This window comes from Gorilla gorilla, chromosome 6 (assembly GCF_029281585.2).
Source record: "Gorilla gorilla gorilla isolate KB3781 chromosome 6, NHGRI_mGorGor1-v2.1_pri, whole genome shotgun sequence".
NCBI classification, from domain to species: Eukaryota; Metazoa; Chordata; class Mammalia; order Primates; family Hominidae; genus Gorilla; species Gorilla gorilla.
In genome coordinates this window covers 51,784,463-51,851,085 of record NC_073230.2, presented here as the reverse complement: position 1 = coordinate 51,851,085, position 66,623 = coordinate 51,784,463, and the positions used below count along the sequence as shown (strand labels likewise).

Here is a 66,623-nt window from a genome sequence, read left to right as displayed (position 1 = left end):
GGCTCATGCCTGTAATCCCAGTACTTTGGGAGGCCAAGGTGGGTGGATCACCTGAGGTCAGGAGTTAGAGACCAGCCTGGTCAACATGGTGAAACCCTGTCTCTACTAAAAATACAAAAATTAGCTGGGCATGGTGGCAGGTGCCTGTAATCACTACTTGAGAGGCTGAGGCAGGAGAATTGCTTGAATTCAGGAGGTGGAGGTTGCAGTGAGCCGAGATCGGACCACTCCACTCCAGCCTGGGTGACAGAGAGACGCTGTCTCAAAAAAAAAAAAAAAAGGTCAAGGGGAAATTAAGATTCAAGGGGCCTGCCCTCTCCCTCTTCCCTATGGCTTTTGGGGCCATACCAACCTTTTCTCCTGGCTGTGGCCTTGGTGGATACCATTTCCTCCATAGGCAGCCCACCAGCCCGACCCCTTAGAGTTTCATAGCCTGCTGTGCTCTGCTGTCCTATGGGCTTCTAAGACTTTTTGCTGGATTGGGTCCCTCCCCTCCCTTCCTGGCCCAAGGCCCTGGGTCCAGGGACAGCTGAGCCTGATGCAGCCCCTACCCCACCCCAAATCACCAGCACCTGGTTCTCTGGCTACTTCCTTAGGGGTACACAAAAATCCTCATGCCTGTTGGATCTCCTTGGGTTTCAAGGACCTACTCTCTAGGAAGTATGGCCTCCAGGGTCTCCTGAGCCTAAATGCAGGCAGTGAAAGGGAAGGAGCCGTGGACTTATTAGGGCTACAAGTGGAAACCTGGATCTTGAGTGCACACACACAGCCACCCTTCTGGCAGCATCCACCATGCCTCTCCTCCCCTCCCCAGATCCTGACCACTGCAGCTGGAAGGGAAGTTAACATCAGTGCATGCCTGGCACTGCCCCCTGGTTCTCCTCTCAGGCCCTGAGCAGAGCTGCCCATAGCCCATCATGCCACATTGTTTCTGGGGGCCACCTGGAAAAGCAAGAGGAGCAGGAGAGGATATACCTTCCATCTGTCCCACAAGTCTATACCACCCCCTCCCAGAGACTTCAAGCCCTGGCATTCAACTGGGGCCTGGGGCAGGTTCCCAGATGTTTTTTTTGTTTGTTTTTGTTTTTGTTTTTGTTTGAGATGGAATCTGGTTCTGTCGCCCAGGCTGGAGGGCAGTGGTGTGATCTAACTCACTGCAACCTCCACCTCCCAGGTTGAGGCGATTCTCCTGCCTCAGCCTCCTGAGTAGCTGGGATTTACAGGCACACGCCACCACTCCCAGCTAATATTTTGTCTTTTTTTTTTAGTAGAGATGGGGTTTCATGGAGTTTCACCATATTGGCCATGCTGGTCTTGAACTCCTGACCTCAGATGATCCTTCTGCCTCAGCCTCCCAAAGTGCTGAGATTACAGGTGTAAGCCACTGCACCTGGCCTATTTTTTTTTTTTTTTTTTTTTTTTTTTTTTTTGAGACAGAGTCTCCCTCTGTTACCCAGGCTGGAGGATAGTGGAACATTCTCGGCTCACTGCAACCTCTGCCTTCCAAGTTCAGGTGATTATCCCACCTCAGCCTCCCAAATAGCTAGAATTACAGGTGCCCATCACCACGCCTGACTAATTTTTGTATTTTTAGTAGAGATGGGGTTTCACCATGTTGGCCAGGCTGGTTTTGAACTCCTGAACTCAAGTGATCCGCCCACCTCATCCTCACAAAGTGCTGGGATTACAGGCATGAGCCACCGTGCCCAGTCCCAGATGTCTTGAGGATCTGATTGGACCCCCAGGCAGATATCTGCAGCCCAGGGGGCTGGTGTTCACCACAGGGCAGGGCAGGCACCCTGGGAAGGCTTGAGTGGACCCAGCTCACCCAGTACCTGTTTCTCTCAACCTCTTAGGAAATCTGAACAGGTATGCAGCAACCACCTCCGGACAAGGCCTTTTCAAAGTATAATTTTCAAACATGTAAAAAAGATGACTCATATATATCATGAACACATATCAAAGATCTACTATGCACCAATTCAGAAAAAGAGTGGGAACTCTGATTCGTGGATCATTCTGAGAAGCTGGGTACATGTATTTCATGTATTTGTAAGCATTCTTTTGTTTTGTTTTGTTTTTGAGACAGGGTCTCGCTCTGCCACCCAGGCTGGAATGCAGTGGTGCAGTCATAGCTCACTGTAGCCTCTTCCTCCTGGGCTCAAGCAATCCTATTGCTTCAGCCTCCCAAGTAAATGGAACTACAGGCACACACTACTATGCCCTGCTGATTTTTTAAATTTTTAGTAGAGACAAGATCTTGCTATATTGCCCAGGCTAGTTTCAAACTCCTGGGCTCAGGCAATCCTCCCTCAGCCTCCCTAAGTGCTGGGACTACAGATGTGAGCCACTGTGCCTGGCCCGTAAACACTTTAAGAGAAGAATGCTAGAATAAGATTGTGATATTACATACGAAAGTGGTTAATTAAAGAAGTTTTCTTTTCTTTTTTTTTTTTTTTTTTCGTTTTTTTTGAGACGGAGGCTCATTCTGTCGTCCAGGCTGGAGTACAGTGGTGCGATCTTGGCTCACTGCAACTTCTGCCTCCCGGGTTCAAGCAATTCTCCTGCCTCAGCCTCCCGAGTAGCTGGGATTACAGGTGCTCACTGCCACGCCCAGCTAATTTTTGTATTTTTAGTAGAGATGGGGTTTCACCATGTTGGCCAGGATGGTCTCCATCTCCTGACCTCGTGATCCACCCACCTCGGCCTCCCAAAGTGCTGGGATTACAGGTGTGAGCCACTGCGCCCGGCCATGAAGTTTTCTTTTCTACGGGATAGAAACCCACAAGCTAATAAGTAACTTCAGTGTCTGGGCTGTAACCAAACAATAAATAGCAAAGTCAACACAGGCACAATCCCCAAGGTTAGGATCAGCAAACGTTTTCTGTAAAGGACCAGACATGCAGCTCCCAGTCACAACCACCATGCCATGTAGCATGAAAGCAACCACAGCCAATGTGTAACAAATTAGCATGGTATGTGTGGCCAGGGGCAGGGCTCATGCCTATAATCCCAGCACTTTGAGAGGCCAAGGCGAGAAGATTGCTTGAGTTCAGGAGTTCGAGACCAGCCTAGGCAATAAAGTTGGACCCCATCGCTACAAAAAGTAAAAAGAAAAAAACTAGCAGGGCACCGTGGTGCCTGCCTGTGGTCCCAGGTACTGGGGAGGCTGAGGCAGGAGGACTGCTTGAGCCCAGGAGCTTGAAGCTGCAGTGAGCTATGATCTCGCCACTGCACTCCAGCCTAGACAACAGAGCCGAGATCATGCCACTGCACTCCAGCCTGGGCGACAGAGCGAGATGCTATCTCAAAAAAAAAAAAAGAAGAAGTGATAAGGGTAATAATTCCCTGAGGATATAACCTCCACACTTCTGGGTCACCCTGGAAAAGCTTGGGTCAAGGATGCTACCCTTGGCTAGGAACAGTGGCTCACGCCTGTAATCCCAGTACTTTGGGAGGCTGAGTGCAGTGGCGCAATCTCAGCTCACTGCAACCTCCGCCTCCCGGGTTCAAGCGATTCTCTTGCCTCTGCCTCCCAAGTAGCTGGGATTACAGGTGCCCACCACCACGCCCGACTAATTTTTTGTATTTTTAGTAGAGATGAGGTTTCACCATGTTGGCCAGGCTGGTCTCGAACTCCTGACCTCAAGTGATCCGCCTGCCTCAGCCTCTCAAAGTGCCAAAGTTCTAGGATTACAGGCGTGAGTCACCGCACCCAGCCTACCGATATCACTTTCTGTTCCTCAGCAGTTAAAGAGGTGCCCACCCACTTCGCCTGGAAAGTCAGATTGTGTGTGGGGCTGTTGCAGAATGAGATTTCCTCCTGCCAGGGTGCAAGAACTCAAGTAGGAAATGGGCCTTCCCAGAAGGGGTAGATGCTCCAGATTTCCTCAGCACTGTAGCTGCTGCCCAGCCTTGGAGAAACAGCTGCCAAACTGTTAGGGCTCTGGTAGCTCCTCTGAGACCCCAGTCCCTGTTGCTTCAAACAGCTTAAGGAGGGCCTTTATGCTAAACTGTAGTCTGCAAAACAACCAAACCAAAAAGGGTAAGATACACTTATCCACCTGTAGGGTCCAGCCCCACAGGGTCGGTGGGTTTCTCTCCGTGTGCAGAGACGAGAGAGCGCAGAAATAAAGACACAAGACAAAGAGATACAAGACAGCTGGGCTGGGGGGACCACTACCACCAAGATGCAGAGACCGGTAGTGGTCCTGAATGCCAGGCTGCGCTGATATTTATTGGATACAAGACAAAGGGGCAGGATAAGGAGAGTGAACCATCTCCAATGATAGGTAAGGCCACATGGGTCACGTGTCCACTGGACAGGGTGCCCTTCCCTGCCTGGCAGCCGAGGCAGAGAGAGAGAGGAGAGAGAGAGAGAGAGACAGCTTACACCATTATTTCTGCTTATCAGAGACTTTTAGTACTTTCACTAATTTGCTACTGCTATCTAGAAGGCAGAGCCAGGTGTACAGGATGGAACATGAAGGTGGACTAGGAGTGTGACCACTGAAGCACAGCATCACAGGGAGACGGTTAGGCCTCCGGGTAACTGTGGGCGGGCCTGTGGAGGAGCAGAGTCTTCTCTAAAGTCCCCCGGGGAAAGGGAGACTCCCTTTCCCGGTCTGCTAAGTAGCGAGTGTTTTTCCTTGACACTAACGCTACCGCTAGACCACGGTCGGCTTGGCAACAGGTGTCTTCCCAGATGCTGGCGTTACTGCTAGACCAAGGAGCCCTCTGGTGGCCCTGTCCGGGCATAACAGAAAGCTCGCACTCGTCTTCTGGTCACTCCTCACTGTCCCCTCAGCTCCCATCTCTGTATGGCCTGGTTTTTCCTAGGTTATGATTGTAGAGCGAGGATTATTATAATATTGGAATAAAGAATAATTACTACAAACTAATGATTAATGATTCATATATAATCATATCTAAGATCTATATCTAGTATAACTATTCTTATTTTATATATTTTATTATACTGGCACAGCTCGTGCCCTTGGTCTCTTGCCTCGGCACCTGGGTGTCTTGCTGCCCACATCCACCAACTGCACTTTGGGAGGCTGAGGCTGGAGGACTGCTGGAGGCCAGGAGTTCAATACCAGCCTGGGCAACATAGGGAGGCTCCCCCCCGCCACCATCTCCAAAAAAAAAAAAAAAAAATAGCTAGGTGTGATGGCACATGCCTGCAGTCCTAACTATCGGGAGGCTGAGGCAGGAGGATCTCTGAAGCCCAGGAGTTGGAGGCTGCATGATGGCGCCACTGTACTTCAGCCTGGGCGACAGAGGGAGACACTGTCTCTAAATAATAATAATAATAATAATATATAAAAAGATATACGTAACCCTACGGGCTCCCCTCTCACTGCTGTATACACCTGCCTCCTTCTGCATCCCTCACTCAATTGTCCCTCCCGGCTAACAAGCCAGCTGCACCCCCCAGGCAGAGGTCCTGCAGCAGTCGGTATAGGCAGCCTGGGCAGGGGGCTTATCATAGATCTGCCTCTGGCCACGAGATCTTCTGCTCCCCCTACGGCTGCTAGCCGCAGCTGTCCACTACCCCTTAGCTTTATTCTCTCTATTCAGGGGCCTCCTGCTGCGCACTCCAAGGGGGTGCACGTTTCCAAAGAGAGATCAAGGGACATGGAGAAAGGAGAAAGGTACAGCTTGAGGTTCCCGCTCAGCCAGGACTAGGAGGCCTCTGTAGGGGCAGAACAGCCCTCCCGGCGCTCTGAGCATGCGCCGAAAAGCGCCCACGGGGGAAAGCCGCGCCGGTGTGCGGGTGGGGGCGGTGCGCTCGCCACTGACGCATGCGCAGAGGCACTGGCCTCTCTCGGGGTTTTCTCGCGCCTGCGCAAGATCCTCCAGCCCGACAGGGGGCGATGAGCCGATCCTTGCGCGGGTTTGCCCCGCCAGAGTAATCCGGAAGAGGCCTCTTATTAGGGCTCTGGTGGCGGCGGCGGCGGACGCTTGGGGTCTGGACGCAACGGCGGTGGGAGCATGAACGCCCCTCCAGCCTTCGAGTCGTTCTTGCTCTTCGAGGGCGAGAAGAAGTAAGTGACGCCGGCTGCGGCGGGCCAAGGTGCGCGGGCCTGCGGCTGTCTCATTCTGGGGTGTCTCCTGCCCATTTCTTGCCCCGGGAGGGAAACAACTTTTGCTTGATCGTCCGCTCGGCCTGTGTCAGCCAAATTTAAGGCCGTTCCGCGAGGCAGTCGCGAGTGTGTCCATTTTGCAGATGAGGACACTGAGGCTTGGAGGCGAGCAAGTTGCCCCGGACACAGGAAGTGGCGGCGCTTGTATTCGAACCCAGAGTGTCTGGTTCTCCATAGCCCTTTTCCTCTGGGATCTGGCAGCTTCCTCTTTTGTCTCTCGCCCGCCACCTCCATCCTTCATCCCCTCCGATCTGTCAGCGGCCTGCGTAAAAGCCGCAGTGGCTCCTCGCTGCCTGCGGGTTGAAGGAGTCCAGGGGAGAGAGCTTGAGCTCACTCTGTATCTGTGGGCGAGTGGCTTGATCTGTCAGAGGCCCTGTTTCCTCATCTGGAAAATGAGTTTATTACTGTACTTAAACGTGGGATTCAGGCCGGGTGCGGTGGCTGACACCTGTAATCCCAGCACTCTGGGAGCCCGAGGCGGGCGGATCACCTGAGGTCGGGAGTTCAAGACCAGCCTGACCAACATGGAGAAACCCTGTCTCTACTAAAAATACAAAGTTAGCCGGGCGTGGTGGCAGATGCCTGTAATCCCAGCTACTCAGAAGGCTGAGGCAGGAGAATCACTTGAACCTGGGAAGTGGAGGTTGAGGTGAGCGGAGATCACGCCATTGCACTCCAGCCTGAGCAACAAGAGCGAAACTCCGTTTCAAAAAACAAAAGGATCTGGCCAGGTGCGCTGGTTCACGCTTTTAATCCCGGCACTTTGGGAGGCTCAGGTGGGAGGATTGCTTGAGCACAGGAGTTCCAGGCTGCAGTGAGCTTTGATCGCATCACTGCACTCCAGCCTGGGCGACTGAGCGCAATCCTGTCTCAAAATAAAAAGAATTGGATGAGGTAATTTGTGTAAAACTCTTGGTCCAAAGCTCAGCACCTGGAAAACCTCATAACCATTGGCTCTTATTGTTCCCAGGTTGGCGTGCAGAGGTCTTGGTCTGGCCCTTGCCAGCCACTTCGGCCTCCTTTAGAGCAGACTCTCAACTGGGGACCATTTGGCCCCACAAGGGACATGTGGCAATAACTGAGAACATTATTGGTTGTCAAAGGGGGTTATGACTGGAATCTACTGGATAGAGGTCAGGGATGCTGCTGATGTCCTACAATGTCCACAAGACAGCACCCCACAGGAAAGAATTATGCACCCTAAAATGTGTGTGGTGTCAGCCTGGAGAAACCACCTTAGAAAAAAGGATATTCAACTTGATACCTCTCACCTGTGTGAGATTTTACTGTCAGCATAGTTGCCCTCAAATTGAGTGTGCATTAGAATCACCTGAAGGGCTTCTTAAACCATAGATCCCTGCGCCCCACCTCCAGAGTTCTGGGTCCAGTAAGTGGGAGGTGGGAGACTCTAACAAGTTCCCAGGGGATTCTGATGCTGCTTATCTGGGAACTGCACTCTGAAAACCCCTTGTCTTGGAAAATCCAATGGAAGTTTCCTGTCTTTGTCCATCTAAGCGTTCACTAAAATCATAGTAAATGCCAGAGCATGACTTGTTTTGGGGAATGGATGGAAGGACTGCACACTCCAGCCAGGGGGATGGTTGCTTTCGGAACTCACAGGGTCAGGACCAGCCTCACCGTGTAACTTCAGGGCCTCTCTTCTTCACCTTTTGGTTGCTTCATTATGTTGGCATAAGAAAAAAGGAACAGGCCAGGCATGATGACGTGCGCCTGTGGTCCCAGCTACTCAGGAGGCTAAGGCGGGAGGATCACTTTAGCCGAGGAGTTGGAGGCTGCAGTGAGCTATGATCACACCACTGCACTCCAGCCTGGGCAGCAGGAGAGATCATTTGAGGCGAGGAGTTCAGGACCAGCGAGGACAACAAGGCAAAACCCCATCTCTACCGGAAAAAAAAAAGGAGGAATTCAGAAAAGGCCAAGGTTCCATAGACCTGGGGTAGCAGGAAGTAGGGGACCGGGTTGGTGAGGCCTTTATGGGATGAAGAGATTGAGAAAGGCCTTCAGGAAGAGGCAGAGCTTATTTTTCCTTTTTATTTTTATATTTTTGATACAGAGTTCCACTCTGTTGCCCAGGCTGGAGTGCAGTGGCATGATCTCGGCTCACTGCAACTCCACCTCCCAGGTTCAAGTCATTCTCCTGCCTCAGTCTCCCAAGTAGCTAGGACTACAGGCATGGATCACCACACTCAGCTAATTTTTTTTTTTTTTTTTGTATTTTTAGTACAGACAGGGTTTTGCCATGTTGGGCAGGCTGGTCTTGAACTTCTGACCTCAGGTCATCCATCCACCTCAGCCTCCCAAAGTGTTGGGATTACAGACACGAGCCACCACACCTGGCCGGGAGGAGACAGGGTTTAGACTCAGGGTGGGAGGAGGGGAGCCCCTGCTCCTCATCTGTGGCCTCTGTGTCTTCCTAGGATCACCATTAACAAGGACACCAAGGTACCCAATGCCTGTTTATTCACCATCAACAAAGAAGACCACACACTGGGAAACATCATTAAATCGTAAGTTTCCCGTCACAGGCTCTCAGGGGCTGTGTTTAATGGGCCCCTCTGGGCAAAGCACAAGTTCCAAGTCTTCCTCAGTCTCTCTGAGCTACAGGAAGTCCTTCTGGGGGCTTGCTCTGGGCATTTTATAATCTTGGTACCTTTTTATCAAAATGACACCGACCTCCATGTCTTCACATAAGCCACGCTTCTGTAGTGGCTTATTCTGTAGATGAACACGTGCATTTACATTCACTGTTTTTTTGTTTGTTTGTTTTTGAGATGGAATTTTCTCTCTTTGTTGCCCAGGCTGGAGTGCAATGGCACGATCTTGCTCACTGCAACCTCCGCCTCCCGGGTTCAAGTGATTCTCCTGCTTCAGCCTTCCTAGTAGCTGGGACTACAGGCCCACGCCACGATGCCCGGCTAATTTTTGTGTTTTTAGTAGAGACGGGGATTCACTGTGTTGGCCAGGCTGGTCTCGAACTCCTGACCTCAGGTGATCCACCTGCCGGCTTCCCAAAGTGCTGGGATTACAGACGTGAGCTACTGCGCCCGGCCTTACGTTCACCATTAAGTGCACATTCTGTAAATGAACAAGCAGCAGATTCCAGCACAGTAGGCCTGTGTGTTATTCATGCTGAGGGACATTGAAAAGCAGTCAAGATTAGCTCCCCTCATGCCACCCGTTTGTGACCTCAGTGCCACCTGGGCCTCTAAGATGTATGTGGCAGAGACTAGAACTTCTATTTAACAAGAGAAAGAAGTAGGAGTTCTGTGGCTATCTAGTGCCCCTAATGGGCGCCCTGCATTGGTTGGTGGGTGTTTGTTTATACCAGTGAGGTCCTAGCCAGGTGGTTGGTCAGGGATGTGTCTGCCATTCTGGCCCAGGGACTTGTCATTTTACTGTAGACTTGGCTCTTCCCTCTGGTGCCACCAGCGAAGCCAGGCTTTTCCCCATCTGTGAGTGGGGTCTGCCCAGTCTCCTGGTGTGGTCAGGCACGGGGATGGAGGACTCCTGCCCAGAGCCCAGCCAGTGGGGCACCCAAGCTCTCCTGGGGCCCTGCTGCTCCCCTGCTCTTGAGCTCAGTGTTGCCACCTATGCACGGGTCCCCCTTGTGGTGCTCACACCACTCTGAGCCGCTCTAGAGGAGACCCCTGCATGCCCAGGGCACAGTATGTGACGCAGCCCCATGGCACAAGGCCCAGTGTGCGTGGCCAGCCGCTGGCGGCTGTGCTGCTTGGAGGCCAGAGTTCCATTTGCATTCCACTCACTGCCGGGAGCTGGCCCTCCTCTCCTGCTGCCTTTATTTGCTGCGTGGAGGCTCTTTGTGGGCTTTTTGGGTCTGAGTCACTGAACACTGGCTGGACATTTGCTGCCTGGGAGATCTCTTTGCCAGCACTGCGGTGCCCGGTGGGAAGAGGTTGCTGGAATCTGTTTCCAGCTCAGGTCCTTCAACCTCATGGATGCAGGGTGTGTGTGTGTGGCGGGGGTAGGGCGTCCCCACATGAGGTATCTTCCTAAAAGTGTTACTTTCCTTGAAGACTTTTGGGGAAAAAAGTTGGGGGGGATTTTTGGCTAGAAAGTCTGTTCTTCTGCTCTGAGCTGGCTGCTACCCAGCTTGGGCATGAGGCTAGACCCTCACACTGTCTGTCCCTGGACCTCAGACAACTCCTAAAGGACCCGCAAGTGCTATTTGCTGGCTACAAAGTCCCCCACCCCTTGGAGCACAAGATCATCATCCGAGTGCAGACCACGCCGGACTACAGCCCCCAGGAAGCCTTTACCAACGCCATCACCGACCTCATCAGTGAGCTGTCCCTGCTGGAGGAGTGCTTCCAGGTGAGGGCAGGGCCTGGAGGGGCAGACGGGGTGGGCTGGACACTGGCCCGTGTGCGCAGGCCTGGGACAGCCCTGGCCTGTTTCTTCGGAGGTCCTGGGGGAGAGGCGGCGGTGATGGAAGAGCAGGGACTTCCACCACAGGCTCCAGGACATGTGGACTGAGGGGCTGTTGAGTCTGGGCCTGTGGCTCCCGTCTGCCCCATGGGACTTCTGTAGTGCTGCAGGGTCCCTCGGGTGCTGTGGGCCAGATCGGGGCGGGGACCTACTGTCCTTTGGGGGTGCTCTTCTACATCCCTTTTCGGTGATTGGCAAGGCCTGGTCCTTCCAGGCCTCTGGGAGGCAGCTCACCCCAGGGTGGCCCACACCTGTTCCTGGCAGGGTGCCTGGGAATCTAGAACAGTTTAGAGGGGAAAGAGCCACAGCAAAGAAAAGCCGAGGCAGGGTGATCATGAGGTCAGGAGTTCAAGACCAGCCTGGCAAACATGGTGAAGCCCTGTCTCTACTAAAAATACAAAAATTAGCTAGGCATGGTGGCATGTGCTGTAGTCCCAGCTACTCGGGAGGCTGAGGCAGGAGAATCGCTTGAACCCGGGAGGCGGAGGTTGCAGTGAGCCGAGATTGTGCCACTGCACTCCAGCCTAGGTAACAGAGCAGGACTCCATCTCAGTCAATCAATCAATCAATCAATCAATCTCAGCGGTTGAACTACCCTTGACATGGTTCAGCTCTGTATCCACACCCAAATCTCATGTCAAATTGTAATTCCCAGTGTTGTGGGAGGGACCTGGTGGGAGGTGATTGGCTCATGGGGGCCGACTTCCCCCTTGCTGTTCTCGTGATATTGAGTGAGCGCTTGTGGGATCTGGTTGTTTAAAAGCATGCAGCCCTCCCACTTCACTCTCTCTGTCTCTCCTGCTCCAACATGGCCAGACGTGCCTGCTTCCCCTTCGCCTTCTGCCGTGATCGTCAGTTTCCTGAGGCCTCCCCAGCCACGCTTCCTGTACAGCCTGCAGAACTGTGAGTCAATTAAACCTCTTTTCTTCATAAATTACCCAGTTTCTCATAGTTCTTTATAGCAGTGTGAAAACAGACTAATGGACCCTTCTGGCTGAAGGAATGCAGCCATTCTGCTTGTTTGACTATGTCCTTTCTATTCATCTCTATTTCCTGGGAGGTGTTTATCCAAGTGCAATAGGAGGTATTGGTGACCGCACAGTCCCCTCAGTGTTCTGCTAGTTAATAGTTGAAGGTTGATCATTGATCTCCTGCGTTTTCAGTCTGGCATGGAAAAGCCCCCGTGCAACTGGTAAAGATATCAATAAGCACCAGGAGGTATCTAAATCCACCAGGAGCCATAGGCATCACGTTGACGTCCATTTACCAGTCTTCCCTGGCAAGATTCTTCTGAATTGTGCTGCCTTGGCCAAAAGAGGTATGGAAGGGGCTGGGCGCAGTGGCTTGTGCCTGTAATCCCAACATTTTGGGAAACCAATTCAGGTGGATCATTAGAGGTCAGGGGTTCAAGACCATCCTGGCCAACATGGTGACATCCCATCTCTACTAAAAATACAATAAGTTAGCTGGGTTTGGTGTTGGGTGCCTGTAATCCCAGCTACTCGAGAGGCTGAGGCAGGATAATCGCTTGAACCTGGGAGGAGGAGGTGGCAGTGAGCTGAGATCGTGCCATTGCACTCCAGCGTGGGCAACAAGAGTGAAACGTCGTCTCAAAAAATAAAAAAAAAGTCCGGGCGTGATGGCTCACACCTGTAATCCCAGCACTTTGGGAGGCCAAGACGGGTGGATCACGAGGTCAGGAGTTCAAGACCAGCCTGGCCTAGATGGTGAAACCCTGTCTCTACTAAAAATACAAATATTAGCTGGGCATGGTGGCATGCACCTGTAATCTCAGCTACTCAGAAGTCTGATGCAGGAGAATTGCTAAAACCCAGGAGGGAGAGGTTACATTGATCCGAGATTGCACCACTGCACTCTAGCCTGGGCGACAGAGCAAGACTCCGTCTCGAAAGAAAGAAAGAGAAAGAAAATTCCCCAGGGAAGTACCTCAGCTGATTTCATAAACAGGTACCGAAGGAAGCAGAGGCATGTGGAGGACTTCCCCACCTCATGCAGCTATTTGGGCCGTGGCATCTGAAATTTATTATTTCAGAGTCACCCCTTTGATGACCTTAGCAGTGAACTGCAGTCATCTGTTCAGGCCTCTCCATGGCCCACGTCAGTGCCGGTATTTCTGTTTGTTGCACATTCGATTTGCTTGTTGTTGGCATTTAGAAGGCCCCCCGTTTCCCAGATCACACCACGGGCATGGACCACAGAGATTGCATCTTGTGAGTCTGTAGAAATGGTCAAGGCCTTGTCCTCTCTTAGGTCCAGAGCTCAGGTTAATGCAGATTTTCCCGGCCATCTGTGCTGAAGTCCCTGTGGGGAGGCTCCTGGCTGGTTTCCTGTAGGTAGGCAGCTACACGTCCTGCCCTTCATTGGCTTCTTTTCATAAAGCTCCTGCCATCTACAAAACATGTCTCCCTTCTTGAATCACATCTCTGTTATTGAAACTCTAGAAGTCGACCGGGCATGGTGGCTATGCCTATAATCCCAGCATTTTGGGATGCCAAGGTGGGTGGATCACCTGAGGTCAGGAGTTCAAGACCAGCCTGGCCAACATGGCGAAACCCCGTCTCTAATACAAATACAAAAATTAGCCAAGCATGGTGGCCACTGTACTCCAGCCTGGGCGACAGAGCAAGACTCCGTCTCAAAAAAAAAAAAAAAAGTATCATGCTTTTCTGCATTCTGTGAATAGTTTTAGTGAGTTATCGAACTTGAGGGCATGGTGGGAACCTCCAAATTTGCAGCCAGTTGGTGAGAAGTACATGTGGTCTGAGGACACCCAAGCCTGCAGGTGTGTCTAAAGCGAGGGCAGCCTAGTGGGGGCTGGTGGCCTTAACCTGTGGCATTTGAGGTAACATCAGGGAGTTGACATCAGAATTGCATCACATAGGCTGGGCGCGGTGGCTCACGCCTGTAATCCTAGCACTTTGGGAGGCCAAGGCGGGCAGATCGCGAGGTCAGGAGATCGAGACCATCCTGGCTAACACAGTGAAACCCCGTCTCTACTAAAAATACAAAAAATTAGCCAGGCATGGTGGCGGGCGCCTGTAGTCCCAGCTACTCGGGAGTCTGAGGCAGGAGAATGGTGTGAACCCGGGAGGCGGAGCTTGCATTGAGCCAAGATCACGCCACCGCACTCCAGCCTGGGTGACAGAGCGAGACTCCATCCCCCCCCCCCCAAAAAAAAAAGACAAAAAACAGAATTGTGTCACACAGGCCAGATGCAGTGGCTCATGCTTATAATCCTAGCAATTTGAAAGGCAAGGTAAGAGGATCGCTTGAGCTTGAGTCTGAGGCCGCAGTGAGCTATGACCACACCACTGCACCCCAGTCTGGGTGACAGCGCAAGACCCCAACTCCAAAAAGAAAAAACAAAAATCACAAAGAATTGCATGGCAGAGTGCCTGTCTTTCACAGCTTTAACTGCTGGAGGAACTTTCTTTTTTTTTTTTTTTTTTGAGAGGGGGTGAGGAGACACAATCTCTGCTAGTGATTCTCCTGCCTCAGCCTCCCAAATAGCTGGGATTATAGGCGTGCACCACCACGCCTGCCTAATTTTTGTATTTTTAGTAGAGACAGGGTTTCCCCATGTTGGCCAGGCTGGTCTCAAACTCCTGCTGGGATCATGGGCGTGAGCCACCACGCCCGGCCACCTTAGAGTTTTCTTACCACCTGGTTTTCCTCTCTCAATATCTTTCTCTCATTTCCTGCCTTAAAACTCTAGCTTGGCATCTGGGCGCAGTAGCTCATGCCTGTAATCCCAGCACTTTGGGAGGCCGAGGTGGGTGGATCACTTGAAGTCAGGAGTTCGAGACCAGCCTGGCCAACATGGTGAAACCTTGTCTCTACTATTTTTACAAAAGTTAGTCGGACGTACAGACGGGTGCCTGTAGTCCCAGCTACTTGGGAGGCTGAGGCAGGAGAATTTGTTTGAACCCAGAGGTGAAAGTTGCAGGGAGCCGAGGTTGTGCCACTGCACTCCAGCCTGGGAGACAGAGCAAGACTCTGTCTCCAAAACAAACAAACAAACAAAAAAACCCTGTAGCTTGGGATCAGCCTTCTCTTCTATTGTTTTTCTTTAAAAAATAAAAATTAAAAATAGATGTAGATGCTGTGTTGCTGAGGCTGGCCTCAAACTCCTGGCCTCAGGTGATCCTCCCGCCATGACCTCCAAAACTGCAGGGATTGTAGGTGTGAGCACTGCACCCAGCCTTATGTTTTTTTCTACATAAAAAACAGCACAGGATTATCTTCCAAAGCTAATAAATATGTTCAAATAACCACAACCTGATTAAGGAAAAATATCACTGGGCAGCAAATAATCAGTCCAGACCAATATGATCACAATTGCTGTGAAGGTGAGAAAAGTTCATTTTTATTACGTTTCCCCAAGAGACGCACTCTATTGTTCTCTTGAAAACACACAGCTCATGTCCTCCTTTAGAACACACATCCTCTTTAAAGTAACATACAAACATGCCAAAACAAGGTAAAAAATTACATCTGAATTCTCACATTTCAAACATATATGAAATATCAAATAAAAATTTATTTTTACAAGAATTTAGGGGAACTACTACATAGCTATAAATGTAATATATATGTTAACTAAGTATCATAGATAAAAACCATGCTCCCTTCAGCAGCACGTGTAATAATAGATACAAAGATTGAAAGGTAAAAGATTTAGGATGAAAAGAATCCTCTCTTAAAAAGGAAAACAAAATTATATGTATGTGTATATAACAGTTATAACACCCATCACACAGCTTTATAGAAACAGCATCTATTCAAAAATACCAGTATTTCCAAAATATTTAAAATAATATTTAAAGTAATAATAATATTTAAATAAATATATTTAATAAATATTTCAATAAATAAAATAATATTTAAATAATTCTATACCCATGTTTTTCAAAATAAGCCAATAAAATAGATAGTATATATTAGACGTGTTAGTATATATATCTGAGACATGTTAAAAATCACAACTGAATTCTCACAATTCAGTCACAAACCTAAACAGCAAATAAAAATGTCTATCGTCAGAATTTAGGGGAACTACCAATAGCTATAGATAGAAGAGATTATTATGGAAGTATCATAGATAAAAAGAGTGCTCGCTTCAGGAGCACATATAATAATACAGAAACAAATTTAAAGATAATAAAATATTTAGGATAAAAAGAATTGTCTCTTAAAAATGAAAAGAAAATTATCTTTATGTATATATAACAACTATAACTCTCATCAAAAAACAGGAACAGCATGTTTTCAAAAGTACAACAATTTCCAAACTATTTGAAATAAATCTATGAATAAATAATTCAATGGCCAACATTTTCCAAACAAACCAATAAAATGCAGAGTGTGCATGAAGCTATCTGTTACAATCTGTGACACTGATATTGCACAAAAGAATTCTGTGCCAATCTGAGCCCCTGCATTGTGCCTTCAAATGCTCCTGGACTGTGGCAACCAAGTCGTAAGAAACAGGACCTCCAGGTTCCGCCCCAGGGAGGTTGGAATTCAGCAATATAAAAAGGGTAGTGGTGCCGCAGGAAAGGTGGAACTGGAAACACTCCTGGTTTCTTACTTTTCTCCAAGGACTCCTAGAAGGACCCCACCCCCCTCCCCCCACCCCTGCTCCTAGGAGGACAACGTGATCACTGTATTCAGCTCCATCAAGAATGGTCCAGGTTCTTCTAGATGATCTGCACAAATGGTTCCTCTCCTCCTTCCTGGTGTCTGCCATTAGCATTGGAATAAAGTTCCTGCTGAAAATCCACATCTCCCCTGGGTCCGGTGTTCTGGAAGTGAGAGAGACAATGTCACACTTCAAGGAGGCAGCTCTCTAGACAGGAAGGTTATTCACGTCCCATGTCAAGTCTAGAGTTCAGAGCAATTGAGAAATGCAATTTTATCTGCTGCCTTTCATTCTATACCCTGCTTCTGAACCATCGTGTTCAACTGTGAAACTCACACTTTGGTGACCATGACTCCAAAACTCACTTAATACACCCAAGGTCAGCCCCAGTGATCTGCTTCATAGCAAGGACTTTGGGTGGGTCTGCCCAGGGAGTAGGGCACCCTCAGAGAATGTGGCTTTGGACTTCATCACAGCTGGGGCCTTTTGTGTCACTTAAGATCTAAACTTGTAACCATGCTAGATGTGTTTCTAATGTGACAACATCACGAACCACGAGTCCAGAAGCCTAATCCTTAATCCTACCTCCTCATGATGAAGTCTCATGCTCTGTGCTCAACGTGGTTAGCTGCACAAGATGTAAACCAAAGCTTCACTGAACCCTCGACCCAAATCGGTAACTCAAGTGTGTCAATCATAATGAACCTCCCCAAACTCAGTATTTATGATTATTTTTGAGGCAGGGTCTCACTCTGTCGCCCAGACGGAGTGCAGTGGCAGGATCAGGGCTCCGTGCAGCCCCGACCTTCCAGGCTCCAGCGATCCTCCTGCCTCAGCCTCCTGAGTAGTTGGGAGTAGAGATGCGTCCCACATCGCCTGGCTAATTTTTGTATTTTTGTGGAGAGGGGATCTCGCCACGTTGCCCAGGCTTGAAGCCGGATCAAGCAGTTGAGTTCTTCGGATTTCCGAAACAGACCCCAGTATTCTGCCTTTACCCCGGAGGATGCAGATGTACCTTCTCTCAGGCCGATGACCTCAGGCCTCCACGGTCCCTGGAGCTCTAGGAAAGGCGAGCGCGATCTCGTGCCCACACCCAGTGCTCTGGGTCATAAGCCTGGATCTGGAAAAACAAACGCCCTTTGAGAAGACGGGGACTCGCCAGGATACCCCTCTCTCCCCTCATCCAGCCTCCAGCCCACCCAATTCCTCCCCACCTCCTCCACCTCCCCGGGCCCCACTCACCTCCTCCAACTCCTCCGGGGAAACCCAAGCCCTGCCGCTCATGGAACAGAAGAAGTGGAACCGACGTTTCTGGAACAGGACTATCTGAGAGCGGTTCTTCCTGGCCCTCGGGTTCATGCAACGGCCTAACTGGAACCGACGCTTACGGACCAAGGGTATGCGAGAGCGGTTCTTCCTGGCCCTCGGGTTCATGGAACGGCCTAACTGGAACCGACACTTACGGAGCAAGGGTATGCGAGAGTGGTTCTTCCTGGCCCTCGGGTTCATGGAACGGCCTAACTGGAACCAATGCTTACGGAGCAAGGGTATGCGAGAGCGGTTCTTCCCATACAGGAAGTGGAAGATGTTTTGTTTGGAGTCCTCGTCGTCCTCCTCCATGTCATTGGCCAGGTAGCTGAGGACAGAAATCAGGTTGCTGCTCAGGGGCACCACCAGGAGAGGCCTCTGGCTGAGGTCAGCTTCCCAGAGAGGAAGGTAAGGGACCGTCCCTAGCTCAGGACTGGCACCCACCCTGCAGAGAGCCATGCCTTCCTCAGGAGGGCTCTGCTGGACAGAGACCTGATCAAGGGCGTCTCCCACTCCTTCAGGATGGAGACAAAAACCCAACTGGTGGCCGAGAGTGGTGGCTTACGCCTGGAATCCCAGCACATTGGGAGGCCAAAGCAGGAGGATCACTTGAGGCCAGGAGTTTGAGATGGGCCTGGGCAACATAGCAAGACCCTCATCTCTATTAAAAATATAAGAAATATGCCAGATGCGGTGGCTCATGCCTGTAATCCCAGCACTTTAGAAGGCTGAAGCAGATGGATCGCTTGAGACCAGGAGTTGGAGACCAGCCTGGTCAACACGGAGAAACCCCATCTCTACTAAAAATACAAAAATCAGCCTGGTGCGGTGGCACACCCGTTAGGCCTAGCTACTCAGGAGGCTGAAGCATAAGAATTGTGTGAACCCAGGAGGCGGAGGTTGCAGTGAGTTGAGACTGGGCCACTCCATTCCAGCCTGAGAGGCAGAGCAAGACTCTGTCTCAATAAACAAACAAACAAACAAACTGTCCAGGTGTGGTGGCACAGCCCTGTAGTCGGAGCTAATAAAGAAGCTGAGGTGGGAGGATCGTTTGAGCCCAGGATATGGAGGCTGCGGTGAGCTATGATCTCACCACTGCACTCCAGCTTGGGGGACAGGGCAAGTCTGTCTCAAAAAAATAAAAGAAATTGAATACATTGATATTTTGCCAGGACCCTGCCTTCTACAGGCATCTAGTCTAATGGGACTGGGAGTAATCAAGGCAGATGACCTAATCCCAGTGTCCAGGATGTAACTAGAGAGCTACGGGCATGCAGAAGTTGGAAGATGAGGGAAGGCGTCACAGAGGCTGTGGGGTGAACTGACTTCAAGGAATGGGTCCTTCCCTTCAGAGCCACATGTGTGTGGGACACCCAGACAGAAAACACAAACACAAAGTCGAGTGGAGGGCATTTGGAAGGAGCAGTGAAGCCGAGCCAGGAAATACCAAGATGGCGAGTCAGTGTGCTTGTAGAGATTGTAGAGAGGGTAGAATTGACACTGTGGACCCTGGCCTCGATAGAGAAAGGCATCAGCTAAGGAAGTTGTTCAGGTGGGCAGTGAGGTTGTCGTGCTTTGGAAAGATGTTCAGGCTGCACTAGGAAGCCCCCTGGCTTGGGGAGAGACTCCAGGAGACCCCAGCGGGGAGCATTTGACAGTGGATTCGAGTGATGCGAGGGGGACCTGAACTGTGGCCTCTGTCATGGGAACCCAGAGGAGGTCGATGGCGTTTGTGGTTGATGTGGGAAGGAGAGAGAGAGAAGAACCAGAAATGTCTGCTTGCTGGAGGAAGCGGCATGTCCGCTCCTCCACTCCTTTTCTTTTCCCCTTAGGAGCGGTTTATGGTTCTTTTTGTTTTATTCTTTTATTTGTACACTGGCATTGGAGTTTGTTTTTTTGGCTTTGTTTTTTTTTTTTTTTTTTTTTGAGAAAAAGTCTCACTCTGTCACCCAGGCTGGAGTGCAGTGGCTCGACCTTAGCTTACTGCAACCTCCACCTCCTGGGTTCAAAGGGTTCTCTTGCCTCAGCCTCCCGAGTAGCTGGGATTACAGATGCACACCACCACGCCCAGCTAATTTTTCTATTTTTAGTAGAGACGGGGTTTGGCCATGTTGGCCAGGCTGGTCTCGAACTGCTGACCTCAGGTGATCCGCCTGCCTCGGCCTCCCAAAGTGCTGGGATTACAGGCGTATGCCACTGTGCCCAGCCTGAGTTTCTGTTTAGAAACAACAGTCTATGATAGTATAATCCTCTCTTTTTTGTACACAAAGAGGACAAATAGGTGAAAGAATAAACGAAAGGCTGGAATCCCACTTCCCCCGCTGTCCCAGGGCATTGGATATTGACGGATAGGAGGCAGCAAACCACTCACAGAGCCAGGAAGAAATGAATGCGTTGGTATAGCCAGGAGGGGAAGCCGGCCCGGCTGAAATACGCTATGACCATAGCCAGGAGATACTGATGGAGAGAAAGGAACACAGAGAGGGAGAGGTCACATCTTGGAAGAGGAAGATTGTGGAGAGGGGGAATGAGGGTCTGGGGAGGGGCTGCCCATCAGAGAAGGGACCTCAGTGTTGGGGTGACTGTACTCATTTGGAAATTGCGGGATGGAGGGGTATTCGAAGGTCAGATGCAAATCCGAGAAGCCAGAGGAAGGGTTTTGGGTGATGCTCCCAGGATGGTGGGCTCCGATGGGATCTTTGGAGGGGGTGTGTCTAGGTCGGCTGGTGTCAGGAGGGTCTTTTGTGTGCCAGGCAGAGAACTGTCCCGAAGAGCTGAGAGTAGAGGGGCCAGGAGCTTCAGGGCTGCGGCCAGACTGTGGCCCAGAGCTCAGATCCCAAAGGACCCATAGGAGAGGCAGGGGCCACTCATTCACTCTGCAAGAGACCAGCAGAATCCTGAGGGAGATGCTGACAAATCATAAAAAGACCAAGAATAGCTGGGAGTGGTGGCTCAAGCCTGTGATCCCAGTACTTTTTGAGAGGTGGAGACAGGAGGATCATGTGAGCCCAACAGTTCGAGAACAACCTGGGCAACATAGTGAGACCCTGTTTCTACAAACATTTCAAAAATTAGTTGAGCATGGTGGCATGTGCCTAGTCCCAGCTCCTCAGGAGGCTGAGGAAAGAAGATTGCTTGAGCCCAGGAATTAGAGGCTGCAATGAGCTATGATCATGCCACTGCACTCCATCCTGGGGAGCAGAGCTAGACTCTGTCTCACAAAAAAAAATTTGTGGGTGCCAAGACTCAAGACCATGGGAGCTGGTCGGGCACAGTGGCTGACATCTATAGTCTCAGCACTTTGGGAGGCCAAGGCGGGTGGATCGCCTGAGGTCAGGTGTTCAGGACCAACCTGGCCAACATGGCAAAACCCCGTTTCTACTAAAAACACAAAAATTAGCCAGGCGTGGTGGTTCATGTCTGTAATCCCAGCTGCTTGGAGGCTGAGGCAGGAGAATCGCTTGAACCCGGGAGGCATCGGCTGCAGTGAGTCAAGATCGAGACACTGCCCTCCAGCCTGGGCAACAGAGCAAGACTCTGTCTCACAAAAAAAAAAAAAAAAAAAAAAAAGACTGTAGGAGCATCTGGTGGGAGGTGGTGGAGGGAGAACTGTGGGTTTGGAAGCTGCACCCTCCCCCCAGCCATGCGTTGGAACAGGAACAGTTACATGGAGAACAACCTTACCTTGTCCGACACCCTCAGATCTTTGTCCCAGGCCAGGAATCTTTTAATGACAGGATCCTCTGTGATTAGAGAGCAGATGTCAGTGTGAGAAGCAGGACAGGGTTTCCGTGGGAGCAGCAGGGCAGTGAGGAGAAGTGTGCCTCCCGGGGGGAGGTCTCAGGATTGTGGCCGCGGGTGAGGTGGATGGGAGAGGGGAGAATGACTTTCACTGGGCAAGGGAGAGAGGCTCCTGCTCTGAGACTCCCCTGAGAAGAGGCCGAAGGAGGCCCTGGGTGTGAGAATCTACAGGATGTAGAGCTGGGAATCAGCCAGGACCCCCTCCAGCAGACACGGAGGGACCACTGCAGAGTCATAAAGGAATTCCCATCATTTCCTCATGAGACAGTCACATCAGGGTGTGACCATGGCCTTGGTATCTCCCACTATGGATGGAGACACTTAGGTTTAGAAAAGTCAGTAAGAGACATTAAGTTTCAGAGGGCACAGCTGAAACCACTTTCTTTGTTTATTGATTTTGTTTTTCTTTATTTGATTTTTATTTTTATTTATTAATTTATTTTGAGACAGAGGCTTGCTCTGTGGGCCAGGCTGGAATGCAGTGGCCTGATCTTGGCTCACTGCAACCTCTGCCTCCCGGGTTTAAGCGATTCTCCTGTCTCAGCCTCCCGAGTAGCTGGGATTACATGCATGAGCTACTGTGCCCAGCCTTGGTTTTTCTTTTGAGACAGGGTTTTGCTCTGTCACCCAGGCTGGAGTGCAGTGGTGTAGTCATAGCTCACTGCAGCCTCAAAGTCCTGAGTTCAAGCAATCCTCTCGCCTCAGCCTCCCAACGTGCTGGGATCTCAGGCGGGAGCCACTGCGCCTGGCCTGAAACCAAGCTTTCTTATCCCAAGTGCTGACCTTTATCAAGTTGACCTAATCCTTTATCATCTCCTAAGTGTCCCTCATGAGTGATCACTTCACATTCCTCCCACATGGAGAGCTCACCCACTGGGGCATATTTTTCCCATTGGAAAAGTGTGGTTATTGGAAGTTTCCTGTTTTTGGAAAGAACAGGATTGGAGGTGCTCTCTGGGGTGTCCTCCTACCAAGCAGCCTGTTGAAGGCCTCGTGGTGCTCAGGGAGCACGAGCGACACTCGCCGTCGCTTCAGCTTCATCTTGAGGCCAGACAGCATCTCCGCCACCCAGATCTCCTCAGGCTCAGGGGCGAGCACCTTCCGTGGCTCCTCCTCCAACGACTCCTCAGATTCGTCCCACCACTCCATCTTCCTTTTCCAGCAAAAGGACCTATGCAGGGGGCTGGGATCTACCCCAGGGGCTGAGTAAAGAAACCAGGCCACGGTGTAATGCTTCTGCAGTTGATCACACTAGAGCCCAACCCAAAACCCCAAACCACTCTCCATCCTCCCCAGCCTCGCAGACTGCTGGCTTCTCCAAGCCATCTTTCCTTCTGTCTGTCTCCTCTGCTGAGCTCCATGTGCCGCTCCTTCTTCTCCCCATTCTCCCGTTTCTCTGTCCTCAGAACACTTCCTCATATCCTTCCCTGGTCCCTGACTCTCTTGAGTCCCTTTTTGTTGTTGTTGTTGTTGTTGTTGTTGAGAAACAGTCTTGCTTCGTGGCCTAGGCTGGAGTGTAGTGGTGCGATCTTGGCTCACTGCAACCTCTGTCTTCTGGGTTCCAGTGATTCTCCTGTCTAAGCCTCCCAAGTAGCTGGGATTACAGGTGCCCACCAAAACGCCCAGCTCATTTTTGTGCTTCTAGAAGAGACAGGGTTTCACCATGTTGGCCAGGCTGGTCTCCAACTCCTGGCCTCAAGTGATCTGCCTGCCTGGCCTCCCAAAGTGCTGGGATTACAGGTGTGAGCCACTGCACCCTGCCTCAGTACCTCCATTCTTCCCACACACCCTCCTCACGTGCTCCTTCCTGACTTCTGGGCCCTTTTTTTTTTTTTTTTTTTTTTGAGACAGCGTCTCACTCTCTCACCCAGAATGGAATGCAGTGGCGCTATCTTGGCTCAAAGCAACCTCTTCCACCTGGGTTCAAGCGATTATCCTGTCTCAGCCTCCCGAGTAGCTGGGATAGCAGGCATGCCTGGCTAATTTTTGTATTGTTTGTATAAATGAGGTTTCGCTATATTGGTCTGGTTGGTCTCGAACAACTGACCTCAAGTGATCCACCCATCTCAGCCTCCCAAAGTAATGAGATTACAGGCATGAGCTACCACACCCGGCCTTCGTTTTTCTTTTGACACAGGGTTTTGCTCTGTCACCCAGGCTGGAGTGCAGTGGTGCAGTCATAGCTCACTGCAGCCTCAAAGTTCTGAGTTCAAGCAATCCTCTTGCCTCAGCCTCTCAATGTGCTAGGATCTCAGGCGTGAGCCACTGCACCTGGCCCGAAACCAAGCTTTCTCATCCCAAGCGCCAACCTTTATCAAGTCTAGCCTAGTCCTCTATCGTCTCCTAAGTGTCCCTCATGAGTGATCACTTCTGAGTCCTCCTGCGTGGAGAGCTCACCCACTGGGGGCGTATCTTTCCCATTGGAAAAGTGTGGTTATTGGAAGTTTCCTCTTTTTTAGAAAGAACAGGATTGGAGGTGCTCTCTGGGGTGTCCTCCTACCAAGCTGACTGTTGAAGTCCTTGTGGTGCTCAGGGAGGATGGGTGACACTCGCTGTTGCTTCAGCTTCATCTTGAGCCCACACAGCATCTCCACTACCCAGGTCTCCTCAGGCTCAGGGGCGAGCTCCTTCTCCGGCTCCTCAGATTCATCTGACCGCTCCCTCTTCCTTTTCCAGCCAAGGGACCTACATGGGGGGCTGGGATCTACCCCAGGGGCTGAGTAAAGAAACCAGGCCACCGTGTAATGCTTCTGCATCTGATCACCTTAGACCCCGACCCAAAACCCCAAACCACTCTCCATCCTCCCCAGACTCGCAGACTGCTGGCTTCTCTAAGCCATCTTTCTGATTTTCTCCTCTGCTCAACCCCATGTGCCGCTCCTTCCCCTCCCCATTCTTCTCTCTCTCTGTCCTCCGAACACTGCTTCATGTCCTTCCCTGGTCCCTGGCTCTCTGAGTCCCTCCTTTTTTGTTTCATTTTGTTTTGACACAGAATCTTGCTTTGTCACCCAGGCTGGAGTGTAGTGGTGCAATCTCAGCTCACTGCAACATCCATCTCCTGGATTCCATTTATTCTTCTGCCTCAGCCTCTCAGGTAGCTGGGATTACAGGTGCCTGCCATAATGCCCAGCTCAATTTTGTACTTTTAGTAGAGACAGGGTTTCACCATGTTGGCCAGGCTGGTCTCAAACTCCTGGCCTCAAGTGATCCGCCTGCCTTGGCCTCCCAAAGTTCTGGGATTACAGGTGTGAGCCACCCCACCCAGCCTGAATTTCTCCATTCTTCCCACACACCCTCCTCAGGTTCTCCTTCCTGACCGCTGACCCTTCTTTTCTTTTCTTTTTTTTTTTTTTTTTGGAGTGCAGTAGCGTGATCTCAGCTCACTGCAACCTCTTCCTCCCAGTCTCAAGTGATTCTCCTGTCTCAGTCTCCTGAGTAGCTGGGATTACAGGTGTGCACCACTACCACTTGGCTAATTTTTATACTTTTAGTAGAGATTGGGTTTCACCATATTGGCCAGGCTGGCCTTGAACTCCTGACCTCAGGTGATCCGCCCGCCTCGGCCTCCCAAAGTGCTGGGGTTACAGGCGTGAGCCACCACACCCGGCCCCCTTCCTTTGTCTTAGTCAATCCTATCCCACCTCTTCTTCCACCAGTCCCCTCACCTGATGGTCCCAACACTTCATCATCCACCACCTCCTGGAGGGGGTAGCCCGAGGTGCTCCGCTGGGGACTCTGCTCATTCTGGGGGTGCAGTTGACGGCTGGTCGTGATCTTTCCTGTAATCTGTCCCCTCTTATGGAACCTAGTCTCCGTTCTGTCCATGGCCTTCTTCTGGACACTGCTAGGATCCAGAAGAGTATGTTATCAATTCTCAAGCCTAGGAGAAGTCAGGAGTGTAGAACAGCTCTGAGAAGATACTGTTGTCCAACTGATCTCCAGGTGCCACGGAGTCCGGTCCCTCCAATCAGGAAGGTCGGAATCTCTGATGTCATCGTCCGTGCGAACCTGGCAACCAGTTTGAAAAAAAACACATGTAACTGCTAGTCTGATCTCTTGTCCTGGAGATCCTGGGTGAATGGTATCTCCTGCCACTGTCCCAACCTCAGACCATTGTCCAAAAGCATCTTCAGGGACTCCACATCCCTCTGTTCCCTGTCCCAGCAGAGGCTGTGTCCTCTCCACTCGAAGCCTGAAGCATGTTGGGGTCTCTTCGTCTCTGTACATGCCCATTTCAGAGTCCAGTCTGGTGGGAGAGGGAACAGAGTGGGAAAGAAAACTAGGGTAAGCAGAAACGATGAAACCTTATAAGAGTGAGATTATCATGTACAAGAGTGAGATTATCATGTACAAAAGTGAGATTATCATGTACAAGAGATCCCAGGAATACTGACTTGATGAAAAAGTCACATCAGAGCACTCAGTTTGGCAGAGCTTTTCTGCTGAATGTTTACTCACATTCACTGTCCGAGATTCTATACTGGGGGTACACACGTCCTCTGCCCTAAGGCAATTTTGAGTCCAAGAGACATTTTGAGGCCTAAAAATCATAGGAAACTGCCCCTGAGCTCACACATATTTCCAATGGTGTCCCCAATTTCAGGGAATCCATGGATTACCTAAGCCAGCCCCTCCAGTTCAGCTAAGAAACTCTAGTCTATATATCAAGTTTTGTATCATATGTATTGCTCTGAACTCAGAAATTTCCCTTCCATTTATGGATTCTATGAATAAAATATCACATGTACAAAAAGACTAAGTCGAAAAATTTCAGCTGTGCACAGTGGCTCATGCTTGTAATCCCAGCACTTTGGGTGGCCAAGGGAGGAAGATTGCCTGAGGCCAGCAGTTCAAGACCAGTATAGGCAACATAGCAAGAGCCCATCTCTGAAAAAACAAAACCAAACCAAATTAGCCAGGTGTGGTGGCTGGCACCTGTGTTCCAACTACTTGGGAGACTCATGTGACAGGAAGATCACTTGAGCCCAGGAGTTAGAAGCTGCAGTGAGCCATGATCTTGCCACTGCACTCCAGTCTGGGCAACACAGCAAGATATTGTGTCAAAAAAATTTTTTTTGATAAAAAAATAAAAGAGTTACATGACATTCAGAGACCATCCAAAAAACCTGTGGGTTCCCGGCTGGGCTCAGTGGCTCATGCCTGTAATCCCAGCACTTTGGGAGGCCAAAGTGGGTGGATCACTTGAGGTCAGGAGTTTGAGACCAGCCTGGACAACATGGTGAAACCCCATCTCTACTAAAAATACAAAAATTAGCCGGGCATGGTGGTGGGCACCTGTAATCTTAGCTACTTGGGAGGCTGAGGCAGGAGAATCGCTTGAACCCAGGAGGTGGAGGTTGTAGTGAGCTAGGATCATGCCATTGCACTCCAGCCTGGACAGCAAAGCTAGACTCCATCTCAAAAAAAAAAAAGAAAAAGTAAAAAATTTAAAAATTAGATGGGCATGGTGACATGTGCCTGTAATCCCAGGTACTAAGGAAGCTGAGGTAGGAGGATGACTTGAGCCTAGGAGTTCGAGGCTGCAGTGAGCTCTGATCGCACCACTGTACTCCAGCCTGAGTGACACAGCAAGACCCTGCTTCAAAAAAAAAAAAAAAAAAATTACTGGACACAATTATTGTGCCAGACCCCTAGGTTAACAGTGAGGATTCAGTGGGAGAACTAAACAGATAAACAGATCCAGTCCCCGCCCTCAGAGAGTTACAGTTTAATGGGAAAAAGAGACATTCACCAAAGAAGGACACAGCCCACTAGTGAGTTACACTCGAGAGGGATCATTTACAGAACAAAGCAGATTATAAAAATACAGCGATTGGCTGGGCGCAGTGACTCACACCTGTAATCCCAGCACTTTGGGAGGCAGAGGCGGGCGGATGACTTGAGGTCAGGAGTTCTCAACCAGCCTGGCCAAAATGGTGAAACCCCATCTCTACTAAAAACACAAAAATTAGCCAGGCATGGTGGTGGGCACCTGTAATCCTAGCTACTTGGGAGGCTGAGGCAGGAGAATGAATCGCTTGAACCCAGGAGGTGGAGGTTGCAGTGAGCCGAGACCACACCATTGCACTCTAGCCTGGGCAACAAGAGCAAAACTCCGTCTCAAAATAAATACATACATACATACATGCATACATACATACAGGGATTAAAATAGTCTAGTACTGACACCTGAACAGACAGATTGATCCAAGAAATGAAACAGAAATTCCAGAAGTTGACCTGAATACACACACACACACACACACACACACACACACACGAAGGCGTGAAAGACTCCATGACCCTCAAGGTATAAGATGCATTTTTTTTTTTTTTTTTTTGAGACAGGGTCTCACTCTGTCACCCAGACTGGATGCAGTGGTGCACTATCCCAGCTCAGCTCTACCCTCCACCCCCCCAACCTCCCCCAACCACCCTGAGCTCAAGCAATTCTCATGCCTCAACCCTCAGCCTCATGAGTAACTGGGACTACAGGCGTGCATCACCATGCGCAGCTAATTTTTTGTATTTTTAGTAGAGATGGGTCTAACCATATTGCCCAGGCTGGTCTCGAACTCCTGAGCTCAAGCGATCCTCTTGCCTCAGCCTCCCAAAGTGCTGGGATTACAGCTGTGAGCCACCGCACCCGGCCGCATTCTTCTAAATCACAGTACATCTGGTTCCCAGTGCCCAGGCTCTCAGGGCAGAGGGTCCAGTGTGATCACTTTGCATGGCCTCTCTCCCCTCCTGAGCTTGTGCCAGGGCCCCAGGGCTGACCTGGAGAAGGAAAATGGCAGAGGGTGAAGATGGGGTGTCTGGTTTGGGGACCATCCTGGCCCCCCTTGTCACTGTTGGCATCTCTTCTGCACAGTGGCATTGCTGGGAGGTGCTTACTGTGCCTATTCAAGGGGCTGGCAGCTGCAGCCTCACTGCAGATCAGGGACTTGGCTTCCCGGTTGACCACAGGTCCAAGAACCTGCAGGGTCCAGCCTCCCCCCCATCCCCAGTCTTCCCCACCCTGGCCTGGCCCTCCAGGTGCAGAAACATGCAGGCCCCTCTCCAGGACTGTGGGAGGAGCGTGTCCCTCAGACTGGCCTGTGTCCTGCCTCCTCTTACCACCTCTTCCAGAGGTTGTCACCTGCAGCTGCCCCAGGATAAAGGCAAGGCCAGAGAGGACTCCTGAACTCTTGTGTGCCTGGGGTGGCAGGGGCAAACATAGCCAACTGGTGGCCTGAGTGGGGCCATGGTGAGGACACCCTTGGTGGCTTGTCCCACATCAAGCTGGGAGGTGACACTGAGGATGCATTAGTCTGCAGCGTATGATAAAAACGGCATTTCAGGCCAGGCGTGGTGGCTCATGCCTGTCACCCCAGCACCTTGGGAGGCCGAGGTGGGCAGATCATATGAGGTCAGGACTTTGAGACCAGCCTGGCCAACATGGTGAAAACTCGTCTCTACTAAAAAAACAAAAATTATGTGGGTTGGTGGTGTGCGCCTGTAATCCCAGCTACTTGGGAGGCTGAGGCAGGAGAATCACTTGAACCTGGGAGGTGGAGGCTTCAACGAGCCGAAATTGCACCACTGCACTCCAGCCTGACTCCGTCTCAAAAAAAAAAAAAGGCATTTCAGTTCAAATAGGGAAAGGATACATCTTTTCTTTTCTTTCTTTCTTTCTTTCTTTCTTTCTTTCTTTCTTTTTCTTCTTTCTTTCTCTCTTTTTCTTTCCTCCCTTCCTTCCCTCCTTTCTCTCTCTCTCTCTCTCTCTTTCTCTCTTTCTTTTTGAGATGGAGTTTCACTCTCGCTGCCCAGGCTGGAGTACAATGGCGCAATCTCGGCTTATTATTATTCTCCATGTTGGTCAGGCTGGTCTTGAACTCCCAACCTTAGGTGATCCGCCTGCGTTGGCCTCCCAAAGTGCTGGTGTGTGCCACTGCACCCGGCTTAGGATGCATTTTTCAATATTTTAGTGTTTGAATAACGGGCTAACTTGAGAAAAAAATAATTTGAATCACACATCACACCAAAAATAAATTCTAGGTGGATTTTAACACTTTCAAAAATTATTATTATTATTAGTTTAGAGACAGGGTCTCCCTCCATCGCCCAGGCTGGAGTGCAGTGGTATGATCATGGTTCACTGCAACCTTAAACTCCTGGCCTCATATGATCCTCCGGCCTCAGCCTCTCAAAGGACTGGAACTACAAACATGCACCACCACGCCCAGCCTAGGTGGGTTTTTAAAATCCATTCAAGGGCAGGTGCAGTGGCTCACACCTGTAATCCCAGCATTTTGGGAAGCCAAGGTGGGAGGATCACTTGAGCCCAGGAGTTCGAGACCAGCCTGGGCAACATAGTGAGACCACATCTCTACAAAAAATTAAAAAATGAGCCAGGCATGGTGGTGCACACCTGTAGTCTCTGCTATTCAGGAGGCTGAGGCGGGATCATTGTTTGAGCCCAGGAGACAGATTGCAGTGAGCTATGATGGCACCACTGCATGGCAGCCTGGGTGACAAAGGGAGACTCAGTCTCAAAAAAAAAAAAAAAAAAAAGGTGACAGGCTGGGTGCAGTGGCTCACACCTGTAATCCCAGCACTTTGGGAGGCCGAGGCAGGGGGATCACCTGAAGTCAGGAGTTTGAGACCAGCCTGGCCAACATGGTGAAACCCTGTCTCTAGTAAAAATACAAAAGTTGGCCAGGCGTGGTGGCATGTGCCCGTAATCTCAGCTACCTGGGAGGTTGAGACAGGAGAATCACTGGAACCCCAGAGGCGGAAGCTGCCGTGAGCCGAGATTGTGCCACTGCACTCCAGCCTGGGTGACAGACCGAGACTCCATCTCAAATTAATTAATTAAATTTAAAAAAAAGGCAAAGAGGGAGTCCTGCCTGGGTACAGGAGATGTGGGGTTGGGTCCCAGCCCTGCCGCTGACCTGCCCTGGGACTGCAGGAAGTTTCTTTCCCTGCCGGGCCCCAGGTTTCTTCTCATCCGTATAATGAGATTAGTCATAACACCTGCCCTGCCCATCTCTGGGGACCCAAGGGGAGGATGAGTCGATGAGCAAGAACGTGTTTTCGAAAAGGGGAAACAAGCTCTTCCCACATTCTGATGTCTGCTTTCAACTGCCTTTTGAAAGGGAGTGAGAGAGGGAAAAATTGTATTATACAGGCCGGACATGGTGGCTCACACCTGGAATCCCAGAACTTCAGGAGGCTGAGGTGGGAGGATCATTTGAGCCCAGGAATTTGAGACCAGCCTGGGCAACACAGTAAGACTCTCTTTCTACGAAAAGTTAAAAAATTAGCTGGGCAGCCGGACACAGTGGCTCACGCCTGTAATTTCAGCACTTTGGGAGGCCGAGGCAGGCAGATCACATGAGGTCAGGGGTTCAAGACCAGCCTGGCCAACATGGCGAACCCCGTCTCTACCAAAAATACAAAAATTAACCAGGAGTGGTTGTGCATGCCAGTAATCCCAGCTACGCAGCAGGCTGAGGCAGGAGAATCACTTGAACCCAGGAGGTGGAGGTTGCAGTGAGCCGAGATCATGCCATTGCACTCCAGCCTGAACAACAGAGTGAGACTCTGTCTCAAAACAAACAAACAAACAAAAAATTAGCTGGGCATGGTGCCTTATACCTGCAGTCTCAGCTACTAGGGAGGCTGAAGTGGGAGGATCACTTGATCCTGGGAGGTCAAGGCTGCAGTGAGCTATGATCACACCACTGCACTCCAGCCTGGGCAACAGAGTGAGACCTTTCTCAAAAAATAATAATAATATAATAAATAAAAGAGACCCCAGAGAGCTTCCTTGACCCTTCCACCATATGAGGACACAGCTAGAAGGCACTCTCTACGAACCAAAAACAGACACCAACTCTTCCTAGTTTTTGTTTTTGTTCTTTTTTTTTTAAGGTGGAGTCTCACTTTGTCACCCAGGCTGGAGTGCAGTGGTGTGATCTCGGCTCACTACGGCCTCCCCATCCTGGGTCCGAGCGATTCTTGTGCCTCAACCTCCCGAGTAGCTGGAATTACAGGCGCGTGCCACCATGACTGGCTAATTTTGTATCTTCAGTAGAGACGGGGTTTTTCCACATTGGTCAGGCTGGTCTCAAACTTCTGACCTCAGATGATCCGCCCACCTTGGCCACCCAAAGTGCTGGGATTACAGGTGTGAACCACTGCGCCCGGCCAGAAGTTTTTCTTGTGAGTTGAGGTGAACATCTGAATCCCCTCGGGGAACTGAGGTATGTCCCCTTCAGGGAATGGCCCCTCTTCATCCAAAAATGGGGCCCACAGGTGATAATCTGTTGGGTTTCCCGGAATGAAGACATCTGGCATAATTAGAGCGTGAAGGTCAGGCTGACGGGGGCTAGTACCCCGATCCAGGGGAGAGGTGGTCACAGGTCTCGCTTCACCTCCCCTGAGCCCCATCTCATCTTTTTTTTTTTTTTTTTTTTTTTTGAGGGGGAGTTTCACTCTTGTTGCCCAGGCTGGAATGCAGTGGTGCGATCTCGGCTCATTGCAACCTCTGCCTCCTGGGTTCAAGTGGTTCTTCTGCCTCCTGGGTTCAAGTGGTTCTCCTGCCTCAGCCTCCTGCGTAGCTGGAGTTACAAGAACAAGCCACCACATCCAGCTAATTTTGTATTTTTAGTAGAGATGGGGTTTCGCCGTGTTGGCCAGGCTGGTCTCGAACTCCTGACTTCAGGTGATCCACCCACCTCGGCCTCTCAAAATGCTGGGATTACAGGCGTGAGCCACCATGCCTGGACTTCCATCTGGTAATTTTCTGTCTCGAGGAGGAACTACCCTGCCCTGGCAGAGGCTGGGGATGAAGGAGGAAGAGAGAGCTGGTCCCCTGGATAAAGAGGTGAGGGGGTGTGAAGTCTGGGAGCCCCCCTCCCAGGGCCAGGCTACAGGGGGACAGCAGGGCTATACCAGGAGTGCCACAGAGCTTGCATTTGGGTGTGATCTAATCCCCAGTCCTGCCCTGACCTCCTGGGTGCTCTTAGCCAAGCCCTCTTCCCTGTGTGTGCTAGAAAGTGAGGGTCACTCCCTTCCACACAAGGGAGTGAATTGAGGGTGGGGATCTGAGCTCTCTGAGCAGCAAAGCTGGACACAGGCCAAATTGCCAATCCTGAGTCCCTCTGTCATGTGGACCTGGGAAGCTTGTCCTCATCCTCCATCCTTCCCCAGGGTGGGGCCTGAGAATCTGAGAACCTTGAGCCTGGGAGGTCAAGGCCGCAGTGAGCTATGATCGTACCACTGCACTCCAGCCTGGGCAACAGAGTGAGACCCTGCCTCAAAAAAAAAAAAAAATAATAATAATAATAAATAAAAGAGACTCCAGGGAGTTTGCTTGACCGGCACTCCCTACGAACCAAAAACAGACACCAACTCCTCCTAGGTTGGTTTTTTTTTTTCCTTTTGAGTCAGGGTCCCACTCTGTCATCCAGGCTGGAGTGCAGTGGTGCCATCTTGGCTCACTGCAGCCTCAACCTCCCAGGCTTGAGTGATCCTCCCACCTCAGGTCCTAAAGGAAGAGTCGCTACATTGGGGACTGTTTGGACAAAGAGATCCACGGGGTAGACTTGGCAGGATTGTCCCTGGGGCAGCCTGGATCCTGAGGCTGCCCCGCCTCCTTCCTCAGCCCCTCCCTGGTCAGGCGCTCCTGGTGGGTGGGCGGGGTAGTCCAGGCTTGTCTTGTAACTGTATGTTCTCTTCAGACCCCTCCCTGGCGATGCCAGATTCACTGGGCTGGCAGATTCTGCCCCCAAACCTGTCCAACCAGTTGTTTGAGAGGAGGGGGTACCTGGGAGGGGCAGCAGGAGGTGCCAGGAACAGCTTCCCCTAGCCCAGCACAGACTACAGACGGGGGAGCCTCTGGGGCTGCAAACACTGCAGACGGACGGACAGACAGATGGACAACAGCTGGAGGCTTGGCCCGGCCATAGGGCTCTCTGCGGGACAGTCCCAGCTGCTAGTGTCACTGTTGCTGCTACTGACCTGTGTCCAGCCTGGGACAGATGTGGGTGAGTAAGGGTGGGGATTGGCACAGGGGTACCCGCTGCATCTCAGGCTGCAGGACAGACCCAAGACCTCACTTTATTTCCAAATTCTCACACGTGGCTCCTGCCTCCTTCCTTTCCCTGAGGAGAGGTTTCCAGATGTCCAGGACAATGCATGTCCCCAGGAAGCTCTGGCAAGCCCAGCCTGGGCAACATAACAAGACCCCTTTTTTTAAAAAGATTTTTTTTTTTTTTAAAGATTTTTGTTTTTAATTAGCTGGGTGTGGTGGAGTGCACCTGTAATCCCAGCTACTTGGGAGACTGAGGCGGGAGGATGGCTTGAGCCCATGCAGTGAACGATGAATGCGCCACTGCACTCCAGCCTGGGCCAAACAGCAAGACCCTGTCTCAAAAAAGAAAAGAAAAACTGGACAGGCTGAGAGATACAGTCCTATAATCTCTGCCCCCAACCCCAATCTCTGACTGCTCCGCTTCTCTTTCTTTTTCTTTTTTTTCTTTCTTTCTTTTTTTTTTTTTTCGAGACAGAGTCTCCCACTGTTGCCCAGGCTGGAGTACAGTGGCGTGATCTTGGCTCACCACAACCTCCGCCTCTCGGGTTCAAGCAATTCTCCTGCCTCAGCCTCCTGAGTAGCTGAGATTACAGCCGTGCGCCACTATGTCTGGCTAATTTTTGTATTTTTAGTAGAAACAGAGTTTCACCATATTGGCCAGTCTGGTCTCGAACTCCTGACCTCGTGATATGCCTGCCTTAGTCTCCCAAAGTGCTGGGATTACAGACGTGAGCCACCGCACCCAGCCTCCACTTCTCTTTCTAAACATTAAGTGCCTCCTGCATGCAGAGTGCCCTGGGCTTCAGAGATAGGACTGAGAGCTCTAAGAAAGGAATCGTGACAATCCTTCCCCAAGGAAGACTCTAGCCTGAACCTTTGGAGTTGAGTTGAATTCAATGTAAATGAATCAAGTTGAACTGAACTGAACTGAACAGGGGCAGCTGCTGGAGACTCGCATAGAAACCCACTCCATCGTTCTGCTTCTCCTGGACCAGTATTTGGGGTTGGGGAGGTCTGAGCTCTCCAACCAGCAAGGCTGGACACAGGCCAAGTTGCAAATCCTGAGTCCCCTTTGGGGTACAGACCTGGGAAGCTTGTCCTTGTCCCCCACCCTTCCCCAGAGAGATGAGGTGGGAGTCTGAGAGGGGGACCTGGTCCTGAAGGCGAAGATGCCTTGGGGCCATGTTGGGAGGGGGCAGAGAACCAGGCAGGTTGAAGAGGACATTCTAGACTCACTCGGAACCAAGCTCTGGCTTCAGAGCCCCCGGACCCTCTGGGCAGTCTGTGTCCCAGCCTGGGGTCTCAGCCAAGGGGACCTTCCTGTGCCATCCCCCCGACCCCTGCCAAGCCACGCATCCTCTCATCAAGCAAAACAACCTAGACCATGTGGGTGGAGCTGGAGGGACTTAAGTTGGAGGTCACTGGGCATGTCAGGAGCAGAGTTCAGCCTAGGGTCAGGCTGCTCCCAAATTCCAGTTCCATCCCAACATGGCCCGGCCCGGGAGAACTGTGCCTACCGCCAGGGTGGGACCTCCCATGCCACCATTGTCCTAGACCTCCCACAGTGCCCACCCCCAGTAGGCTCCTAAGAGAGGGGCCAGGGGCTGGACTCAGGCCTCCCACCCATGCCCATGGGGCACAGAGTTGCCGGGAAAGCTTCCTGGTTCATACCGGACCTGACCTCCCAGGAAGTGCCCATAACTTGGGGCTCCCATGTTAAGTCTGGATCTGGGCGGGGGGAGACCAGAGCTGTTGGGGCTTTGTTGCCCCATTTGGCCTCTCCTCTCTGCCCTCCCCTTCCAGCTGCCCCAGAGCACATCAGCTATGTGCCCCAGCTCTCAAACGACACCCTGGCGGGGAGGCTCACCCTGTCCACCTTCACGCTGGAGCAGCCTCTAGGCCAGTTCAGCAGCCACAACATCTCTGACTTGGATACCATCTGGCTGGTGGTGGCCCTCAGCAACGGTGGGTGCTGCTGGGGCCAGGCCTCGGTTTTCCCTATGTGAAATGGGCCTGCGGGCCTAAGGGCAGTAGCGGGTGTGTTGCAGGGAGTTGCAGGGAGCAGGTGCTGCAGGGGATGGGGCCAGGGAAGGCTGTCAGGCTTGGTAAGGTGAGGGTGGGATCCTGCTGTGTGACCTGTCTGACCATGGTGCCACCCTTAGCCACCCACAGCTTCACAGCCCCACGGACAAACCAGGACATCCCTGCTCCTGCCAACTTCTCCCAGAGGGGCTACTATCTCACACTGAGGGCCAACCGGGTGCTGTACCAGGCCAGAGGCCAGCTCCATGTCCTCCGCGTCGGCAATGATACCCACTGCCAACCAACAAAAATTGGCTGCAACCATCCCCTACCAGGACCCGGCCCCTACAGGTGAGCGGCTCTGCCAGGCCCTGGCTCCTGCCCTCATGCACCCAAGCCAGAGCCTGAGGCAGCTCCTATGAGGCTCACCAGGGCCCCAGCAGGATGCCTGGGTCCCCTGCTCCTGCTTGGCCAAAGGGAAGAGGAAGCAGCAGGCAGGGGCTGGGGAGGCCTTCATGAATTACATGAATTATCCTTCTTTTCTTTCTTTCTTTTTTTTTTTTTTTTCCTTTTCTTCTTCTTCTTCTTTTTTTTTTTTTTTGAGATGGAGTCTTGCTCTGTGACCCAGGCTGGAGTACAGTGGTGTGATCTCGGCTCACTGCAACCTGTGCCTCCCAGGTTCAAGTGATTCTCCAGCCTCAGCCTAACGAGTAGCTGGAATTACAGGCATCTGACACCACACCCGACTAATTTTTGTATTTTTAGTAGAGACAGGGTTTCGCCATGTTGGCCAGGTACCTGCCACCATGCCTGGCTAATTTTTGTAATTTTAGTAGAGATGAGGTTTCACCATGTTGGCCAGGCGGGTCTCAACTCCTGGCTTCAAGTGATCTGCCCACCTTGGCCTCCCAAAGTGCTGGGATTACAGACGTGAGCCACCATGCCTGGCCTATCCTGCTTTTCTTGAGCAGAAGGTTCCCCACCTCAAGCCCCAGTCCCCACAGGCCGTGTGGACCACTCAGGTGGCGTCTCTCCATCCAGACAGGGTCTCCCCTCACTAAATGCTTGATTCACGCATGTTCAGTTCTGAGAGATCTAATACTCGCCCCCTACCTTTCCCAAATGAGGACACAGAAGCCCAGAGAGGGGGAGGGATGTCACACCACTGGAAATGTCACACCTAGATTTGAACCCATTCTGTTGGGCTCTTTCGCCCCAGCCTCCGGCCCCCTCCCTGGGCTGCTCTCGCCAGGGCCTGGGACTCCCGGGGACAGACTTGCAGGCACCAAGTCTGATGGTTTCAGGACTCCGGGGGACCCCCATGGCCAATGCTGGGTCTCCCATTCAGGGTGAAGTTCCTGGTGATGAATGACGAAGGACCTGTGGCTGAAACAAAGTGGTCCAGCGACACTCGCCTGCAGCAAGGTAGGGGCCAGAGGCTCCGGTCAAACAGTAGGGGCAGGGGGCTGGGGCCTGGGGGTCCTGAGGACTGAGGATGGGCTGGGGGAACAGGTCAGCTCACCACTCAGTCAGAGGCAGCCAACCATCTTGCAATCTGCAGGTGCCCTTCCCCCAGGCCTGGGTGCTGGTAGGGGAGGCAGGGCAGTGATTGGTCTGGATTCTGCCCAAGGGCCCCTTCCAGTCAGATAAAATTTCTTTTCCTGCCCTCAGCCCAGGCACTTCGGGCTGTCCCCGGCCCCCAGAGCCCAGGCACCGTGGTCATCATCGTCATCCTGTCTGTCCTCCTGGCCGTCCTCCTCACAGTCCTCCTGGCTGTGCTCATATACACCTGGTGAGTGTACCAGGCTGAGACCGCCCATGCCTCTTGGGAGGGGCGGGGCCTTTGGATATTAACCCCTCCCTCTCTAGTTCCTCCCCGCCCGCCCCTGCCCACCTTCCAAGCGGGCACTGTGCACCCCCTGGTGGCAGCATCTGGGATTGCAAGTGGGTGCCGCCTGCGGACACCCCAGTCGGGGAGGCGCCCAAGGAGGAGGTGAATTGCTTTCACACCAAGCTCTGAGCATTGCCTCAAGACGCCATACAGGCCGGGTGCGGTGGCTCATGCCTGTAATCCCAGCACTTTGGGAGGCTGAGGCCCGCAGATCACCTGAGGTCAGGAGTTCAAGACCGGCCTGGCTAACATAGTGAAACCCCAGCTCTACTAAAAATACAAAAAATTAGCCAGGTGTGGTGGCACGTGCTTGTAATCCCAGCTACTCAGGAGGCTGAGGAAGGAGAATGGCTTGAACCTGGGAGGTGGAGGTTGCAGTGAGCTGAGATTGCATCACTGCACTCCAACCGGGGTGACAGAGTGAGACTCCATTTAAAAAAAAAAGGGGAGGTGTCAGGGTTTCATACAGAGCTCAGGTGCCTGAGCCTGGGGCACAGAGATTGTCCACAAGGCTTCCTAGAGAAAAGGGGAGACCTAGCCCTGGTGGGATTTGGGGAGGAGGGGGAGAGGGAGTGACTAAAAAGGGGGTGGGGAGGTGTGGGGGCAGGAGGGGCAGGAGGGGTGCATGCAGCCAGGCCAGGCCAGGGGCCCCAGGTGCCTAGCTGAGGAACTGGGCTGTATCCTGCAGCCTATGGGAGCTGGGAGTGGGTTTTGATCAGGGGAGACAGGCAGATAATGTTTGAGCGGGGTCCTGAGGTGTGGAGGGTGGAGGGGGAGAGTGATGGGGAGCAGGAGCAATGAGCTAGATTTGTGAGGTTTGAAGGAATCACCTCAGTCCCTTTGGTTAATTCTGCCCGGCCAGTGGAGTCTCAGTTTCCCCTATGCGATGGGTCAGAGCATGCTAGCCAATGGCTGTGGGATCTCGGCCAGAGCCTTTCTTCAGCATCCATCATCTCTCCCTCTCTCCTCCCCTCCCAAGCTTCAACAGCTGCAGGAGCACTTCCCTATCAGGCCCAGAGGAGGCAGGGAGTGTGAGAAGATACACCACGCACCTCGCGTTCAGCACTCCCGCCGAGGGGCTTCCTGAGGGGTTCCAGAGGGGCCCACGTGTCCCTCCACCTCCTCCCTGGCCCAGGCTGCAGAGCCTGGGCTGGGACACGCCCTGAAGCTTCTGGACCCTGAGAGAGATTGTTTCTTTTCTTTACTTTTTTTTTTTTTTTTTGAGACGGAGTCTCACTCTGTCACCAGGCTGGCGCGATCTTGGCTCACTGCAACCTCTGCCTTGCGGGTTCAAGCGATTTTCCTGCTTCAGCCTCCTGAGTAGCTGGGACTACAGGCACATGCCACCATGCCCAGCTCATTTTTGTATTTTTAGTAGAGATGGGGTTTCACCATGTTGGCCAGGATGGCCTCCATCTCTTGACCTTGTGATCCGCCCGACTCGGCCTCCCAAAGTGCTGGGATTACAGGCGTGAGCCATCAAGTCTGGTGAGAGAGATTGTTTCTAGATGAGGGTGGTGGCGGGTGTCCTTAGCCCAAAGCTTGTGCCAGTCTCTATCAGAAATAAATGCCCCCAACACCTCCCTGCCTGCCCGTGACATCATACACCTGGGTAGTCTTTCTGCACCACTGCCCCTGGCTCCTCCTCCTGAGGAGGTCCCCAAGGGCGTGTAGGACCAGGGCAAGGCTCAGGATCCTAGAGAAATTGTCACCTGGGGCAGGACAGGCCTCTCTGCCAGCCTTACTGTCCCTATCTGTAAAATGAGGATGGTAACCCTGAACCCACAAGGCCACAGTAAGGCTAAACCAAGGTGAACATGCCTTGGGAACTGTGAAGACTGTGGACCCAAAGCCGGTTGCGGTGGCTCAGGCCTGTAATCCCAGCACTTTGGGAGGCTGAGGCAGGAGGATCACTTGAGCCCAGGAGTTCGAGACCAGCCTGGGCAACATGGTGAAACCCTATCTCTACAAAAATGACAAAAAATTAGCTGGGCTTGTTGGCGGACTGTGGACCTGAGATAGGTGCTCCTCTTGTCCTGCCCAGACAGCCTCCTGGTAACCAAAGGCCATGGGGCAGCATGGCTGGCACTTGCTATCTTTCCACCCAAGCATCCTCCCTGTGGCTCCTCTCCCCAGCCTGCCCCCTGTTGGCTGGAGGACTTCAAGCCCTCTGCCTCCACTTCCTCCAATCCTTTCCTAGAGTACACAAAAGGCAAAAGGCGCAGTTTCTTTTTTTTTTTTTTTTTTGAAATGGAGTTTCACCTTATAGCCCAGGCTGGAGTGCAGTGGCACCACCATAGCTCACTGCAGTCTCTAATTCCTAGGCTCCAGTGTTTCTCCCACCTCAGCCTCCTGAGAGTAGCTGGGACTACAGGCACATGACACCACATCCAGCTAATTTTTAATTTTTTTGTAGACATGGAATCTCACTCTGTTGCCCAGGCTGGAAAGAACAGTGGTGTGATCATAGCTCATTGCAGCCTCAAACTCCTGGGTGCAAGCGATCCTCCCGCCTCAGCCTCCTGAGTAGCTTGGACTATAGGTACATGGCACCATGTCTGGCTAATTTTTTAAATTTCTTTAGAGACGGGGTCTCACTATGTTGCCCAAGCTGGTCTCGAACTCCTGGTCTCAAGTGATCCTCCTGCTGGGATTACAGGCGTGAGCCACTGTGCCCAGCTCATGCAACACTTATCATCAGGATTCCCACTCAGTGCTCGGACCCCAGGGGCCAGAGATGCCTGCGGCAAGGTTCTGCCCTCAAGGTGCCCACTGCTTTAGGGGGAGGACAGTGATACTACCACATTCGAGAGAAGGAGAGGACACAACTGTCAGGGAGATGGACTGTTTGAGCTTCAGAGGCAGCATCTTGGGGAGGGGTGGCTTTGAAGAAGGAGCAGGACACTTGGGCCAGGTGGACCTTGGAAGGGTGCCAGGCAGGAGGAGCAATGTGTTGCTGATGGGCAGGTAGGGGAGGGTGAGGGATGGAGAGGAGACCGGAAGACACCCTGTGCCATGTGGAGGGGCCCCACCCTCTGGGGCAAGAGGTCAGGGAGGAGGGCGCTGGCTGGGTTCCCAGGCGCCTGCCCCTGAGAGGTGCAAATGGCCCTAATGGGGTTATTAGGTGGAGCAGATGCATCCGGCTCCTGCTGTGGAGGAAATGCTCAAATGATCTTGAAGCTACCAGGCTGGGAGAGGCAGGCAGGGGATGGGGCAGACAGGCTGCCAACCTCTGTGAGATAAGCCCTGGCCTCTCCAGAACCTTTTCAGAACAGCTGAGCCCCAACCCTGGGGCTGAGTGACCCAAGACAGATCACTCACACTCCCTGGGCCTCAGTTTCCCCTTACATAAAAAGCAATGGTTAGGCCAGGTGCAGATGGCTCACACCTCTAATCCTAGTGCTTTGGGAGGCCGAGGTGGGAGGATTGCTTGAGACCAAGAGTTCAAGTCCAGCCTGGGCAACATAGCAACACCCCATCTCTACAAAATATAAATACAAAAATTAAGGCCGGGCATGGTGGTTAAGGCCAGGCGTGGTGGCTCACACTTGGAATCCCAGCATTTTGGGAGGCAGAAGCAGGAGGATCACCTGAGGTCAGGAGTTTGAGACCAACCTGGCCAACATGGTGAAACCCCGTCTCTACACAAAATACAAAAATTAGCCAGCCATGGTGGTGCATGCCTGTAATCCCTGCTACTGTGGAGGCTGAGGCAGGAGAATCACTTGAACCCAGGTGAAGGAGGTTTCAGTGAGCCCAGATCATGCCACTGCACTCCAGCCTGGGTGACAGAGAACAAGACTGTCTCAAAACAAAACAAAAGAAAAATTAGCCAGACATGGTAGTGTGAACCTGCGGTCCCAGCTACTATGGAGGCTGAGGTGGGAGGATTGCTTGAGCCCAGGAGTTGGAGGCTGCAGTGAGCTATGATGGCACCCCTGGACGCTAGCCTCTGTGACAGAGCAAGACCCTGTCTCTAAAATGAAACATTTTTAAAAGGGAAGGTGAACTGGGTGAACTCTAAGACCCTGCATTTCACAAACCCTTGCCCACACCCTGTATGCGTCGGGCCCTGGCAGGAAACAGATGGTACGCTGTCTCACAGGGCAATTGAGAGTGTTTACAAAGGTGTGGGCGCATTGGGGGAATAGACCAGAGAGGGTGACCTGGGACTTGGCTGTAATGGGGCCCTAAGCACTCCTGGATCTGATTGCTGATGGGAGGGAGGGAGTGATGTTTCCGGATCAGCAGGCAGTAGCCATGGGTGAGGGGCCCCGCAGGAGCAGGGGTTATAGGTGAAAGGATGAAGCCACCAGAGGGAACTGGGCTCTGTCTTCCCGCCCCCTGGTCTCATGCCAGTGCCTCCACTGGCCACACCTCACGAGAAGCAAGAGAGTGTGGGGTCTCAGTGGTGCAGTACCTGGAGGCCAATCTGCTGGGTCAGAGCAGGACAGAGAAAGCGAAATGGACATACAGAGGCACACGCCGCTTTCATGCTGATCCAGTGGAATTAGATCCTTCCTGTTCTTTCTTTTCTTTCTTTTTTTTTTTTCCTTTTTTAGAGATGGGGTCTCTGTTGCCCAGGCTGGGGTATGGTGGCATCTTCATAGCTCACTGTAGCACTGAACTCCTGGGCTCAGGCGATCCTCCCACCTTGGCCTCCCAAGGTGCTGGGATTACAGGCACTACAGGCATCTAGCTAACTTTCTTTCTTTCTTTCTTTCTTTTTTTTTTGTAGAGGCAGGGTCTCTGTCACCCAGGCTTGAGTGCAGTGGCACGATCATAGCTCACTGCAGCCTTGAACCCCTGGGTTCAAGCAATCCTCCCACCTCAGCCTCCCAAGTAGCTGGGATTGTAGGTATGTGCCACCACCCAGCTAATTTTTTTATTTTTTGTAGAGATGGGGTCTCGCCATGTTGCCCAGGCTAGTTTGGAACTCCTGAGCTCAAGAGATGCTCCCACCTTGGCCTCCCAAAGTGCTGAAATTATAAGCATAAGCCACCATGCCTGGCCTCCCTTCCTGGCCTTCTGGTCTCCAGACTGGAGAGAGGGCCACAAAGTCCTGCCCAGACAGAGGGCTGCTAAGGCTGGGGTGGGGCTGGGGGTGTGCAGAAGGGACTCTGCAGGGGCTGACCTCTGAGTCTCAGGGGACAGGGCAAATTTTTTTTTTTTTTTTTTTTTTTTTTTGAGATGGAGTCTTGCTCTGTCGCCCAGGCTGGAGTACAATGGCACAATCTCAGCTCACTGCAATCTCCGCCTCCTAGGTTCAAGTGATTCTCATCTCTCAGCCTCCCGAGTAGCTGGGATTACAGGAGTGCACCACCATGCCCAGCTAATTTTTGTATTTTTAGTAGAGATTGGGCGGGGTGGGGGGTGGGGTGCGGGTTTCACCGTGTGGCCCAAGCTGGTCTGAAACTCCTGACCTCAAGTGATCCTCCCGCTTCAGCCTCCCCAGGTGCTGGGATTACAGGCATGAGCCACCGCACCCAGCGGGGACAGGACAATTTTGCCAGCTGGAGAAGGGGTGGCCCCCAAATGTCCCCTTCACCACCCTCCTGCTTCTTCCTTCAGAACACTTTTTCCCTGAAGCCCTCCTGGGTAGCTCCCTACCCACATGCATCAGCATTGGGATGTGGGGAGTGTGGGGGTCCCCCTTGCTCCTCAGCCCCATTTGGAGTAATGTCCTGTGCAGCTGAGCTCACAACTCCTCCTCCACCTGTCCCTCCACCTGGTGTCACTGGCAATTGCTCACTTCCTGGGCCTGCACCCACTCAGGTCCCCTATCCCTGGGCACCAGCCTCAGCCAGCTCCCATGTGGACTAATGACCCTTGTCCCTCCCCTCAGCTGCCTCTCTTTTTTCTTTTTTTTTGTTTTTGAGACAGAGTCTGGCTCTGTCACCCAGGCGGGAGTGCAGTGGCACGATCTTGACTCATTGCAACCTCCACCTCCTGGGTTCAAGCGATTCTCATGCCTCACCCTCCTGAATAGCTGGGATTACAGGCACCCGCCACCATGCCTGGCTGATTTTTGTATTTTGGTAGAGACAGGGTTTCACCATGTTGGCCAGGCTGGTCTCGAACTCCCGACCTCAGGTGATCCGCCCGCCTCAGCCTCCCAAAGTGCTGGGATTGCAGGCGTGAGGCAGCTCGCCCGGCAACCCTCAGCTGCCTCTCATATGTCCTTGGCCCCCTGGCCATCTCTGACCAGACATCCAGGAGGCCCCTCCTGCCAATATGCTTCCCCGACAGCCGAGCCCAAAGCTGCTTCCAGCCCTGCACCTTGTCTTGGTTCCCTGGGTGCTCCCTTTCCCAGGCTGAAGCCTGGACAGCCCCAGGCAACCTCTCTCCCTGACCACAGTACCACCCGGCCACATGCCACACTGCTTTCTACAGCAGACACCGCCTGGCCACAAAGACTTAAGCCACTTCCTTGGGTCCTGCTCAGTGCTGAGCCCAGAGCCCAATCTCAGGGACTGGGAGAGAGCCCAGTACATGGCCAGTGGGATTCTCCCGATGAAAATCCCAGCCATGCGAGGCTGGCTTCTCCAGGTTCTCTGGGGCCTGTGAGTCCAGGGCTGGCTGGAGGGAAAGCCCCTGGCCCCTTAAAGCCACAGATCATGTTCCCAGAGAGGGATCCTGAGAATCCCCTGGGAGAGAAAATGTCGGAGCCCCAGTCCTGGCACCCCCCTGACCGGCTTGGGCCTCAGCCTCCTCATCCGTGAAAAGAATGGACAAGAGGGGTCTGGGTGCAGTGGCTCACGCCTGTAATCCCAGCACTTTGGGAGGCCGAGGCAGGTGGATCACGAGGTCAGGAGTTCAAGACCAGCCTGGTCAACATGGCAAAACCCTGTCTCTACTAAAAATACAAAAATTAGCCGGGTGTGGTTGTGCACGCCTGTAGTTCCAGCTATTTAGGAGGCTGAGGCAGGAGGATCACTGGAACCCGAGAGGCAGAAGTTGCAGTGAGCTGAGATTGTGCCACGGCACTCCAGCCTGGGCAGTAGAGCCAGACTCCATCTTAAAAAAAAAAAAAAAAGGAGGGACAAGAGGCACCAGAAGCTCCTGTCCAGGTCTGGGCCTCCCTCGGGTCACTCAGTTCTCCCCCATTCATTCATTCATTCATTCACTCACTCACTCACTCATTCCCACACTCTGCAGCCACTGACTTCAGCTAGCCATGCTGGATGCTAAGACATAGAGTCCCGGCCATCAAGGCCAGTCCATCTCAGTGGCATCTAGACATGCACAGAGATGACCAGGGAGCCCTTGAGGGACAGAGAGGCACACCCTGCCTCCTGATCCCATCTGGGGGCTGCATGAAGGAGGGGCACAGGTGTGGCCTTGAAGTCTGGGTAAGGGGCTGGGAGGGCTTTAGGGGCATTCCAGGGGGCAGGCACAGAGCTGGAGGCTCTGCCGGGCACACCCACAGGAGAGCAATGGCTGGAGGGTGACATGGACTGCAGGGTGTGGCCGCGGCAGCCCAGCTCTTAAGGGGACAGCCTGGGAAAACAGACTTAGGGACAATGATCTTGAGCCATGAAATGATGTCCAATGCCCCTCGTGCCACCTGACAGCCTGATTAATGAACAAACAGAAGAGGAAGCAGGGGACCTGTGTGTCCCTCTCTCTGCTTTTCTGTCTTTCTCCGTGCCCCCTCTCTTATGTCTCTCACGCTGTCTCTTGTCCTTGTTTTTAACTCTGACATGCCGTGGGAACTCAGCTCACTTCCTAGGGGGAAGCTGTCTGGACTGGCCCAGAGATGGGCACCACCATTTCCCAATAAACACAAGATAAAATCAGAGAGCTGGCGTCAGTTCCACGGCTGGACTCAGTGGGGAAAAGGGCAAAAAGCAGCAGAAATAAGAGCAGGGAAAGAACAGGGGCTGGGTGCGATGGGTCCCATCTGTAATCCCAGCGCTTTGGGAGGCCTAGGTGGGAGGATCGCTTGAGCCCAGAAGTTCAAGACCAGCCTGGGCAACATACGGAGACCCCCATCTCTAAAAAAGTTTTAAAAATTAGCTGGGCATGGTAGTGTGCATCTGTGGTACCAGCTACTCAGGAGGCCGAGGTGTGAGGATCGCTTGAGCCCAGGAGGTCAAGGCTGCAGTGAGCTATGATTGCATCACTGCACTCCAGCCCGGGCACAGAGCAAGACCCTGAGACCTTGTCAGAAAGAAATAAAGAGAGAAAGAGAGAGGAGAGAGAGAGTGAGAAAGAAAGGGAGAGAGAGAGAGAGAGAAAGATGAAAGAAAGAGAAAGAAAAGAAAGGAAAGGAAGGAAGGAAGGAGAGGGGAAGGAAGGAAGGAGAGGGGAAGGAAGGAAGGAGAGGGGAAGGAAGGAGAGGGGAAGGAAGGAAGGAGAGAGAGAGGAAGGAAGGAGAGAGAGAGGAAGGAAGGAGAGAGAGAGGAAGGAAGGAGGGAAGGAAAGGGGAGGGGAGGGGAGGAGAGGGAGAAAAGAAAGGAAAAAGAACAAGTGGATATCAGGGGACAGAAACCATTCGCAGCCCATCCCTCGGCAGATGCAGAGGGAGTCAGCCTGGAACCCTCACCCCTGCTGGCTGTGCCCCACCGCTGTCTCCACACCCCAGCCCTTCCTCCAGACACCCAGCCGTCCACTGCAGCAGGAGCACAGGTGCCCCAAGGGGACCACTGTTGGAAACCAGGCAGCCCTCCACTCGCCCACACAGTGTGTCTCCGCACCCCCTCTTTGACATGGGAGCCGGGGCGCTCTTGGAAATAAGAGTTTACCTGAGGGGTCTGAAGACTTGGGCAGTGGGGGGCTGTGAAGCCTCGGGGAGGGAATCAGCTTGTCCAAGAGTCTGGGGCAGCGAGTGGGCGGGGGCTACCCAGTCTGACCCCATCAAAGTAACCTTCCTGGGGGATATTTCCATTGCAGGGTCACAAAAAGGCAAGGGCTATGGTTTGAGAGAGGGGTCTCTCTGGGGTCCCAGCCACCCTGCTGTGGGGGCCCTTCCCAAGCAGGACACTCCAGGCAAAGGGGATGGCTTCCCCTTGCTCCCAGGACCCATAGGTGAGGTCCTGGCTGAAATGCAGATTGTCCCCAGATGCCCCTGGGGACTTGTAGGGATTTGGGGGATTCAGTGTTACAGGAGCTGGAACCCCTGCTTGCTGGATGGGTTTGAGCAGTGCTGTCAGGCCCAAGGCTCCTGGGTCTCCAGGATGGTGCATGAGGGCTCACACCAGCTGCTCCCTGCCACCCTTCCCCCACCTCCCACCCCTTTTCCTGGAGCCCCAGTCCTCTGGTCCTCCAAGCTCAGCTTCAAATGCTTCCACCACTTCTGTCTCTTCTACCTTGAGTGGTTTGTCAACCTCCAAATCACACGGAGTTCAAGAATATCTCAAATATCGACCAGGTGCGGTGTCTCACACCTGTAATGCCAGCGCTTTGGGAGGCCGAGGCAGGTAAATCACCTGAGGTCAGGAGTTCGAGACCAGCCTGGCCAACTTGGTGAAACTCTGTCTCTACTAAAAATACAAAAATTAGCTGGGCGTGGTGGTGGGCGCCTGTAATCCCATGTACTTGGGAGGCTGAGGCAGGAGAATCTCTTGAACCAGAGAGGTGGAGATTGCAATGAGCCAAGATTGTGCCACTGCACTCCAGCCTGGGCAACAGAGTGAGACTCTGTCTCAACAACAACAACAACAACAACAACAACAACAAAAAGAATATCTCGAATACAAAAATTAGCTGGCCGTGGTAGTTTACACCTGTAATCCGAGCTACTCAGGAGGCTGAGGCAGTAGAATCTCTTGAACCTGGGAGGCAGAGGTTGCACTGAGCTGAGATAGCGCCACTGCACTCCAGCCTCGGTGACAGCAAGACGTCATCTCGAAAAAAAAAAAAAAAAGTATATCGAATACAGATGGGCTTCTGAAAAATGAGCCCATCTACAGATCTTCTGAAAAACCCCTTCTTTCTCCAACATTGTAATGTTTATCCAAGGCTACATTGGTTATCATCCTTGCAACTTGGGTTCAAAAAGTGGCAGAAACTCTTCAGATTCCAGGAACACCTATGTGAAATCCTTATTAAATTGTTTCTGACCATGTGAAAGGTGAAATCAGCCATTCTTGGCAATTCATGTGCGTATAGAAGTGTCTGATGTTCATATTATAACGGAATTATGTAGTTCTTTAAGCTCTCTTGATGCTCACGTTGTAACTGAATTATGTAGTTCTTTGAGATTTTCCCTTGTGGGGAAGATTGATTAAACATGAAAGATGCTAGAGGTGGATCAAGAATGACCTTGCAATAGTCCAAATTTGAAGAAATGAGGACCTGAGCTAGGCCAACAGCAGTGGAAAAGAGGAGGACAAGCAGATGGATCCTCAAAGTCAAAATGGTAAGATAAGTCATTGATGGGACCTAGAAGTGAAGAGAGGAGCCAGGCCTGAATGACTCAGGAATCAGGTAGGAGGGCTCTGGGGGAAAGAAATTGAGTCCGTTTTGAACAAGCTGAGTTTTAGGTGCTGCGCATCATTCTCGTGGAAATACACAACAGACCTTTGGGATTTGTCTGGAGGTTAGGCCCAAGTTGGAGCTAGAAGCACAGATTTTGGCATAGAATCATATGCATTAAAATCTCTTCTGGTGGAAAGATATTTTACTATATTACTCTTCCTCCAGCAATCAATCCGCTGCTTTGAGACTTACAGTCACTATTACATTTTGAAAGTCCATGTACTCAGCTAGCCACTTCTCCTTCTGTCTTCAAACCACCTCCCCTGCTCTTCACCCTGCACCCACCTGCCTGCAGAATCATTTCACCTCCCTTCCTCAAGCTCCAATCCTCCTAACTCAAATGTTAAGGGACAGGCACAAATTATTTGTTTTTCCTGTTTTGCATGACTCATTACTAAATGCCCTTTAGGTAAAATTCCACCCAGTTTTTGTGATCCTGCAGTAGAGCCAGACAGTCTACAAGCTCCGCTATTTTCCACGATGATTACTATCGTTCCCCTTTTTTCTTTAAAAAAAAATTTTAAAACACAAATCCAGGGCTGGTTTCTCCTCATCGTTTTCCCATCCTGCCTTGCCCTCCTATCACCAACACCAACTCCCCTGGTTTTCAGAGAGAACTGTTCGCTTGGGCCAGAGTGTGAGAGGATATTCCTTCTCAAAATGAAAGCCCTCGTCATTTTGAGGTAAAATGCCTTTCTAGACAGAGCTGTATGACTTTCTGAAAGAGGGCATTTATAGAACCTCAAATAGATGAATCGTTTTCTTTCAAGCAGGGAAATGTATTTTACTCTTCTTGCTTCAACTGGGATTGAGCCCATTCATTTCATTTTTTATGCTCTCCTGTTTTATTTAGAAATGATCTATTCATCCCAACCCAATTGAAGAAATATAGATAACTCAGGAAAAAAATTGCCATATTATTCACATGAGAAATATAGATGCTCCCACTGAATATTTTCATGGCTCCATTTCATTTGAGCTATATAAACCTGGCCTAAAAAATTCTCTTTTATTGTTATACTCTAAGAAGGCAGTGTCATCCCTGGAGTGAGTGAGACCCAGATTCTAATTGCAGCTGCTCCCAGGCCTCTTGGACAAGGCATTTAACCTCAGTTTTTTCACCTGAGAATGGGAATAATAGAATCTATTTTTCAATGTGTTGTGGGGTTAAGTGTGGTAATTTGTGTTGGGTATCTGGCACATACTATGTTACATGGTAAATATTATTACATGTATAAAAATCATCTTTTGCAGGAATCTTTTTGCATCTCTAATAATGTTGATGTAGGCCACTCTGCTAGCCTAGCAGAAGGATGCTCTGAAAACTCCTTATTTTCAGATTAGCACTGCTTCTGTTACAAATTACAGGAGGTTTTTAAACTGTAACAAAATAAGGACAACATCAGTGTGAGAATACTAGATTCTAGCAAAAAAAGTCACCTCATTATAAATTGAAATGTCTTTTACCTATTTTGTATTATTAGCACATATCCATTTCTATGATAAATATCTGTACAGAGGCAAAGTATGAAAAGCTGCCGAAGTGCTGCTCCTGCCTTTTGGCTCCTAGAAGTCTTCCCTTCTTGGTTCTCTTCACAGTGATATTTAGTAATGACTTCACTGAGACGAGCTTCCTGACAGATCCCCAAGTCCTGCTTCCTTGTGTCGTGTGCACCAGAAATTCTACTCATGCTTACCCACTAGTTTCTCCAGTGGGCCCAGGCAGAAGCACTGTGTGGCATTCAGGAGACAGGTGGACTCAAAGTCCTTAGATTATCTCATCCCCTAAAAAAGGAGAAAACTGTGGGGCAGCCCACAGCATGGAGTGACAGGAAAATTGTGATCAACCATCCAGCCTTCTCAGCCTTTTTTGTTTTTTGTTTTTGAGACAGAGTCTCACTCACTCTGTTGCCTACGCTGGAGTGCAGTGGTGCGATCTTAGCCCACTACAACCTCTGCCCCGCCCCAGGTTCCAGTGATTCTCCTGCCTCAGCCAGCTGAGTAGCTGGGATTACAGGTGTGAGCCATCATGCCCAGCTAATTTTTGTTTCTGTTTTTGTTTCTCGAGATGGAGTCTCACTCTGTTGCCCCAGCTGGAGCGCAGTAGCACGATCTTGGCTCACTGCAACCTCTGCCTCCCGGGTTCAAGCTATTCTTGTGCTTCAGCTTCTTGAGTAGCTGGGACTAGAGGCACGTGCCACCACACCCAGCTAATTTTTTGTATTTTTTTTTAGTAGAGATGGGGTTTCACCACATTGCCCAGGCTGGTGTCAAACTCCTGACCTCAAATGATCTGCCCACCTCAGCCTCCCAAAGTGCTAGGATTGCAGGCATGAGCCTCCATGCCCAGCTTCATTTCTTTCCATTTTAAAAAATTTCTTTTTCCTCCCCAGGCACAAGGCATTTCACCTTGGGTCACATTTCACCAACCCATCCAAAGCTACTTTCAAGAGAACCCCAATGAAGTCTTTTGCTATGAGTTGCAAAAGACTGATTTGTACGTATAGGTGTTTCTCAACCTAAGGATATTTGCATGATTGCAGAGGACAATGCCCATGTTCCAATTTAAGCAGAAAAATGACCTAATTATGAAATGGATTCCTATAATCAGTTGATTAGATTCCTGGTTTCCACTTACTGACCCAGTTTCTGTCTGTAGTAAAGTTATACAAGCTCTTCTGGAACCTATTTATATCTTTAACAAATCCCTTGAGCTAATAGCTATGTAATTTCATGACAAAGTGTAAGAAAAAACATTTTTTTCACCCACAACTAGGGTAACAACTCCCCTATTAGAAATTTCTCTGTCCAGCAACTTAGCTCTTTGTAGCAGTTGAGAATCAACACACAAGCAAATAATAATAATAATAATATAAAAATGGTTAAATCTTTGTCAAAATGTCATGTACATTATTTAAAGGAGAGAAATCACTTAAGTTCTGACCCAGATCCAACCAGATTAGTTATCTGGTTGCAAAAGCATGGAAGATTGTAATTAACAAGTAACAAGAGAAAAAGGTGCTTTTAGAAGCAGACCCAAGGACACCTGAGACCCTGCCTATCAGAATGGGAAGATACAGAACAGAAACATACAACAGAGAGACAGAACAGAGGTTCAGAGAGACAGAACCTCTAGGCCTGGGAGCTTGAAGCAAAGGGTGGAGGTCATCCAATAGAAAGAGAGCACCAGCACAGAGACTCAGACCTGGGCCAGCAGGATGGGGGAGGATCTAGAGGAAATGAGGCAGGCGAGTGGACCAGGGTGAGGCAGGCAACTGGAATAGACCCCACCCCAGCCACAGATCTCAGGGAAAAGAGACAGAGTGCTGGACCCAGGAATTCATGTGGTGGGCCCACTCGCCCTGGTATGCAGGATGAGGCAAGCCTTTAGGATAGAGCTGGCTGTCTTGGGAGGTCGGAAGATTAAAGGTCGGAGGAGGCTGTCAGACTGGAAGGAATTGTAGCTTGCAGGTTTTCAGGGAAAGAACTCAAGCAAGAGCAAATGTGATCATAACCCAGTTTGAAGAGGCTGGTTGCCACCTAGAGCCTTAGAATAGGGCACTAAGTCAGAAAAGCTCGAATGTACTGTTTATCTGACAGGGCAAAGCTCCTCAGGTGGAGATCCTCAAACACCCCAGAAACGGGACTGGGGGCAGACAGCCAGGCAGGTCACACTATGACTAATTGATCTTCATAATAATACCCTGGAGTCATCAAGAAAATGAGGAATTTCATTAAGTATAGGAAGGCACAAAAAATTATTGGTGTGGAAAGGTAATGAATAATATATCATGTAGTTTTTAAAAAGTGAATTTAAAAATTACCTTTCCCCAAAAAGTACTTATACTGTGCTCCTATTGTTATTAATATGTGCATTGCCAAGGAGAACTGCAAGAGGACAGGTACCAAAATATTAGCATTGTAATCTCTGGGATTGATGTGGTTTTAATTTAAGTTTTATTTGCTTGTCTTTACAATTTTCTACAACAAACTTGTACTTTGTGTGTAACAAACGTAATAAATGTTAAAAGAAGGAAATGTAGTTGGCAATGCATTTTGTAATATTTCCATGCACAAGATTAAAATTGTTTTTAAAGCCTCTCAGCCATTCAAAAATCCTGGTGATCTGATGTGATTCATGCCTCTAGGAACCCCAGACAACTATTTTTTTTGTCTATGACATAAGAACCTCAGTCTGAATCACCACTAACAGAAACTTTCTATGTTCCTATTTTCTGCAATATTTTAGTTTATTCTTATAAGGAAAATGTTAAATTTCCTTTATTTAGGAGATCTAAGACCCCCAATTAGATCAATCCAGTGGTGTAAACTCTTCAGCATGAAGAGCTACATCTTTGACCTCTTTCGTCTCCACCAACAGCGTATTAAAATCAGCACTGAGTTCATATCACTCAGAGATGCTTAACCATTGACCAAAACCCAAAAAGATTGCATGAAGGTGTCCACAATCACACAACAAACCAGTCATGTGATGCAGTGCTAGAGTGCTCGGGGTGTGCTTAGAGTGCTCGAACCAGACCTCTGAAGATGAATTACCATTTCTCTCTGTGAAAGCTACAGCCATTACCAAACCTACTGAGAAAGTACATCTTTTCCAAAGTCAGGAGTTTCTACACCTATAAGATCTGGGCAGCTTCTCTGAGCTTCTGTTTTTTCATCTCTCAATTGCCTATCTCTCAGCATTGCTGTTACATTAGATCTCATGGAAATGCTTCTTTAATTCTGCAAGGGCAGAATGATTTAACTGTATCATCTTCTCCCCAGAATGTTTAATTTGAATGTGATAAATGGCAACCCAGATAAGGGTCTCAAAATATGTGGTAAACAAATCATTGAAATGTAAGGAACTCAAAGATATTTGATCCTGAAGCTGATTCAGTAATCCAAAGCACTGCCCAGTTAGAGGTCAAGGAGGGGAGGATAAATCCAAAGCAGCCCCAGTGGTTCTCATTTGTTCCACTAAAGTCTGGAGAAAGGAATTTTACTGGTCGTGGCTCATAAAATAATAGATACTCTGTCCTGAGAAATACTTGCAATTGGTTTGGATCAAATGCTCCAGGGCATGGACCAGACAACATGGCTGGGCTGTTTCCTTTTTGTAATAGCGGTGACAGATGACCTGTTAAAAACTATATAAAGTTTTTAAAAGTTTTAACAAAATGCACCGCAACTCAAAGCACGCTCTTATCAATGATCATGTCTGAAGACTATAGAAATGTAGGGCAACAAATGAGTTAAGAACTAAAGAGTTAGTTGGAATCTGCAGTTGTTTTGTGTTTCTTTTTAACCAAAGTAAACAAATTTGCCACATGTATTGGCTATAAATTAAAATAATGAATACGCAAAAAATGACCAAAAAAAAGCCCTGCTTGTTTCTGCCTCAGGGCCTTTGCACTTGCTGCTCCCTCTCAGCACTGTTCTGCACCCAGATATTTCCATGGCTGGCTTCCTCTCATTTCTAAACTCTCACCTTCTCAGAGAGGTCTCTCCTGACCACACTATTGAAAGTATCTTTTCTCTCTTCCGCAGTTAGTCCTTTTCTTCTAGCACTTCCCACTACCTAGTATTGCCTTGTCTGTGGTTTACCCATTTGCTATTTGTCTCTCCCACAGTTTCTCATACACACAGAATGGAAGCAAAATTATTGGGTTAAGTTGATTCAGAACACATTTGGAAGCTTTGTGTCCTCTAAATAAATCCTCAGAAGTAGAGGGATAAATTTTGATCAAATAATAATATCCAAATGTTTTTGAAGCCAGGATTTAGAAAATGTTGTTTTTTGTGTATATTTGATTTATAACCTGCCTGCACCCAGAAGGGATCTGAGAGAACTTATAATCAAAAACATATAATACTCATAAGCAGAGCCAGTAATACAAACACCAAAATCCATGCAGAGTGACAAGAAAATAAGATACCAAATAGCTAGGCTTATATCATTTCTATAATTGCTAATTAAATTTAACCCTGAGCTTCCCGAGGGTTAAGTTAGAAAATGACACAATAAGTTCTGCTAATCTCAAATCTTTGCAATGGAAAGAGTATCTGTGTGTCACGAATGACTGCTTTTTCCCTCTTGTGTTTTTATTCATTCAACAAACACCCATTGCTTGCCTAACAAGGCATTGCGTTCAGCACCAGGGGCAGAGGGAGGAAGTAAAGATGAATAAGACATGGTCTCTGCTCCTGAGTTGCACACGGTCCTGGGAAACCATCACCAGTGAGAGAGAAGTATGCTAGTCCGAGGCTTGGAGGTGTGAAAGAACATGTTGGGTTCTAGGAGCTGCCAAGTTGCTCAGAGTGGTCAGAGCATTAAGAACCCAATAATCACCCTTGTGCGACCTGCTGTGTGCCTGAGCATTGAACTTCATACCGATGTCCCAAGGTAAATGCTTTTTATCACTCCCCATTGTGGGGAACTTGAGGCTTAAGGAGGCTAGGTATGGGGATGCCGTAGTGCCCCAGGTCCCTCTTCAATGGAGAAGTGTTGCTCCAGCTGTCTGGGAGTGCTCTTGGCTCACAGCCACCTGCTGTCAACAGCCCCTCTCAGAGGGTCTCAGCTGCAGAGTCTTCTCATCCAGAGCTTTGCCCAAGGCCATGCCCCTTTCTAGGGTGGCCTACATCCAATGACCTACTCACATGGAGCTTTAAAGAACCAACTTGGGGCAGATCATGAGGTCAGGAGATTGAGACCATCCTGGCTAACACAGTGAAACCTCATCTCTACTAAAAAAAAATACAAATAATTAGCCAGGTGTGGTGGCGGGCGCCTGTAGTCCCAGCTACTCGAGAGGCTGAGGCAGGAGAATGGTGTGAATCTGGGAGGCAGAGCTTGCAGTGAGCTGAGATCGCACCACTGCACTCCAGCCTGGGCAACAGAGCAAGACTCCGTCTCAAAAAAAAAAAAAAAAAAAAAAAAAAAAAAAAAAAAAAAGAACCAACTTAGGCCACTTTTACAGACCATTCTGGCTCCAAAGCTTCCCCGTGGGGCTGCCAGAGATGCCAGGCCTGCACCGTAGCTTGATTTCTCTCTGCTCACTCCAGCTGCCACCTGCTCTGTTCTTCAGGGGTCAATCCCAAGGTCCCTCCTCCATTAACATCCTACACACTAAACTCACAGAGTCTGCTTCTGGGTAAATACACCTGGAACTCTATCTAGGTGACAGGGTGGGAGAGCCTCCTTTAGAACCCAGACAATATGACTCCAGAGCTCCACCGTTTCTATTATAGCTCCCTCACACTTGGTGCAGAGTGCAGATGAGGTTAGAATTGTACATTTGGGGCAGTCACAGTGAGATGAGAGATGAGTTGCTCCTCTGAGGACAAGGGAGAACCAGCAAAGATTTTTAACAGGAGGGTGATCTCAACAAATGTTTCAGGATGGCTGCTCTGGCAACAGCACAGGGACTGGACTATGATGGGAAAGGTCACCTTATCTCCATAATATTAGGCCATGTTGAGCTAGAGTCCCACTTTATTTTATTTATAATTCCTTCTTTAATTTTCTGAAAATAATGCAAAAAAAGAGCAAGAAGAAGTTGGATCAAATAGCAGTGGCATACAATTATTAGCACACTTATCCTGTGTATAAATCCCTAGATAGGTGGTTGCCTTCCAGTCTGTCTTCAACGCACACACAAAAACATCTTTAAATACACAGCTGGCAAGCCAGTTAGGAGATGATGGTAATAGTCAATGTCATGCTCCCCTCTGCAGCTCCCCTTGTATTGGGCTCATGACATCAGCCCTGAAAGTGGGGCAGAAACAGTCTAAGCTGGAACAGCAACTGCTCAGAGAAGTTGTATCTCAGCTGGAAACACTAGCTGCCCAGGGCCATTGCAGCAGGGGACCCTGTGGTAGGTGGAACTGCCATGCGGCACCCCGTGCTGGGGGACAGGAAGACACTGGACCCAACCCGCTCATCCCCAGGAACCCAGGGTCACCCACTGGATGGTTCTGCTTGTCTCTCCACAGTGGTTGTCTCCATGACAAGACACACACAATCCTTATTTTATATTCCATCGTGGCATCTTTGAAATAGACACATATGGACACGCATGAACACACATGGCCCTGTTCCAAATCCCCACCTACCAGTACTAAGAACCATTTCATAGTTTTCCCCTCCTAAGAGTTTTTTGTCTAATACATGTGCATCCTTTCCATTGCAGTCCATCCCATTCAGACTTCTTCTTCTACAGACCACAATGGCAGAACCCAGGAAAACCTGACATTTGTTTCACAGTTTATGTAGCTGATTGAATGTACTCTCTACAGTTCCATTACATCTCTAACAAATACACTAGTTTTTCCCTTTAGAGAATAGGGGATTATATTGGAATGTCAGGATCAAGTTAGTACGTCGGGGGTGCATTCCATCCACATGAACCTCCACAATTCGGTGGCTCCTGGCTCCACACAGCAGAACTGATATAATCATCCACATACAGCTATTCAGCTTTGTCCATTTGGATACAGGACAATTTCTGCCAAAAGCAGTTGTTTTCATTTGCTACAGATGCCTTCGAGCTGCTGTCTTGATAGTCATCGAACATCATGCTTTAATCAATCATTGATGGAGTGCATTGGCTGTCAGGACTGAGCCTCAGGTAAAGTCACAGAATGAATCTAAGATCCAGCCATGGCCTTGAAAAGTGCACATCTAACATGTTCATGTGATTCCTGAGGCCGCTCCTAGTTCATGGAGGGAAAGCCAGACCTCCTGCGTCGAGCAGTCATCCAATCCATCAACAAGGCCGCTTCATATCCTTTAATTGTAAAATAAAAATAAAGGGACAACAGCATCAGTTATTTCTAGGAAATTATAAATCCTCAGGTTATGACCTTTCAAAGAAGGAGCTGAGTAAATGTTTTTCAATCTTTATAAAAAGAGAATGGAGAGGTTTTTTGATGAAAGCAGAATTGACCATGTATCTGTTTTCATGGCCCAGTGTTTCACTGTCCTGCGACAGTGCTCACGTGGAAAACTTCACCATCACAGGAACAGAGAAGGGAACTTCAGTAGGCGTCATCACAGTCCCCATCAATCAAAATCATCTCCTTGCTTCCATTGTTTGAATGTCCTGTTGATATCCTTGTTTGATTATCAAAATGATTTTCTTTCTTTTTCTTTTTTTTTTTTTTTTTGAGTCAGAGTCTCACTCTGTTGTCCAGGCTGGAGTGCAATGACACAATCTCAGCTCACTGCAACCTTTGCCTCCTGGATTCAAGTGATTCTCCTGCCTCAGCCTCCCAAGTAGCTGAGACTACAGGCTCCCGCCACCACTCCCAGCTGATTTTTGTAATTTTAGTAGAGACAGGGTTTCACCATGTTGGCCAGGCTGGTCTCGAACTCCTGACCTCAGGCTATCCACCCACCTCGACCTCCCAAAGTGCTGGGATTACAGGCATGAGCCACTGCACCTGGCCCGAAATGATTTTCAAACAAAGAAAAGTTGGCTGTGGAATGATTCTCATAATGGTGAATTGTACTTCCTGGGCTTAGTCTTCTGAGAAAAACAAAAATCAAAAAGAGAGAGAAAAGTCTTTATTTTGCTGTCAAGTGCGTCTATCTATTCTGGTAAATTAACGGCTAGTACATAAACTCTATTTCATATTTGAAACCATTTCTACTTGAGATAACCTATTTTGTAATGTATTGCATGATTACTATTCGAATACTAGGTGACAAAGTTCATGAGAAAGAAACACATTAAAAATGTTTAGAAAATTATAGGATTGTTTCAAAAAGTTTTTGAAATGGAATGCAATTTTTTCTACATTTCTTGGGCTTATTTACCATAATTTTATTGTTTTATTTTGATATCTGTACACTTCAGTTTACTGGCTCCTCCTCAAGAAGATGTTTGTCACAGAGAAATATATCTGTATTGGTCATAGCGTTACTAGCAATGGCCATAAGAAACACAAGTAGTGTCATTCATTTTCAGAAATATACAGCAAGCCCCCGTGCCATTTTACTTTTCTAAACACATCAGTGAAAATTTAGGGGAAAGAGTGTAGCAACATGACTATATCATGTCTTGAATAAATGTATTTCCAAGAACAATAATTCTACATGTTTTAGTTTTATTCTGACATGCTTCAAAACAATCTTGTCACTGATGACTTCTAAAATATCAAAATGATTTATTTTAGAGCCAGGCTTTTAATTGTAATATTTTATTATAATTTATAATGACTATACTTTGGTTATATCCAAAGTTTCTCAGAAACTGGATATAAACTTCTTCAGTTCTGAAAAACTTTGGATATAACCAGACCAACAGTTGTGAGTAACTTGCCTTGATTGCAGTTGTGAAGGATAGCAATTGATCTGTAGGTGCAAATCAATCTCTCCACCAATATTTCTAAGGTTAAAAAAGAAGCTGTGGTTACAGAAGCTAAGGAAAATAGAGGACCAAATGTAAATTTGCTCCTTCACACAAAAATATTTTTTCCTAACTATAATATCCAATACATATAAAAATTTGTGTTTCTTGGTTTTATTTAATGTTGAGGTTTCAAAAACAAAATGAGATTCTTAGTGGCCATTTTTCCCCTGTGTTTAACAATTATATTAAGGCACAAATGAATAGAAAATAATGAAAAGTATTACTCCCAAGCCAGAATTGGGCAAGTCAGCCACAGATCCAGTTCAAACCCTATGACTTAAAATAGACACATATGGCCACAAATGAACACAGATGGCCCGACTCCAAATCCCCACCTACTGCTGAGAACCACTTTATAGTTTTTCCCTCTTAAGAGTCTTTTGTTTAATACATGTGCTTCCTTTCCATTGCATTCCATTCCATTCCATTCAGACCTCTTCTTTTTTTGGAATGTAAAAGATGCTACATCAGGTAGGTAGTGATAGTGAGGACGCCATCAGATACGATCATGCTCACTTAGTGATATTTCACTTAATAGCTGGGTGCAGTGGCTCACTCCTGGAATCCCAGCACTTTGGGAGGCTGAGGCAGGTGGATCACTTGAAGTCAGGAGTTCGAGACCAGCCTGGAAAACGTGATGAAACCCCATCTCTACTAAAACTACCAAAATTAGCTGGGCATGGTGGTGTGTGCCCATAGTCCCAGCTACTTGGGAGGCTGAGGCAGAAGAACCGCTTGAAACCGGGAGGTGGAGGCTGCAGTGAGCCGAGATAGTGCCACTGCGCTCCAGCCTGGGCGGCAAATCAAGGCTCTCATAATTCTGACAAAGCAGAAATATCACTGTGATGGTCCCTTAATGGTAAGGCAAGGCAGATGTGTTCATGAATTCTTAAAGCTCATGCATCTCCATGATTCTTTTTAAATCAATAAATCTTAACAAATTTGCATGAACATTAACAAAAGCACCAAAAGGAATGTTTTCCAGACCTAGATGGTTTGAGAAGCATCTAGGTTTGGAAGATAGAGTCCTTCCTTTAGCTGTAGTTGATGAGAAAAGCCAAGGTGGATTACAAATTTCTTCCATTAGTGCATTCATTAAATCGGTGGATAACAAAGCAATACATGACCCAGCTTTTCCCAGAGTGTATAACATAGAATATAAGTTCTAAGGGATGTTAGTGGCGTTACATGAGAAGTGGGTACTATCATCAAATAATGTTGGGCAACGCAGAGTTAAACAAGCTGAACAGGGTTTTTTTTTGTTTTTTGTTTTTTGTTTTTTTTACCTGTGGACAACTTTCAGAACCATCAGTGTCCTGACATGCATTATAAATCACCAAGAGGTAGATGCTTCATGCAGTGTTCCCCAAACCTGTTTCATTCCCAAACCCTTCATTCCGGGCAAACCCTGGGACTAGGGTCCCACAAAACACACCTTGAGGATTGCTGTAATTGTCAAGTATTCTACCAAAATATCATTGCTTGCTAACATGTATAGCCACTAGCTAAAAAATACATTATTCTTAACACATTATGAACTTCCATTTTATTTTGGTAAATTCTTGAAAAATCACATTTTCTTCTTGTTACTTGATGGCTTTTTTTCTTGAAACGTCTGATGACTATCTTGGTCAATTTGTCCAAGTTCTTAAAGCCAAAATCTTAGAAAAGTAAACATGTTTATATGTTGTGGTTTTTACTTCATTTTCTATTTCAATATTTTATTTTAATATTTCCTCTATAATAATTATATGATCACCTCCTAAACTTGCTTATTTTCTTTTCCTCCTTTTTTTTTACACTGAGCCATTTGCTTTATTTTTCCTTTAAGTATGGCAGTTGAGAAGTATAGAGGCATAATGAATAATAAGATGTGCTCTCATTTTTGAAAATGTAATGTACAAAATAAGAACTCAGTAGTGTACATGTTATTCTGAAAAAAGTCAAATTATTAGTAAAACTTTCTACCATCCAGGCACAAGAATATATCCCCTCAAAACCTAAATTATTCCCAAGTTTCATACCAAAGTTATCCTGATGAAAATCCCCAGCAGCTGTGTCTCTGTCAACAGAGATGGCAACCCTCTCTTGCAAAGCGACAACCAACCCTTTCTCTTCCCCCCTTCTGCAGTACTGTTCTTCAGTACACAGGCAAAACTGCTATGCCAGTTCTAAGTCTTTGCTATAACCTTGAAAGCCTTTGTCTGGTCAACTTGCAGTTACTTATCTTTTAACATTAGGTAACTAGTTGTTATTTAAAATCTATTATAGATTTGAAGTTCCATTGTTTTCCCTAGGATAGAACATTGTGATAGCTCTGATCATGTTGGAAAGGCCACTAGTCCCATTCCCAGCCCAGAGGTGTTCACCTGCCTCTTGTTGCTGCCTGTGGGCTGCTGGAAGCCAACCTAGAAGTCAATGAACAGCCCAGTTGTTTTAGAAACTTGCTAAAGCCTTGACTCACTAAATATTTATTTTTAGCCATATGTTCCTACTTGCTGAAACAGACTTAGAAAATTCTATTTAGTTAATACATTTATTTAGTAATCCCTCTAGGAGCAGGACTCAAAAAATATAGCACTGTTCCAAATTTTATTCCATTTTAGCATATCGTAGACTTTTATCATTTGAAGAACCTTAAAAAATTATCTGATTCAGGGCTTCTCAGACTTTAGCATGAATTAGCATCACCTGAAGAGTTATTAAAACCCAGATTGCTGCTCCAGCCCCCAGAGTTTCTGAGTCAGCAGGTCTAGGGTAGATGCTGAGAATTTGCATTTTTAACAGTTCACAGGTGAAGCTGATGTGATTCATTCCAGGACCACACTCAGTGCCACTGTTCTTCCAGGTCTGCTTCGGAGAAGCTGAGCGTTCGTGGAACTAGCCTTAGACCCAACACCCCACAGAACTCTGGAAGGAGGGAGCAAATCTGGCTTTCTCCCATCCTTGGAGCAACACAAGGGATGATTGATGGGTGGACCTCAGTGTGTATCAGAGGTTTTCGTCAGGGAAGGCTAACTCTGTAACACACATCCCTAAAACTGCTGTGGCTTCTTTGCTGCCTGGGACTACATTTTGAGAACCACGGATGTAGTTCAACCTTCTCAATTTACAGACAGGAACATGGAGGCTCAGGCGGGGCAGGACGGCATGACCAGGGAGCTGCTGATGCAGGAAGAGAGCCCAGATGCCCAGACTTTGAGCAATTTTACATTCTCTCCTGCACTACCAGTTACCTAGTTTCTGCTCATAAGTGCACAGCCAAACATTTCTCAATAGTTACAGGATTGCCAAAGCATTTTTAAAAATATTTTTCTCTTTGCTGATTGGGGAGATGGGTTTCTTCCATCAGTGATTTCCTGCTCTCTTCTTCCTAAATGTAGAAAATTCCCACACAGCCTTGCTTTTGCTCTTGGTGAGATTAAGCTTTATGTTTTTAAACCTGTGTTCGGTTTTATTAATGGAAACTTCCCAAACAATCTATACAACAACTTTTTATATTTTCTTGGCTTACGGCTTCTACAGGTAGTGGTTCTTACTGTTAGCTTAATGTGTTTAGAACAAACTATAACCAATATATTTTGTGAGCAGAGAAGGATTTTATTTACCTCTGAGCATTCTAGTCATGTTTTCTGCTTTCCGTTTCATGTACTTATCTTCCCACTTCTACACAGTCGTATTTTCTCTAATAATTTAGACCATTTGCTTTTCCTAACGACATAGTTCTCTTTTGGGCACTTAATGCTGCAGCACCTCTGGCACGGGTGTGGCAGGTGCTCCTGGAATGTTCAGCTGCTTTTCGAATCATCTGCCAAAAGGACCCCCTGGGCTCTTTACAATGAAGAAAACTTCATGGATGTGAACTCAGGGCTGCTTACAGACACCCACTTAAGATGGGTGTGACATGACCAGAAATGGCATTTTCTTCTCCCTATAGTTAAAATGATATATCTGACCCTGATTGTGAATTCAAGAGGGTAGATGTTCTGAGGTTCAGCGGCAGACCAACAACAAATGGCTTCATTTCTACTGGTCCCCTAAAAATATATATCGTATGGCCCAAATGTAGTATTTTTTGTGGGATGGCTAGCATATCTCTGGCTAGCTTCCTTCTACAACAGCTGTTCAGTGGATACATTTTATGAGGCAAGCAAGCCATTATACATAATAATAAAATTCAGTAACAGCTTAACAAGGCTCTCCATTTGCCCATGGGCTGATAAAACAAAGATATTATGCATAACATTTGTTACAAGCATATTTTAATAACCAATGTGGTTATTGGGATGGAAGGAAGAGGAGGCATATGCTTTGTTCCTTATAAGTAATTAATTGAATTAGCTGGACTTGAGAAAAGTTTCTTGGGTTTCAGTGGTACAAATAGAATCTGTAGAAAAGACACAATATTCTGGAGTAAAATACATCAGAATGCTCCAGTACTTAGTCCCCAAATAAATAAAAGACTTCCAGCTATGCTGGGCAGATTCTCAGGAATCTGAGATCTCATAATAAACTAGTACAGCCCTTCTAATTAATTTTTAACATTATCCTTTATAAAATCACAGCTCAGTCTTAACACGTGCACCCAGCCATGGGGGTTCTTCATCATCTGTCTATGTAGTTTTTTGTAACAGAGAACATTCTGTATTTTTAAAGATGATGCCTTTGGTTTTATTATTCAAAGTTCAATTATTAATTTTTGGTCAGCAGTTCAGCGTTCCCTTTATATAAAATAAATGAAATTATTTTATAACTTGATGACTACCAATTGTTATTGTTTCCTGGGCTGCAAAGCTGTTAAAGCTAGCTCTTTAATGTTGCATGAGGATGTGAACACTGAGGTGTTTTCATAACAACAGCCTGCAGGGGAAACGCTCTGTGAGCACTCTATGCCATATGAACTCAAGCACACCACTCATACATGGGCTTCCTATTTTCCTTCTCCCACCTTCTTTCTCTGCCTTCAAAGCCCATTTCAGAAGGTTCCTGAGCTCCGTCTCCTGTCTTAGGTGTGCTGTGGACATTCAGAGCATAGCCAGCTTTCTGACATCCCATAATCCCATAATTATTCTTTTTTCTATTCCAACTGTGTGTCTTTCCCATCTGCTCAGTTGGTCTGTGATTTATCCAGGATTGAGATCCTATCAGTTCTTTTGTGAAGCATCCATGACACCCCTCCTCTTTCCCCCACTGAGCTAACCAGTTCCCCAGTATGTCCACGGCTCACTTAGCATACCCCTACACTGGCTTGTACCCATTGGCTCTTGTCTGTCTACTTATCTGTCTCTCCGATACTCTAGAAGCTTGCAGGGAGAGACCACACCACCATACCTGACACACAGTCGATGCTGTGTTTGATGAATGAATGAGTGGTGAACCATACCGTGCTTCTGTGTGCGGTTACCCCCAGCTGCACTCCCTCCCTCTGATTGCCCTGTTGCTCCCAGCTACCTCCTGTTCTCCTCTGCCTCCAGTCTGACCCATCTCCACCCAGTCCAACTCAGTCTCCAAGGTGATTATTCTAAAGTTCACATCTGATCATGTCCCTCCATCATTGCCTATGAACAAAGAGGACAAGTCCATAAAATAATATACAAGGTCCTCCCTCTACAAGCACATGCCTTACCCCATAATCTGCTGCTTTCCTCCTTCTACTTCATGTTCCCCAAAATATCAGAAGTGCCAAACTAGCAGCTCTCTATACACAAAATCCTATTTCTCAACACCACACCTTTGATGATGCTATTCCCAGTGGGTGAGAAGCCTGTTCCTCTCACCTTCTCACTGCCCTCACAGTCAACTCTGAGCCATCCTTTAAGACTCAGTTCCAAAGCTGTCCTCCCCAAGAAATCTCCCACACTCCCCACAGCCTGATGAGGATCGCTTGTCTGGACTCCCTCTGCCCTTCTCTTAAAGCATTGGCTACGTAGGGTAGACTATATGGGCAGTGCCTCAAGGCATGAGGCTCTTGTCTTGTCCATCTCTGTGTCCCTGGGGGCTGGCACAGAGCCTGCATCTTGGTTTATTAGAAAATATCTGATAAACAACACTGTGGTGAAGCTCCTGAAAGAAACTGTGTCTCAGCTTTCTTGGAGCCCCTCATCCTTCCTGGTCTTTTTTCTGCACTCAACAGCACCTATTGTCCCTTGTAAGAACTCAGCAAGTATTGGGAACTAAAGTAAATTAGGCACAGGTGGGTAAAGAGTGTATTGTGCTTTTCTGTAGCTAGAAACTAGAGTAACACCCACTGCTATACCGTGGCAAAATTTATTTCTAAAAAAACTTTCATCACAAGAGTGCCCCCAATCGCTTGTTTAAACTGGATGATAGAATATAAAAAAACAAAACCAGAAAGAGTAATTTTGAAATATCAACAAATTCACCTAACTAATGTGCCATGACAATAGGCAACTGGTAAGAGTAGCACTATTGTATGTAAGTAAGAAAATAGCATGAAACTCAATAAAAACATAGATTTTTCAGGTTATTAAATGGAGGACTAGACAGAAAAGGAAATGAGATGTGTAGGCTTGTAGTAATACAGTATTTGTCTACATATAACTTGGATAAAATCTGATTTAGAGTTGGTGTGTTTCCATAATGCTGACCTCTCTACTTCAAAATCAAATCAATGTATTGGGTTAAGTTAAAAGCTAGTTTTTCCCTTCAACTCTGGGCTTGACTATTTTGTCAGTAAATTTTAAAATAAAAAGAAATGCATCCCTTTGGAGAGGTTTCTAAGAGTTTGCCACCAGATCATTGTGTGTCAGCCAGACTCATTTATTTCCTTCCCCTCCCTCAAGTGCTCCCAAGCTCCCTAGGTGCAGAGCTCACGGATAACTCTGCACAACTTGGACCTGGGCCCCATGTAGGATATAGCTCTCTCTCCAGCATACTTCTAGAATAACTCTTCAGCGTGTCCACAAGTGCTCATGGAGAGTCCCCTCTGTCCACCTGCAATGAAGTCCAGGCTTCGTGAAGCCATCTGAGTAGAGCCTCACTTTTCACTCTGCATCCAATGACCTCCAGGAGCCACAGACCATCTCAGTGCCCAAGTGGCCTGATACCCCCGGAAATCCCACCTCCTTAACTGATGTTACTCTCCAGCGCCTGGCCTCAAAGCAGCAGCACTTGTGCCTAGGGGCACATAGAATCCATCCTTATCTGGGGAAGGCGGCCTCTTCAGCTTAGGCCCATGCTGCTGTCTGTGGGGCTTTGGCCTAGTTCATGAGGCAGGGGTGGGGATATGTAGCCTCCATAGCCGGACTCTGTCTCCACCACCATAACCAATCATTAAAAAAAAAAAAAAAGACTTGTTCACTGCCACTTTATCCTTCAGCTCCCAAATAACCTCAAACCAAGAGATTAAGCCCTCAGCCCAGCCCAGCCCCACCCAATTCCAGGCATAGAATTTCTAGGGACATCTGGGATGCAATTTCTTGGTCCAAAATGTCCAGAGAAGAGCTAGGTCTTCACCTTTGGCTGCTGAGTTTTTATGTCCTGGAATATTCCCAACTAGTATGAAAGACTGCTCAGTGCCAATTTTGACCTTTCAGGACTCTGCCTGTGCAACTAAGAGGAGGGCTGCATTTGTTGGTGCTAACTCACATGACAGATTGGAGCACAGGGGTTACACAGGAGCTCTCAGGACTGAGTCACCAGATGTGTGAGGCTCTGGCCAGTTGGTCCAATGTGGTGTGAGAGATTGTAAAGTATATATATTATATATATATATATATATATATATATATATATATAAAATATATATATATATAAAATATATATACATATATAGACAAATATATATATAGACAAATATATATAGAGACAAATATATATATAGACAAATATATATAGACAAATGTATATGTATTTATATATAAAGTATAGACATATATATAGACATAGAGAGAGAGAGACATATATATATATATACACATTTTGGAGACAGAGTCTCACTTTGTCACCAGGCTGGAGTACAATGGCGCAATCTGGACTTACTGCAACCACCGCCTCCCAGGCTCAAGTAATTCTCCTGCCTCAGGCTCCCGAGTAGCTGCCATTACAGGCACACGCCACCGCACCCAGCTAAATTTTGTATTTTTAGTAGAAACGGGGTTTTACCATGTTGCCCAGGCTGGTCTTGAACTCCTGACCTCGGGTGATCCACCCGCCTGATCCACAAGCATGAGCCACTGCAAGTAGCCTGTAAAGCATATATATAATATGTATTTTATATATTTTGTATATATATTTTATATATATACATATATGTATATATATGTGTGTATATATATATGTACATGTATATATATATGTACATATATATATATATAGTAGAGACAGA

General features: G+C 48.9%; 3 protein-coding genes across 6 annotated transcripts; 2 read left to right on the top strand and 1 right to left on the bottom strand.

Moving 5' to 3' along the window:
• Window positions 1-5,889: 5,889 nt before the first annotated feature.
• Window positions 5,890-26,140, top strand: LOC115933167 (DNA-directed RNA polymerase II subunit RPB11-a). 2 transcript variants are annotated; one of them, XR_008667516.2, is made up of 6 exons: window positions 5,890-6,050; window positions 8,588-8,677; window positions 10,328-10,502; window positions 11,433-11,519; window positions 11,780-11,934; window positions 16,239-26,140. XR_008667516.2 is itself a non-coding variant. In XM_031006931.3 (3 exons), exons 1-3 carry the CDS (start codon window positions 5,998-6,000, stop codon window positions 10,662-10,664), a joined length of 480 nt encoding a protein of 159 aa, XP_030862791.2. In that variant the 5' UTR covers window positions 5,890-5,997; the 3' UTR covers window positions 10,665-10,679. The 2 variants fall into 2 exon arrangements, 1 of the variants encoding a protein (XP_030862791.2); XM_031006931.3 differs by lacking the exons at window positions 11,433-11,519; window positions 11,780-11,934; window positions 16,239-26,140 and having other exon boundaries at window positions 10,328-10,679.
• LOC101146750 (speedy protein E5) lies at window positions 17,339-25,212 on the bottom strand. The gene is made up of 7 exons (XM_055347729.2): window positions 25,053-25,212; window positions 23,888-24,103; window positions 22,359-22,589; window positions 21,271-21,329; window positions 19,958-20,043; window positions 17,521-17,914; window positions 17,339-17,398 (listed from the first exon to the last, which is right to left on the bottom strand). The coding sequence occupies exons 1-7, from the start codon at window positions 25,210-25,212 to the stop codon at window positions 17,339-17,341; spliced, it is 1,206 nt and encodes a 401-aa protein (XP_055203704.1).
• Window positions 26,141-31,302: 5,162 nt separating the features above from the next.
• On the top strand, window positions 31,303-51,891 carry UPK3BL1 (uroplakin 3B like 1). Of its 3 annotated transcripts, XM_019030756.4 has the most exons (8): window positions 31,309-31,634; window positions 32,187-32,257; window positions 33,242-33,419; window positions 35,270-35,431; window positions 35,629-35,839; window positions 36,837-36,913; window positions 37,160-37,280; window positions 38,359-51,891. In XM_019030756.4, the coding sequence occupies exons 2-8, from the start codon at window positions 32,219-32,221 to the stop codon at window positions 38,543-38,545; spliced, it is 975 nt and encodes a 324-aa protein (XP_018886301.3). In that variant the 5' UTR covers window positions 31,309-31,634; window positions 32,187-32,218; the 3' UTR covers window positions 38,546-51,891. The 3 variants fall into 3 exon arrangements, with proteins under 3 accessions (XP_063564587.1, XP_018886301.3, XP_030862936.2); XM_063708517.1 differs by lacking the exon at window positions 32,187-32,257 and having other exon boundaries at window positions 31,303-31,634; window positions 33,114-33,419; XM_031007076.3 differs by lacking the exon at window positions 32,187-32,257.
• The last annotated feature ends 14,732 nt before the right edge of the window (window positions 51,892-66,623 follow it).

Bases quoted from the DNA above. Each gene is read 5' to 3' on its own strand.
- UPK3BL1 (XM_019030756.4), top strand. From the start codon at position 32,219: ATGAAGGAGGAAGAGAGAGCTGGTCCCCTGGATAAAGAG. The intron at 32,258-33,241 runs GTGAGGGGGTGT...AGCTTCCCCTAG, and splicing joins CTGGTCCCCTGGATAAAGAG to CCCAGCACAGACTACAGACG. The intron at 35,840-36,836 runs GTGAGCGGCTCT...TCTCCCATTCAG, and splicing joins CCAGGACCCGGCCCCTACAG to GGTGAAGTTCCTGGTGATGA.
- LOC115933167 (XM_031006931.3), top strand. From the start codon at position 5,998: ATGAACGCCCCTCCAGCCTTCGAGTCGTTCTTGCTCTTCGAGGGCGAG. The intron at 6,051-8,587 runs GTAAGTGACGCC...GTGTCTTCCTAG, and splicing joins CTCTTCGAGGGCGAGAAGAA to GATCACCATTAACAAGGACA. The intron at 8,678-10,327 runs GTAAGTTTCCCG...CCTGGACCTCAG, and splicing joins CTGGGAAACATCATTAAATC to ACAACTCCTAAAGGACCCGC.
- LOC101146750 (XM_055347729.2), bottom strand. From the start codon at position 25,212: ATGGACAGAACGGAGACTAGGTTCCATAAGAGGGGACAGATTACAGGA. The intron at 22,590-23,887 runs GTAGGAGGACAC...TTCTTTACTCAG, and splicing joins GGACTTCAACAGTCAGCTTG to CCCCTGGGGTAGATCCCAGC. The intron at 20,044-21,270 runs GTAAGGTTGTTC...TCTCTCCATCAG, and splicing joins ATCTGAGGGTGTCGGACAAG to TATCTCCTGGCTATGGTCAT.